The 65,312-nt window shown below is 44.4% G+C and overlaps 1 protein-coding gene across 1 annotated transcript; it reads left to right on the top strand.

Annotated features, from left to right (window-relative positions):
- Nucleotides 1–12,693: 12,693 nt before the first annotated feature.
- On the top strand, nt 12,694–37,100 carry SIAH2 (siah E3 ubiquitin protein ligase 2). The gene is made up of 2 exons (XM_040234853.1): nt 12,694–18,176; nt 35,517–37,100. Exons 1-2 carry the CDS (start codon nt 17,751–17,753, stop codon nt 36,072–36,074), a joined length of 984 nt encoding a protein of 327 aa, XP_040090787.1. The 5' UTR covers nt 12,694–17,750; the 3' UTR covers nt 36,075–37,100.
- Nucleotides 37,101–65,312: the final 28,212 nt, after the last annotated feature.

Raw genomic sequence — 65,312 nt, 5'->3', positions numbered from 1 at the left:
CCCTGGGATTTCTTTGGAAGGAATGATGCTAAAGCTGAAACTCCAGTACTTTGGCCACCTCATGTGAAGAGTTGACTCATTGGAAAAGACTCTGATGCTGGGAGGGATTGGGGGCAAGAGGAGAAGGGGACGACCAAGGATGAGATGGCTGGATGGCATCACGGACTCGATGAATGCGAGTCTGAGTGAACTCAGGGAGTTGGTGATGGACAGGGAGGCCTGGCGTGCTGTGATTCATGGGGTCACAAATAGTTGGACATGACTGAGCGACTGAACTGAACTGAACTGAAGCATTGAAAATGGATGCTTTTGAACTGTGGTGTTGGAGAAGACTTCCTTGGAGTGCAAGGAGATAAAACCAGTCAATCCTAAAGGAAATCAACCCTGAATATTCATTGGAAGGACTGATGCTGAAGCTGAAGCTCCAACGCTTTGGTCACCTGATGCAAATAGCCAACTCATTAGAAAACACCCTGATGCTGGGGAAGATTGGAAGCAGGAGAAGAAGGGAACAACAGAGGACGAGGTGGTTAGATGGCATCACCAATTCAATGGACATGAGTTTGAGCAAGCTCTGGGAGATGGTGAAGGACAGGGAAGCCTGGCATGCTGCAGTCCATGGGGTGTCAAAGAGTTGGACATGACTGAGCAATTGAACAACAACAACAAGTAGCTGCCTGCAGTTTTGTAAGTACTCTATTATTATTACTATTTCATTCAAATGTGACCCCACTAGCTATCGTCAAAATGAACTGACAACCTGAAATACAGTCAGATCATGGTGAGCAAAGAAGAGAAAACTGAATTTCCTCTGGGCAAACTACCTGTTTCTGCTCAGTCTTGAGAGTAGGCAGAATGATGGAGGGCATACTGAATGAAACCCAGAAGAAAAAAAAATCACACGCATAATTTTTTAAAGGATTTGTGTCTTAAAAGTTCTCACCACAAGAAAAAAATGCATAACTATGTGTGGTGATAGCTATTAAGTAGGGTTATTGTAGCAATCAATTCACAATACATATAAATACCAAATCATTGGGTTGTATGCCTGAAGCTATTGTAATACAATATTATATGTTAATTATATATTAACTTCAGAAAAAGGATTTGTGGGTAGAATTTAACCTATGAGCACTCAATTTATATCCATTGTTCTGAAAAACAAACATAAGTATCTCTTTTATTGTATTTGCATGCCTTGTCAAATACCTAGTCTCAGTCAACATTCAATAAGGTATCTTTATTAAACAGATAAAACACCATCATCTGCACTTTTGAGAAAAATAAGGCTGAGACATTTTGAATACCTACCCAATGTTACATAGCCAACAAGTGACTTGGCTGAACTTTGTTCCCAGGTGTGTATAAAGCCCTTGTTTTTTTCCAGGAAAAAACCATGGCTTAAATGTCCACATTGCACAGATGGATGTTTTGTTCAGCCTATGAAGCCTTAAAAAGGTTGAGTTCATTACCAACATTTAGCAGGAAAGAATTATTACATAAAAATCTGGATTTCCAGTTTTAGGGAAAGACAAAATAGTGTACCATCTGGCACCTCTGGACATGCTGGAACATCTAGCCACCTTGGATGTCCAGCTGCCACTGGGGCTGGTTGGTAGCCTTACCCCTTGGATGGGGCCAGGTCTGCCCCTTGTGTCCCACTGACTCTTATCAGCTGGCTTATCAGCTGACTCTTATCACTGACTTTACTCCTTAGCCCTTGTGGACACTGCAGCTTGTTCCATTCCCCTTCTATTCAACATGTGTTTTCATCCCAAACAAAGGGAAGTAGCTACATCCTCCCCTAGCACACCCAGGTAGGAAGTCTGGGAAGTGCTGTGAAGCACCCTCCGTTCAATGAAGTATAGCTAATTTGCTGTACTTGTGGGGTTTGCTGTAATTTGTGGGGTTCGCTGTAATTTGTGGGGTTCATTTGAATCACGTGCCTATGGCAATGTTTAGGATTTGAATGCTTTAATCAAGGTATATGAAATCAGTACACTCTTTCCTTTCTTACTGACCAGAAAGGAATGTACATCTTTGTTCAGACCTCAATCATATAAATAGCTATTTTACTTTGAGTGACACTGGAGAAGGGGCAGAGCTTAGCTGGTAGAACACAGGGCTTTTTTGAATTGAAGCTGGAACTGACATCTGCATGAGAACCTGTCAACTTCAAGCAAGCAAAACACTCTGCCTCAACACCAAACACAAATTCCAAAAACTACCAAAGTCACATTAAATGGTATCTAATGCCCCAAGTTTGAGTCTTAGAGTACCAAGAATCTTTCCGATCTACAAAGGTCAGTGGGCTTATCATAGGAAAAGAAAGAAAGGGAGAAAGAGAGAGACAGACAGAAAAATACACACATATGTGCATATATATACACACTGTCAAATGAAATAATTCACTAGAAACTGGTCTTGTCTTATTTTCCCCCAAAATCTTCCTTGACTAATCCAATTTCATCTTTATACCATCTCTTCTGAGCAGTTGTGTATTCAGTCTACATTACATTATTTTATACTTATTGAATTATTAGTTCTTGAAATTGAATTGTAGAATTAAAGTGCTGAAGAGAACTTAAAGGATCATTTAATTTAGGACTTTCATTTTATAGATGAAAATGAAACCCAACAAATTTAAAAGATTTGCTCAAGATCACAAAGATTGCTGACTAAGGGCACACTTGACCAAGTTCCATGACCCTTATACTCCAAGGTAAATTCATTTATTATGCACCCTTCCAAGCATGTTCTGAAAATGGCAGCCAGGTGATGTGTGTGGCCAGCTGATGATGTCTTTAATTTACCTTAAACACTTCAGCTCAGGCTGTGTCTGTTTGCTAGTCTCCATGTAACTCTTGGTCGCCCTAATCAAGAATTCATAGCTAGCATTTAATCAAAGTGCTATACACCAAAGAAGAATATCAGAAGGCTTCAGCTACCTTCAATCAACACCAGAGACTTTGTTAATTATAATAAATGTTATTAATAGGCTTTCATTGGTGAAATTAGTGACTTCTTAAGTAACACAATGGATACTATAAATGAACTGCTATTGGTAAAATTGGTGCTGTTCAACATAGAATGTTTTATAGACATGCCCCTTTTTCACAAGTAAGGTGAACCCTTCACCTTTGCCCATAAGGATTATGTCCAGACATAGAATCAGAAATGGTCCTATGTCCAGCCCTGATTTCAGAGAATTCTTTTGGACTGCTACCACTATAAGGTTAACTGGATCATGCCTCTAGCTTAGATGAAGACTTCATACAAGAAGGCTTCATACAAGCCTTCTCTTTTGTGGGTAGAGGCCCAAAAAAGAAGAGAACTGGGACTTCCTGAGATTACAGAACAGCTTATATAAACTGTTTTTTTATTTATGGATACATGTTTATTAAATAAATGTCATATGTGTACAGAATTTGGTTAAAAACTCACTTTGGTACACAGAAACCAACACAACATTGTAAAGCAAGTATCCTCCAACTAAAAAGACAAAGAAGACTCACTTTGAATATAAATGAATTATAGTGAGATTGTCAGAAATTATCCACTCTCACTGACCTCTAAGACTGTGGGCTACTGATTCCTTCCAAAAACAATCTAATAGTTGTGAATGACAATTAAGAGTTGAATTATATACTTGAAAAATGCCTATGTTGAAGTCCTAACCCTCAGTACCTCAGAATGTGACCAACTGGGAGACAGGAGCTTCATGAAGATAATCAAGTTAGAATGAGCTCTAATCCAGTGTGACTGGTATCCTTATAAAAAGGTGCAGTCTGGAGACAGATACATAGAAAGAACCCACATGTAATGAAGGCAAAGATCAGGGTAATGTATCTATAAACCCAGGAGCACAAAGATGGCCATCAAACCACCAGAAGCTAGGGGAGGGGCATGGAACAGATCTGTCTCATAGCCCTCAGAAGGAACCAGCCCTACCAATAACTTGATCTTGGACCTCTACCCTCCAGAACTGTAGGACAACTGTGAAACTGTTATTTAACTCACTGAGAATATAGTACTTTTTGACAGCAGCCCCAGAAAACTAACACAATGACCAGATAGGCTTAGGTCTACTTGTAAAAAGGTTTCAATAATGGGTTGGACTAAGTCTAGTTTCACAGTGGTTACCAATAGCTACTGTGTAATTCCCAGAACATCTAATTGCATTAAGTTGTTGTTCAGTTACTAACTCATGTCCATGTAATTCCCAAAACAAATAATTCCATTAAGTTGTACTCCTGCTTAAAAATTTACTGAACGACCTTAATTATGGAAAGATGAGGTTGACACTACCTAAACCCACTGTCAATGCTCTCTAACCAATGTCTACTAGGAATAACTTGCATTCAAACAAATCTACGTGAACTGGGAACTTCCAGATGTTCAAGCTGGTTTTAGAAATGGCAGAAGAAACAGATCAAATTGCCAACATCTGCTGGATCATCGAAAAAGCAAGAGAGTTCCAGAAAAACACCTATTTCTGCTTTATTGACTATTCCAAAGCATTTGACTGTGTGGATCACAATAAACCATGGAAAATTCTGAAAGAGATGGGAATACCAGACCACCTGACCTGCCTCTTGTGAAACTTGTATGCAGGTCAGGAAGCAACAGTTAGAAATGGACATGGAAAAACAGACTGGTTCCAGATAGGAAAAGGAGTCCGTCAAGGCTGTATATTGTCACCCTGCTTATTTAACTTCTATGCAGAGTACATCATGAGAAACGCTGGGCTGGAATCAAGATTGCCGGGAGAAATATCAATAGCCTCAGATATGCAGATGACACCACCCTTATGGCAGAAAGTGAAGAGGAGCTAAAAAGCCTCTTGATGAAAATGAAAGAGGACAGTGAAAAAGTTGGCTTAAAGCTCAACATTCAGAAAACGAAGATCATGGTATCTGGTCCCATCACTTCAGGGGAAATAGATGGGGAAACAGTGGAAACAGTGTCAGACTTTATTTTGGGGGGCTCCAAAATCACTGCAGATGGTGGTTGCAGCCATGAAATTAAAAGACACTTACTCCTTGGAAGGAAAGTTATGACCACCTAGACAGCATATTAAAAAGCGGAGACATTACTTTGCCGACAAAGGTCCATCTAGTCAAGGCTATGGTTTTTCCACTGGTCATGTATGGATGTGAGAGTTGGACTGTGAAGAAAGCTGAGCACTGAAGAATTGATGCTTTTGAACTGTGGTGTTGGAGAAGACTCTTGAGAGTCCCTTGGACTGCAAGGAGATCCAACCAGTCCATCCTAAAGGAGATCAGTTCTGGGTGTTCATTGGAAGGACTGATGCTGAAGCTGAAACTCCAGTACTTTGGCCACCTCTCACAAAGAGTTGACTCATTGGAAAAGGCCCTGATGCTGGGAGGGACTGGGGGCAGGAGGAGAAGGGGACGACAGAGGATGAGATGGCTGGATGACATCACCGACTCGATGGGCATGAGTTTGGGTGAACTCTGGGAGTTGGTGATGGACAGGAAGACCTGGTGTGCTGCAATTTATGGGGTTGCGAAGAGTCGGACACGACTGAGCAACTGAACTGAATTGAACTGAACTGAAACAAATCTGTGTTTATTGTCTCATTGTAACAAAGGAGAAGGCAGTGGCAACCCACTCCAGTATTCTTGCCTGGAAAATCCCATGGACGGAGGGGCCTGGTGGGCTGCAGTCCATGGGGTCGCGACTGAGCGTCTTCACTTTCACCTTTCACTTTCACGCATTGGAGAGGGAGATAGCAACCCACTCCAGTGTTCTTGCCTGGAGAATCCCAGGGACGGCGGAACCTGGCGGGCTGCTGTCTATGGGGTCGCACAGAGTCGGACACGACTGAAGCGACTTAGCAGCAGCAGCAGCAACAAAGGAGAATGCACATCAAAGGGAGCCATGGAGGTCTCAATAAAAGGGTGTCAGAAAGGACTGATAAGACTTGAACTTGGTAATAATTTGGGGGAGAGTTCAAGGAAAGGGGGCTTTGCTCTTAACTGGATACTGTCAGGACCAGAGTGATTCTATTATGGCTATTTTAATAATTCTCATCTAAAAGGCAGAAGGAACAAAGTAAAGCTAAAGCTATAACTGGTCAGGAAACAACAGCCATTCATATTAGCCCCTAGGGAAGGGAGTTTTGTGGTTTGGACAATGTTCTTCTCGTTATATATGCTCACACCTGACCATGGTGTCCTCTTATCTTTCTCTTGTTCCATTATATTCACAAAGTGATCCTGCATGATGTTTGCGTTCTGTGAAATTTTTGATGTTTAACAAAACACCAGAGTTTTAGCTGCGAGTGCTGGGCCCATCCCCATCAGGACCTGCTTCTCTCTTTCTCAGCACTGATCAATCTCAACATCATTAAAAAGTAGGACAGCTGGATAATATGTCTCCAGATGTGGTGCAAGAAGAAGTATACTGTGACTTCCCTGGTGGTCCAGTGGCTAAGACTCCATGCTCCCAATGCAGGGGGTCTGGGTTCCATCCCAGGTCAGGGAACTAGATCCCACACGCCGTAACTAAGAGTTCTCAAGCCACAACTAAAAAGATTCTGCACGCTACAACAAAGATTGAAGATCCCAAGTGCTTCAACTAAGATGCAGCATAACCAAATATATAAATATTAAAGAAGAAGGAGAGGAGGAAGAAGTATATACCACATTACCTCTGGAGTGCTCTTGTCAAAAAGAAAAAGCATATGAATCTAATTAAACCTCTAGACCAGCACTGCCCAATGGAAAGGAAATGTGATTTAAAATTTTCTAGTAGCTGCATTTTTAAAAAAACAACAATAAAGAGGTAAAATTAATTTTTAAGTGTATTTTATTTAGCTAATATACCCAAAATACATTAGGGCTTCCTGGTGGCTCAGATGGTAAAGAATCTGCCTGCAGTGAGGAGACCTGGGTTCAAATCCTGTGTCAGGAATTTCTGGAGAAAGGCATGGCAACCCACTCCAGTATTCTCGCCTGGAGAATCCCATGGACAGAGGAGACTGGCAGGCTACAGTCCAGGGGTCCCAGAGTTGGATGTGACTGAGCGAAATACTAACTTCACTCCAAAATATTTTCATTTTAGTATGTAATCAATATAAAAATATTAATAAATTATACTGCATTCTCTTTTTTCCATAGTAAGTCTTTGAAATCTGGTGTGTATTTTACACTTATAGCACATTACAATTCAGATTAACCATACTGAATATGCCCAACCACACATGACTAGTGGGCACCATATAGACAGGGTTGCTCTAGACCCAACACCCAATTTTGAGGATATATGAGAAACAGAACAACATCTCTCCCCATCAAATAATACAATTAACCTAAAATCTGTGAAATTCTACATGAAGGATTCAGTTTCTTCAGCAAATAAATTGTAAAGGAAAATAAAGGAGAGGAGAAATTTTTATAGATTAAAAGATTCCTAAGGGACATATTAGCTGCATAAATGCAATCTGTGGACTCTGTTTGAATTTTGATTTCAAAAATCAAACTGTAAAGATGTCTTTGTAGTCATTTGGGAAAACTGAATACCAGAGACTGTCTTTTGGATGATATTATTTTTAAAATTATTATTAACTTTGTTGGCTGTCCTTAATGTCTAATTCCTTGTCATTAATGGGATAAGTTTGAGCTTATTTAATTATGTTCAAAGCCTTCCAGTGAATGTTCCCACTTTACCCACCTAATCTCAGCCGTCACCACTGAAAACTAGATCCTCCCTAGGAGGAAGTCTTCGCTACCCTCACTCCTGTTAGGAATTCATGATCCTTCTACTCTTCTCATCTGAAATAACCATTCTCTCCAAAAGTCAAAGTCTTACACTTCCTTGAAGTCGACACTTCCTTCATAAACACCAATTTCTTTCCTCAAAATCAAATATTCACATGTGTTTGAAGTAACTCTAACTCACTCAACTCAGTTTCTTCAGCAGAGCTTAAGGGCCCCAAACTCCCCTTCTCAGAATTCTTTTTCCCGGACAAGGGTGGGCAACAAGTAGCCATGTTTGCATTGATCAAGGCAGCCAGCCTGGCCTTAGCAATTGGACAACAAACAGTCAGCTGCCCAAGGCTAAGCCAATCAGATCCTCTCCTGAGATCTGGGCTCAAAAGTAAGATCTAACAGTGACTCATCTTCCAGGGGACCATAAACTCCAACTGTGCAGGCTGACTACATTCGACCCCGTGCTCTGGGAAGCATTGAGAGCTAGTCTGCAGGCAGAGGAAGAAAAACAAATAGTCTAGGAGCAAGAATTGGAGAGCACAAGTTGCCTCTTCCCGGAGGCTTTTGCTTTTCTGATTCCAATGTCGAACCCTGCCAAGACTGCCTACCCTGTTTTCCATATGAGACCTCCTGGATTAGTCTAAGATAAGTTCCTTGCAATCAAAAGAGCCTAGGCAGACTTAACCCAAAACAGGGCACAGCCCAAGCACTTTTATATGTGGTGAATTCAATGCAAGGGAAACGATTTACATGTTATCACGTGGTATCCAGTCATTCATTTGCCAGGGTGATTTCTATTTGTGCTTCAGAGGTGGCAAAAGGGGTGCTGGAGGAGGGAGGCCAGTGATGGGGCAGCAGGAAGCAGAGTCCCTGATGACTTAAACAGGGATGGTGTGAAGGGCAGGTTATGGGGCGCTGAGGAGAGAAGTAGGCTGAACCGAGAGTGGGGGAAGTGAGGACAACACTTCGAGTCCCAGATAGGCAAACAGGAGCAATAATGCAGCTGGGCACCAAGTCCAGGGAAACAGAAGGGGAAGGACAGTACATGCGGAAAAGCCAGAACTGGGATCACAGATACATGCACAGGCTTTCTGCCATTTATGTAGCACAGACAGTTGGAAAAACCAAGTTTACAAATCACCTGCCTTCCATTATGGAATCAGATTCTCCCTTTTATTGCCATCTCTTTTCTCAGACTCAATGACAGCCTGCTATTAGATTTTTAATCTACAAAACTGATGTTGAAGGAGGGGAATGTATTGTTTGAGGCCTCAAGTTTATGTCAGTTCTGCTGGTTCTCAAGGATCCACATTCTGTGTTGGCCCTACATGCGTGCGGTTCTCTGGGAAACCTTAGATCAGGCCTAGGGAAGTGGGGAGAAGAGGGGAGCACGGGGGACCCTTTCCACTCTGCCTTTCTTCACTTCTCACTATGGACTAAGTGTTGTTTTACTCTTGAAGGGAGAGACCTAGGAATAAACAGTCCTGGGAGAGCTGCCTGGTATACAACTCTACCTTAACAGCTAGTTCAGACAGAAGAGGAGAGCAGGATCGGATTAGGGTGTATATAAAGGAGAGAGGACAGGACTCCCAGGGGAGGTAAAAGTTTTAAGAGTATCTGTTCCCTCTCTCTGGGCTGCATTCTTTACCCCCTTCTTTGCTTGTCACACTCTTACTTCAAGACCCCCCAAAATGACCATTTTTCTTATCATCCTCATATTTGTCCAGGAAGCATATTTCACCCTCCTCTCTTTTCTCAATCCCATTATGACATTTATCACACTGTACTAGAATTACCACAGAATTTCTGCTCTTAGCTGAGAAGCTAAGAGCACAGATACTGGAGTTAAAACCACCTGCAAGACCAACAAGGGGTTAACCTCCAAACTATACAAACAGCTCATGCAGCTCAATATCAACAAAACAAATAACCCAATCAAAAAGGAGGCGGATGATCTACACAGACATTTCTCTAAAGAAGACACACAGATGGTCAAGAGGCACAAGAAAAGATGCTCAGCATCACTAATTATTAGAGAAATGAAAATCGGAACTACAATGAGGTATCACATCACACTAGTTATAATGGCTGTCATCAAAAAGTCCACAAACAATAAATGCTGGAGAGGGTGTGGAGAAAAGAGAACCCTTCTACACAGTTAGCGGGAATATAAATCTCCACAGCCACTATGGAGAACACTATGGAGATTCCTTTAAAAACTAAAAATAGAGCTACCAAAAGATCCAGCAATCCCACTCCTGGCCATATTTCTGGAGAAAACCATAATTAGGATACATGTACCCCAGTTGTTCATTGCATCACTATTTATAATAGCCAGGACATGGAAGCCACCTAGATATCCATAAACAGAGGAATGGATAAAGAAGATGTGGTGTATATATATACACACACATACAATGGAACATTACTCAGTCATAAAAAATGAGATAATTCCATTTGCAGTGACACGGATTGACCTAGAGATTGTCATACTAAGTGAAGTCAGACATAGACAAATACCATATATCACTTATATGTGGAATCTAAAAAAAAATGAACAAATGAACCTATTTATATAAAACAGAAATTGAGTCACAGATGTAGAAAACAAACTGACTGTTACCAAGGGGGAAGGATGGGATGCGGGAAGGGATAAACTGGGATATTGGGATTGACATATACACACCACTATATATAAAATAAGCAACTAATAACCTATTGTATAGCACAAAGAACTCTATTCAATACTCTGTAATGACCTATATGGGAATAGAATCGAAAAACGAGTGGATATATGTGTACATATAACGGATTCACTTTGATGTACAGCAGAAACTAACAGCATTGTAAATCAATTATACTCCAATAAAAATAACTTAAAAATAATTATATTCTGAAAAAATAAAACTCAAAAAATGGTACACCGAAAAAAACAAAAAGAAAGTGAAAGTGAAGTCGCTCAGTCGTGTCCGACTCTTTGAGACCCCATGGACTGTAGCCTACAATGCTCCTCTGTCCATGGGATTTTCCAGGCAAGAGTACTGGAGTGGGGTGCCATTTCCTTCTCCCCCAAAAAACAAAACCACCTGCCAACTCCTAGTTCTGCCATGTACCAGCTTTATGACTAAGACACTGAAGATACTGAACCTCCAAGATCTTTTACTTTCTTCATTGATGAAATAGGATTGTGGTACATGCCTCATAGGGTTATCATGAGGGTTAAACATTCTGTCCTTAGACGGGTGTGGCATGTATAGTGGCATCATGTACTCAAGAATGAGCCATCACTAACATTATTCCCTCCTGAGCTACTAACTCCCCAAGAAGTCAAGCTTGGGTTTGATTTTACCCTTGGCATCCAAACATGACACTACTGACCAAAATAAATCTTTGCACCTGGTCAGCTGGCCAATGACCATGACTACTTGGCTCACAACTCCACCCTCACCTCTGTCACAGCACTTAATTTCTGCTGGTCCCAGGAAGCCTCCCTCTGAGCACCAGGCGGCCCCCCACCCCAGCCTGTCTATTTCCTTCTCCCCTAGGTCTCCAAGTTCTACACACACATGGCCTTTGTGTTACTCTTACTAGAATACCAATTTCAGCAAGACATCTCCCAGACCCGAAGCCCTGATCAAAGCTCCTGGTCCTTCCCATGGTGGTCTGGCAGTGCAGGGACCACCTTTTCTGGCTGGCTGACTGATCCTTTATGTATCACTTATTTTGGAACTAACCCTACAGCTAAATAAATTATGCACTAAAATAACCCTAGAAGGCAAAGACAACATTAAAAAAAAAATTACACTTGTAACACATGAATAAATCCTCATTGCAAAAAAAAGGAGGGGGAGGCAAGTGGAGGGAGAATAGAGAAAGATAAGAAAGACAAAAGAAAAAAGAAACTACAGAAATACAGAAAATACAAAGCAAAGCTCCCCCATACCCATACACACTCTTCCATCATGGTCATCAGTTCACCGTCTCCTTCCAGACTTTTCTATGCCCTTTTGTATACATAAAGTACTCTTGTTTTGCTTGGTTCCTTTTACATAAATGGGGTCATTTGGGAGTTTCTTGGTTGCAGTTTGCTTTTTTCACATAGAAATTTGTCTTAGAGATCTTTTCCAAATTTCAGAGATTCTATAGGATGGCTTTACATAGTTTGTTTTCCTGTTGATGGATATTGAAGTTGTTCCAAACTAAGTGCTGATTTCACTGCAGCACATCTTTGATCACATGTTAAAAACACAAATTTAAATCAAAATAAAAACATGAATTCTAGATATTATCTTTTAGTATTTCATTTAAAAAAATTTTACAGCTGTGTATAATAATACATATAATAATCATAAAAATCTTATTCCTAGGTTTGTTTCTATATATCTGAGTAGCATCACAGTACAGGCAATTTAAGAGAAACAAGGTAGAGATTCTATATGTTGCATTTCTTTTGACACACAAGCTTTTGGACCTTGGACAAGTGTATTAGTTATATACTGCTGCCGTATAATGAACTGCCCCAAACCTAGTGACTTAAAACTGGCATTGTTTTAAAACTGTCTCACAGTTTGCATGTATTAGCTCAGCTGGATCCTCTGGTTCAGGGTCTCACAAAGGCAATCAAATTGTCAGCCAGGCCTGGAATCTTTGCTGGCTGTTGGTCAGAGACAGCAGTTCCTAGTGGTATGAGGCTTTTCATAGTCATAGGGCTACTCATAACATGGCAGCTGGCTTCACACACATAGAGGGCTTGGAGGGAGGAAGACAGAGAGAGCAAAACAGAAGTTGCAGTCTTTTGTAACCTAATCTCAGAAGAGGCATTCTATCACTTTGGCCATATCTATTCATTTAAAGGCGCGAGGGGATAAATTAGGAGTTTGGGATTAACAGATATACACTACTATATATAAAACAGATAACCAACAAGGTCCTACTGTATAGCACAAGGAACTATATTCAATACCTTGTAATAATCTACAATGGAAAAGAATCTGAAAGGAATGTATCACTTTGCTGTACACCTGAAACTAACCCAACATTGGAAATCAACTATATGTCAATTAAAAATAAATAAATAAATAAGGTGAGTTAGCACATTTGGCTCTCGTGATTACACTGAGGGCATATACCAGGAAGAGGGATCACTGGAGCCATCTTAAAGGCTACTGCTGCTGCTGCTGCTAAGTCGCTTCAGTCGTGTCCGATTCTGTGCGACCCCATAGACGGCAGCCCACCAGGCTCCCCTGTCCCTGGGATTCTCCAGGCAAGAACACTGGAGTGGACTGCCATTTCCTTCTCCAATGCATGAAAGTGAAAAGTGAAAGTGAAGTCGCTCAGTCGTGTCCGACTAGTAGTGACCCCATGGACTGCAGCCTACCAGGCTCCTCAGTCCATGAGATTTTCTAGGCAAGAGTACTGGAGTGGCTTGTCATTGCCTTCTCCGTAAAGGCTACTAATGACAAGGAACTTGGTTTCTCTGTACTTTAGTTTTGTCGTCTGTAAACAGCTACCTTATAGGAGACGTTATGAGAATTAAGAGAATTAAAATACATCAAGTGCAGAGAATAGTACCTGGTACACAATGAACGCTAGAGAAATACAAACTAAGTATGGAAACAAAAAGTAATGCAAATGCATATACCTACTCCAAACAGTGCACAGTACCAAGTCTGGTGGTGGTTGTTTAGCCACTTCAGTTGTATCTGACTCTTTTGTGACCCTATGGACTGTAGCCCACCAGGCTCCTCTGTCCAAGGGATTTCCAGGCAAGAATACTGGAGTGGGTTGCCATTTCTTTCTCCAGGGGATCTTCCCATCCCAGGGATCAAACCTGCATCTCTTCTGTCTCTTACATTACCACTGCGCCACCAGGGAAGCCCAGGTCTGTGGCAGTTGTTCAAGAAATACTTGCCTTAAATGACCCCTAGTTACTCAAAAGAAGCTTGAGTACGTGGAAACTACCCCAGAAACAAAAGTACTTTCTAAAAGGTAAAAGTACCTACCATAATTACCAGGGTGAGGGGTCACACAGTCACCTCCAAATTTCCCACTAGCTCTCGTCTTATCAGAAGTTTCCACACAGCAAGCTCCAGTGCACTCCTGAGTCATCTCTATGCCTAAACAGAAAAGGCCGACCACACTTCGCTCTGCAAAGGCACACCATTGGCCTGACTGCAGAAGCTGCCTAATTAGCAAAACCACACAATTTGTAACTTACAGAAAGAAGAGTGAGAGCGTGTCTACTTCACTGGGGCCTTTCTCACCATGCTCAGCAGTTTAAGTGAGATTAGGGGTCACCTGTGAGCTTTTACAAATAAGACCCACCTTGATAAATATATAGGGAAAAAATATATAGGGATAAATATATAAGGAAAAAAATAGGGAAAGATGGGTTACTCGGTCTACCCCTAATCTGTAAAAGGTAATACAGAGGGGGAGGTGGGTTAAGGAGTGTGTCTTGCTTCACACATGTCCCTTTTGTGTAATCCAGGCCTCGGTGGGTGGGAGAAGTCAGCCAACCAGCAGATTTGGTAAATGGGTCAGGAATCAGGCGATAACAAAAGGCTGGACTCCCCACTGCCCTCGCCAGGCCACAAAGCCCCCAGCAACAGCAGCAACTCCCAAGGGCAAGTAAACACAGCTCCACTCAGCACACGTGGCCTCCTGAGAGGGCGCTCCAGCTCACAGCGCCCAGTGTGCAAAGGCCACCTCTATCTGATTCAAAAGCCCCAGGGAAGCAGGAAGAAGGAAGCAGGACCAGAAAGGCCAGCCTGGCAGCCTGGAGAGGGCACTGATGTAGGTTAGCCAGCAGGCCTGTCCACGCTCATCTACTCATGCTCAGCAACTGCCTCAGCAATTTTTTTAAATTACCCTGCTCAACTTATTCAGAAGCGTAATGATGTGAAGGAGAGAGGAGGCATCTGCCAGGGTTAAGTGTGGATAGGTTAGTTGTATGTTTGTTTGTTTTTTTTAAGAAAAATAAACCGGATCCTCTCTGCAGAAAATTGCTTTTCCCATCTGAAACCAAACTACTTTTAGAACAACCAGGGCCTAGCTGGCTGGAATACCGAAAATTCATATCAACGTGGCAAGGGTGAGGACCTCGCTTCTCTGATGAGAGCTAGTAAGACCTGAGAATGGGAGCCACCTGCACGGAGAGGTGGAGAGAGTGAAAGCACATGTAATAAATTCCATTTGCTTGGGTTTTAAATTAAAAGTGGAAAACATTCTATTTTCTCCAATAAATGTGAAACTGGGTGTGTTTTTTTTTCTATTGTCTCTATTGTGTTCTTTAGGCCATAAAAAGTTAAAAATGGAACCAACAATATGATTAAATTTTTCCTCTCATGACCAGCTAAGGAAAGAATTTAGGTGAATTGTACTCACAAAATTCAGCGCTCTATTAGAGGCTGTATAACTGTCTTCTGTGTTGAGTGTGCTAACTTTAACTCCTTAACCAGACTATAAGTACTTTTTGTGGTATAATTGAAAGGGATATAGATTAGTACTTAACAAGAAAGGCCCTACGACTTCCCTGGCAGTCCAGTGGTTAAGACTTCATCTTCACATCCAGGGGATATGGGTTCAATTCTTGGTAGAAGAGCTATAATCCCACATGCATCAACAAAACCAAAACACAAAACCGAAGCAACATTGTAACAAATTCAATAAAGACTTAAAAAACGGTCCAAGGTCAAAAAAACAAAAAGCTTAGGGAAGAAGGGACTCTGAAGCTTTCCCAACATGGTCAGCTATGTGATCTTGAGCAAATTAAGTCTTTCTGTGTCTCAGTGTCCTTGACTATAAAATGGAAATGATAACATTAGTATCCATCCTGTAGGATTATTGCAGAGGCCTGAGAACCATCCATTCCTGGCACATAGTGGACATTTAATAAACATCAGTTTGTTTTTTTTTTTTGTATTCCCAGAGTACTCTTCCAAAAACTCAGACTCAGCCACATTACTGTGCCTTTCAAAAACCTACAGAGGCTACCCCTTGTCACTGATGTAAAGGTCTTATCAGGCCAATTAAGGCTCCCATGTACCACCCCTAGGCCCCCAAGTCCCAATACCTTCTCTCAATGTGCTTTAGCTGCTGCTACACTATCTTTACCACCACCCCTCATACACTCACCTATTCATCTGAAACTCTCTTTCATGAGTGTTTGGCTATTAGCATATTGTTCCCTTACTATTAGTAAACTAGAACCACTGTCAGAGTCCAGCAGTGACTGCTGGTACATAATAAATACTCAGGAAACATTTACTTAAGATTGAACAACGTTATCTATTAATTTTTTTCAAGATTTAGATCAAATGCAACAAAATCCTTGCATGTGATCTTTCTATATACCGTGTATAAGAGTAAACTTTCTTCTGGCTTCTAACAGTCTATTTTTTGGACAAATTTTATTCACTGAGGACTCATTAATATTATTAAACATTCCCTAGTACTACTTTTTAAAAGTAACTGCTAAACGTTTAAGCAGCTATTATGATGGGCCAGGTTCTTGTCATAAAACAAACTCATTTAATCCTCACTATCCCACCCATAAGATAGGTACTGTTTTCATTCCACTTTCTCAAATGAGGAAACTGAGGCACAGAGAAATGAAGAACTTGTCCAAAGTCACACCGATGGTAAGCAGAGGCCCATTTTTCACCTAGTCTTTACCACTGCCTCTCCTACAAAGAATGACCTGCGTCCCAGCTACATAGCTCATTGCCTCAATTCCAGTGTCAGTGGGTCAAAGTTGCAGAAAAGCAATTCAACTCCGTACACGTTAACTTGTGGTTCTCACTCCAGGGCTTCGGCTGAGCATGTGGGGCCAGGGCCCACACCTTGCCATCAAAGTCTTGGACTTCCGCGGGATCTCAAAGATAAAGATGCGTTGTACTGGAGCATCATCCACTGTTTTCCCGGGGTTTCAGGACCCTAGCCACATTTCTGGCATTCTTAGATTCTGGCGATCTCGAACTCCTTTTAGTTAACTCTGTCGTGGACTCCCTCCCTGGCCCTCTAGCAAGTCAGAGGCGCTCAACTCAATTCAACGAAGGCTTTGGCAGGTCCAGTGGTAAAAGACTAGTATACCTCCTCTCCCCCTGGGAAGAGCAGGTCCAAAGAATGGTCCAAACATATCCTTAACATCCCAGCACTAGGTCCTGAGCCCGCTGCAGACCCATCCCGAGCCCCTTGCCCTGCTCCCGCCCAAAGCTCCGAGTCTAACAGCCGCCCTGACCGCGGTCACGCCTCCCCCGCGCGGTGCTGACTCAACCCTGGGAAGAGAAACCTCTCGGTTTTTTCCGACCTGTCCCTGGTCACCCGCGTCCCGCCCCGCCCCGCCCACCATCCAAGCCCCCGCCCCGCCTAAAGTTATCCTTCGGCTCTGAGCCCGCGGAACGCGTTGGCGTGACTCCCCGGGGTGTGGCCAAAGAACGCAGGCGACGCCTTGCCGAAGGGCGGACTCCTCCGCGGCCCGGAAAAGGAGACCCCGCGCAGCGGCAGCGGCGAGCCGGGCATGCTCACTGGCGCGGGCCGGGCCCGCAGCCCAGGCAGGAAGCGCCGGCGCTAGGCGGTCCCCAGCGCTGCCAGCTGGAGTCGGGCGGAGCCGGAGCTCCAACTCCGGGTGCTTCTGCCAGTCCCCGCGCGCCCGGGCGGCCGCACACGTGTCCAAGCGTCACGTCCGCGCGCGCCCCCGGGGCTTGCGTCAGCGGCCGCTCCGGTAGTTGGTGGGCCGGGGTTCTGCGCACCGCTCGGCTTCGGGGCCGCGACACCGCCGAGAGGAGGAGTTTAGGGACGCGGAGGGGTGTTCGGAGCGCCGGGGACCGCGGAGATCGTCAGCGCGGTCCAGCCCCCCGTCCTGCCCGGCGCCGATCGTCTCCGCGGCTCGGTCCCGGGCTGGGCGCGGTGGCGTTGCCCAGGAGCCCGCCGCCCGCGGGGCGCGCACCGCCTTGACCCCGGCGGCCCCGCGGCAGGCAGGCGCCCGCAGTTCCATGGTTGGTTCGGAGCGCAATGAGCCGCCCGTCCTCCACCGGCCCCAGCGCTAACAAACCCTGCAGCAAGCAGCCGCCGCCGCAGCCACAGCACGCTCCGTCCCCGGCTGCGCCCCCGGCCGCCGCCACCATCTCGGCTGCGGGCCCCGGCTCGTCCGCGGTGCCCGCCGCGGCGGCGGTGGTCTCGGGCCCCGGCGGCGGCGGCGGCGGCGGCGGGGCTGGCCCAGTGTCTCCGCAGCACCACGAGCTGACCTCGCTCTTCGAGTGCCCGGTGTGCTTTGACTATGTCCTGCCTCCCATCCTGCAGTGCCAGGCCGGGCACCTGGTGTGTAACCAATGCCGCCAGAAGTTGAGCTGCTGCCCGACGTGCCGGGGCGCCCTGACGCCCAGCATCAGGAACCTGGCTATGGAGAAGGTGGCCTCGGCAGTTCTGTTTCCCTGCAAGGTAAGCCCAGGTGCCAGCCACGCACCACCGCCCGGCGACCTCCTGGGACTCCTGTGTCCCCAGCCCATTCGCGGGCGCTAAGAGGCAGTGGGCTTCTCTCTTATTAACGGGGGGAAAAAAAAGTTTACACCGTGTTCGCCCTCCCCCATGCCACCTGTCCACTTTGGGAGCAGCTCTGGGCCGACTGCTGCCCGATCACTGACCCCAGCCTGATTGGCACGCGATCACGCCGTCCCCACCCGGAGCCTGCGTACTCTGCAGACGTGTACTCAGCCTGGGTATAGAGCAGGGCCGCCGAAAGAAAACTTGGACCCAGAAGCTGACTATCTGTGGGGGGCAGAGGGAGGGGGAAAGGAGCGAATTAAACGCACCCCTCGCCAGCGCTGGGCTTGGAAGGACTGGTCCTGGATTCCTCCTGCGCCCTGCGTCTGCCTTCTGCGCACCCCTGACACGTGGGAGCCCTCGGGAGTGTAGCTAAAAAAAAAAAAAGGGCGCCTACAGCCTGTTTTCCTCCAACAACAAGAAAACCTTGTAAGCCACGCCTTTCCCTCTCCTAGCCTTCCAAGGACTGAGGAGTTGTGTTATTTTACTAAGTGGGGTGAAAACAAGAGTTGATGGGGAATTTAACTGGAAGGGCACGCAGGAGCTGTTGTTACAGTTCTTTAAAGCCCACCACTTTATTTTTTGTTTAGTTAAAAAATTATCAGTGCTCTTGGCAAAAAAAAAAAAGGGCACATCACTGAGACAAGTGAAAGACCCAAACGTCTCCTTTCCCACCGATGTTAGGTTTAGTATGCATCTGCACGGGGTTTTTTCTAACCGTGTATAAATACACTCTCCGCAGCTGAATATAGAATGGTAGATGTTAATGTCAGGAAGGTTTATATATGCACACGTAAGTTTTTCTCCAAAAATGGCTTCTGCAGCTTGCTGACTTAAGTTCGTTTCATCACACATATCTTTATATTTCTGCAGCCTACGTCTATCTCATTGTATTTTAAATGGCTGCATAATTTTGCATTGTGTGGTCATACGGTAACATCAGTTTACATCTTTTGGGTAAAAATCTTCAGGAGCAGTTTCAGGAGCAGATAGAGACATATCTATCTATATTACCGCATTATAACCTAGAATTTTATCATACAGTTCATTTTTTAAACTTAGAAATAATGTCATTAATATTTTTGGAGTTTTTTTTCGTAAAGCGCCTCATGGGCCATTTAGGCTCTCTGGCATTGATTTCTCTTTGCTGCTGCTTACTTTTATAGGGCAAGGGCTTATTTTTAAATTAAAAATAATCCACCAGAGAACTGAAGCTTGGGACGAATGTCAGTAAAATGAGTGATTTAATTTGGTCTGTGTCCTGCCACAAATAGGGTTTAAAATAGCATATTCAAACAAGCGTTTGAACTTGTGTTTGAGCTATGGGTTTTCAGTCAACCTTAATAAATTATCATGCTTTGAACCACTCCTCATGCAGTGCTTACTAATGCACCCAGCCCAGTAGTAGTTTGTCATAAAATTTACACAAAACAGTTTCAAAATTTTCTTAGGGTCATGAACAGGGTGGCAGCCTAGTGATCAAGGGAAGATTTGGTGATTGGTGACATGAGTGGATATTTGAGGTCTGAGATATTTTGTGGAAGCTGAGTGAGTAGGTGGGGGATGCCCCACAGGGTTTCTGGGGAGCCATCTTCTCAGCCCTTCACTTTCCCCTAGGCCTTTAGTGGCTAACAGAAGAAATGATTTCAGATGAATAACATTTTACAAATGAGCATTTGATATCAGTCAGCTATCTCTATCTGCCTGACAATGCAGGAGATGTGGGTTCAATCCCTGGGTCGGGAATATCCCCTGGAGAAGGGAATGGCTACCCACTCCAGTATTCTTGCCTAGGGAAATCCCATGGACAGAGGAGCCTGGGCAGGCTACAGTCCATGGGGTCACAAGAGTCAGACACAGCTTAGCAACTGAACAAGCCATCCCTAATTTATTTTTTAAAGCAATATCATAAGAGCCTTATGTTGCTTGCTCCTTAGAGAATGGGGGCAGTTATACTATATGAAGTGTGAAGTTTCACTTTCAGAATCCAGAATTCTTGTTCCTACTGAAGTATATATTCTTTCCTAATGTGATATGTCTTGAAGAAGAGTTCTCTTGGGAATCAAGGGTATCCAGTGTTTCTGTTTATGTCACTGATTTTTAGAAAGGTCCCATTCTGTAGGACTGCAGCTGGATAAAGCCATTGCTTTGCAAGCTGAAATTAAACAAGGTCAACCATCCCCCTACAGATCAGGAACCCAGCTTAGAAAGTGACCTTGGGGTGAGGAGGTCACTTTTGTGTAAATACATACATGTGAGATTTATAAAGCTGGAATATGCATGCCTCAACTTTGATTGATCAGTAATCCAGGCTGTTGACAGGGGAGCTCAACCAGTTAGTCTGGATAAATCAAACTTGGATGGATACAGAGACCCAGCAAACAACTGAAATAATATTTGTTGGGAAGGCTGAAAGCAATAGGGAGTGGTGAGGCCTATGGCAAACTCCAACACAGTGGTCTGCTTAGCCAGCCCTATGCTTCACACTTGCTCCTGGAAGTCATAGGGACTGCCTGTCCCCACTGGCTCTGAGTCTCTCATGGGCTGGCTCATGGGAGAAAAACCGTGTTGGGTAAAATACCAGAGCCAGCTCTCAAGAGTTGTCTGGCGCTGCCATTGTTTGCCTGAGAGACTACCTCTGAGAGCCTGATATTTTCATCTGTAATGAGGGGATTGGACTGTTGAACTTCTAAGGACCTGTAGCTTCTGGAACTCCATTAAAAGAAGGGAGGCTCTATGGAATGCTTGGTGAGGCCCTCTGCATGCCAGCTCCTTTGTGTGGGTTATCTTTTATGAGTCTACCTTTCTTATTCTCAGGTGAGGAAACATGCACCTCTAGAGAGGTTAAGAGTTAAGGGACTTGAGATCACACGGTGGACCAGTCCATAAACCTTCATCCTGAAGGCACACATTCTTTGATTTGGAGTCTGAGGTGATATTCGGAGGCTCCAGATCACAACCTGAGGTTGACACCAGTAACAAAATCATCCGACTGGATGAGGTCACCAGAGGGACACATCCCAGTGAGACAACACAGCTGCTGACTATAAAGTTTGTTGGGAGGAATTTTGTAGGGCTTGGGGGGTGGGAAGATCAAGGGGTGAGGGGGAATAGCTTATACACCAATATTTGGGGGGATTTCAGTCCAGCTCTCAGAGAAGGCAGTGGCACCCCACTCCAGTACTCTTGCCTGGAAAACCCCATGGACAAAGGAACCTGGTGGGCTGCAATCCATGGGGCCACGAAGAGTCGGACACGACTGAGCGACTTCATTTTCACTTTTCACTTTCATGCATTGGAGAAGGAAATGGCAACCCACTCCAGTGTTCGTGCCTGGAGAATCCCAGGGATGGCGGAGCCTGGTGGGCTGCCGTCTATGGAGTCACACACAGTCGGAGACAACTGAAGCGACTTAGCAGCAGCAGCAATCCAGCTCTGAATTGCTCATGCTTCCATTGGCCCCAGAGTGGAAAGAAAGTGAAGTTGCTCAGTTGTGTCCAACTCTTTGCAGTCCCATGGACTCTAGGCCACCAGGCTCCTATGTCCATGGGATTCTCGAGGCAAGAATACTGGAGTAGGTTGCTGTTTCCTTCTCCAGGGGATCTTCCCAACCCAGGGATCAAACCTGGGTCTCTCACATTGCAGGCAGACGCTTTACCCTCTGAACCAGGGTATGAGTCACCAGAAAGGGAGGGGGTCACATAATTAAAGGCTAGAATCCTGCCAGCACCTGTGACAGAGGGCACCACATGCACTGTTGGCTCAGATCTCCTTTTAAAAAAGGATCTCTATCAGAGTATGGCTCTCTGCCACCTGGGGTATTTTTAGTCCATTCTATGACTTGTGCCATGCCTGAGAAGTTTTGACATCCTGTCCCCTTATCACAAACCCACCATCATCTCTGGAGAGTGTGGATGCCAGGGGAGAAGTGAAGGCTGACACATTGGGGCCCCCCACTCAACAGTGTATTTTAATATCAGCCCAACTATTTCTCTCCCAAACCATGAGAAATGCTAAAACACACTCCAGCCCTCTTTCACTATCAGACATTTTCTTTCCACTTTTTCTTTGGGGCTTCCCTGGTGGCTCAGACGGTAAAAGAATCTGTCTGAAATGCAGAAGACCCAGGTTCGATCCCTGGGTCAGAAAGATACCCTGGAGAAAGGAATGGCTCCCAGCTCCAGGATTCTTGCCTGGAGAATTCCCCTGGCAGCTACAATCCATGGGGTCGCAAAGAATTATTTCTCTCCAAAACCATAGGAAATGCTAACACACAGCCCAGCCCTCTTACACTATGAGACATTTTGTTACCACTTTTTCTTTGGTTTCTATAGAAGTTTCTAGCAGCATTATCTCCAAATACTGAACTAGAAAGCCTCGTCAGATACTCCTTCTCTGTAGTTGGATTGTGACAGTGTTGTTTGTATTCTTTAAAAAAAAACTGAGGGACTTCTGCGATGGTCCAGTGGTTTAGACTTTGTCCTCCAGTGTAGGGGGTGTGGGTTCAATCCCTGGTTGGGCAGCTAACATCCTACATGCCTCTGGGCCAAAAAACCAACCTTAAAAGAAAAGAAAAAACAATATTGTGACAAATTCAGTAAAGACTTTAAAATGGTCCACATTAAAAGAAAATCTTAAAGTCAGATCCGATAATCCAGTTGTAAGTTAAAATGTGTGGACTGATCTAGTCCAGTGGGGAGAAACCCTAAACACCAGCAGGGACAGGTAATGCAAGGGAGAGGGGTATTTGCCATGTGACCTTAGGGTTCAAGAGACGTCAGGGGCAGTGGAGGTGGTTGGGAGTTGGACCACAGCTTTTGCTCAACTCTGGCTGATTGGCCCGGATGGGGATGTGATTGCAGCCATGCCAGATCTTTGGATTTTTTTTTTTTCAAGAAAATTCAGAAATCTGCATTTTTTAATGTTGAATATCTCGATTAAAAAAAAAAAAAAAAAAACATTGTCCAAATTCAAATGTAAAGCTAGCACTTGCAGGCCAAACCAACCGTGTCTGTAGACCAAACTCCAGCTTCCAGGGTGTAACCTCTGACCTGGTTCTCTTTTAGAAAACATCCACTGAGCCTGGAAGTTCTCATTTGACTCTGAGAACATATGAACTCTGGAATTCTGATAGGTCCCGACTGTTACAGCTAACTGCCTTTTCGTCTTTGTTTCGCTGAGAGAAAATGCCAACATTCTGGCCTTTGGGAGACCTGAACTATTGTCCTATTGACTAGATGTTTGACACTTTGTACAAGTCAGTCTATTTCTTTGCACCTGAATGTCTTAAGAGCTGGACAAGATGACTATACCAAGGATCTTTTTCTGCCTAAAATTCTGGAATCTAGTGAGCTGTTCAAGAGAAAAGGCAATAGTCAGGAGACAGAACTGGGTTCTCATCCTGGCTTTCTGTGATCTCAGTCCTGTCACTAGCTCCTTAGATCTGTTTGTTCGTCAGTTAAAAAGAACAGAGATAACCTTGAGCTGGTGGGTGCTCTCAGGTCAGATTAGCAATGCTGGCGAGGACTTCTGTGTCACCAAAACAGATGGAAGGTGGGTGAGATCAGAGCAGTTGCCAGGTGATGGGTGATCAGTCACCTAACAGTCTGAGGGGATAAGCCAATTTGCCAGAACCATTTCAGGGATCTCTTACGAACCTCAGAAATTCCCCTAAGACAAAATCAGTTACTTTGGAAGTTATCCCTTCCGTCCTCATTCCTGGCTGAAGTTGACTGGGTTGGCTCATAGAAGCTTGAGCTGGCAAGCACTGGGGTCCACATGTGTTTCTGATGAGGCTCAAGATTTTCCAGAAGACAATGGACAGCTTTTGAGTGTAAAATCAAGAACAGAAGCACTAGAATGCGTGAAAAGAGTACTCGGAAGTTTAATGATGATTCTACACAGAGCTGGCCGAAGATTTTTCACAGGTCACCAAGTCCTGGAACTAGAGTAAATCATTGTTAGTTAAGATTGATCTTTGGTACAGCCAGAATGGACGAAAACCAAAAGGTACAGCAGGTCTGAGCTGTAGAGTCCCCAGCTTAGGATGGATTAGAATTGCCCTTTTTGTTTTTTTCTTGGAAGCCCTATATAAAATGCTGTATACATATGACCATAGGAAGACCTCAATGTAAAATATCTTTATTGTCCAACCTGTGCTTCTGACAAAATTTGTAAACAGTGGCGTTTCTCATCCACACCCATAAAGTCCTCACTCTTTGAAAAGGGCACACAGTAGGTATACATGTGCCAGAGTGAATGCCAGCATTCACCTGAGTATACTTTCTAAAGCTCATGAGAGATGCTGAAAATTCCCTAGCAGAATTTCATCAACTTTGCCCCACACATCCGTTCTCCATTTGTTTCTTAAAAACTGTGAAACTAACATTCTCATTGCCAGTTGGGTAAAAGTTTTATTGTAATCATTTTTATACTGTATAGTGTCCCTGAGATAAAAGATCACCCCATTCCTAGTTTTTAGCTGTCGAAATGAATGGAAGGTACACCTGTATTAAATGTGTGGGCCTGGGCCCTATTTCAAAACTTTGAATCAATAGAGATGGTGTCTTTAGGTCTTTCCTTCTCCCACTCCTCCCCTTCACCTCTTAACTCTGGTAGTTTTGAAGGCAGGCCCTACTCGAGCCTCCTGGTCCCAATCCTATCTGTCTTTACTGTACTGGTTGGTGACCTCTCCAAGCCTCAGTGGCTCGTTGCTAAAATGGGGTGATGATTGTGGTAGTCATTCATGCAAAGTGCCCAGCACAAAGTAAAAACTAAATAAATGTGCACAGTTAGAAACTAACAGAAAGCAAATGACTGGAGTCTGAAGTCAGGTCCAGTTGCTCAGTTGTGTCTGACTCTTTTTGACCCCACGGACTATACAGTCCATGGAATTCTCTAGGCCAGAGTACTGGAGTGGGTAGCCTTTCCCTTCTCCAGGGGATCTTCCCAACCCAGGAAGTGAACCAGGGTCTCCTGCATTGCAGGTGGATTCTTTACTAATTGAGCTATCAAGGAAGCCCTAAAAAGAACAAAAAGTAATCTTTTTTCCTCCCATCAGTTCTCCCATCGAGCTTCTCTTCCCTATTCCTAGTCTTATAGGGTTTCCATAGAACTAGGTAAGTTGGCTCTGGCATTGGTTTTTCAGTGATGAGAGTTTTTAAAAATTCCTTTAATGCTTTTAGAAGAGAAAACCTGCTTAGATTAGGGAACTTTTTTATGCATATATTTTGTTTTTAAAAGTTATGAGCTTTTTAAAATGTAGAACATACAGGAGATTTTAATTTGATACTATTTTCTATAATCCTGCCCACCTAGAATAACCACTACACCATTTTTGCACATGTCCTCGCAAACTTACCTCTACATCAAAACTTACAAACCAGCAACAACAAAAAACCGACAATGAAAAACAGGTAAAACAGGAAATTCACACACTATTTCATAACCTATTTTTTCACCTAATACATTGTGACTGCTTTTCCACAGATAAATATTCCTTAAGATCCTGTTTAATGACTGTATAGTATTACAATTCCATTAACTCTGGAATGTTATGGAACATGATGTTGGTTATGAATGTTTCAGAGTTATTTAATCAAGCCCCTGTTTGTGGTCATTTAAGTCACTGTTTTCTTTATTGTGCCTAAAAAAAAAAGTACTGCTATAACTGAATCCCTGTGCATAATAAAATGATTATTTCCTAATGATAAACTCCTACAAGTTGAATGGTAGGAACAAAGAGCATGTGCAGAAATCAGCTTTTGCTCATAAAGCCAAACTGCTTTTCCACATAGAATCAAATGGGCACCGAGTGCCCATTTCTCTCCAGCATCACCAGCAATGGGTGTTATCCTTTTGCTTTAATGCTAGTGCCTACTTTTTCTCCCTCATGTAACATCAGGCCAGAGTTGGCTCCTCCTGATTACCCATTAACTTTTCATCAGACCCACCCATGCCTTGGAATACCCTGCAGCCCCAAGCTCTCTCTTCCTACCAAAAATTTCCCTAGCCAACCACTGCCTCCCCTACCACCCCGTCCTTCTGAAATTGAGTCTAATTGTGGAGACAGATGTGCCAGCAGAGCCCTTCTGAGCAGTAGGAGCAGAGGCGTCTGGAGGCCTCCCTCAGTTGTGGTGTCAGAGCTGTGTTAAGGAGGATGAGCAGGGTGTCCGCAGGAAAGGAAGGGATGGGATATCCCGATGGGGCTCGTGGGAGGCCAGTGCTTGTATAAAACATTGTTTACCTGGTCCGATCTGGGCACATTATCTCGTGTTATCCTCCTAATTACTTTGTAAAGGAAACAGGACATGGTTAACATCCCCCCTAAGAAATCTGCTCAAAATTTGTAAGTTTGAGAACTTCCCTGGTGGTCCACTGGTTAAAACACTGAGCTTCCACTTCAGGGGATGTGGGTTTGATCCATGGTCTGGGAATTAAGATTCCCACATGCTGAGTAACACAGCACTGGGAGCAGAAACCCCAGAAGGTGCCTTGTAATTAAACACACAGTGTCTTTTCTGCTACCCCTCTGCCTGGTTGAGGTGATCTCCTTCCCATTCCAGGCTCACACAGTAGCTTCTGGAGGGATGACAGTGGTACCCCTGAAGCTGCTAGGTGTAATAAGGATGCCTAGTTAAATTTTAATAGATAAATAATTGCCTGGAACATTCTAGGCTGCTTGTATTTTTATTTGCTAAATCTGGCAGCCCTACCACTTAAGCTTTCTTGTGAATTCAGTTGTATCCTTTGAGAAATAAAGCATCCAGAGAGATGGAGCAGCGTTTGAAGGGTGGGCAGGGCAGTGAATGTGATCTCACAGATGGGAAGCTGGCAGGAAGAAGGGTGTTGAGAAAGGCTGGACAAGGTCCATAAAGCCTCTCACTCCAGCTCCTGCTTTTGTTTGCTTCAGCAGAGATTCTGAAGGGACCTCACGAAACTGGTTCTCCAAGTCCACGGGGAGTGTTGCCTGCTAGCTCAATCTACGGTCAGATGAGAGGTACACTTGGTCAAAAGTCAACTTTTGTTTAACACTTCCAAGATTAAAAAAAAAAACCCTGCCATCAAAAGGGGTCTTTGTACGCGCACACACATGCACACTTGCACACACACCCCTCCCCAAAAGCAGGATGTTCTCAGATGACTGCGATAATAAGAGGCCGGATTCTCCCACCAAGTCACCTTCAGTAAGAAAGCCCTGCCACATGGGGTTTGTTGACTTTTTCTTAGGCAAAAAGGAGAATTTTTAAGCCCAAGGTTTTCATTGGCATTGCCTTCTCCAGAAGAAAGTTTATGAAGTTCAGTGTCAGTGTTTGCTTAGCCTCACCACTGTTTGACAGTTCAGGGACTGAGTGACACTCTTCTCATACTAACATCTGTGAAACAAAGACTGCACTCTGATAATTCTGTCTTTGCACTACCTCATAGCAAAGGTGAGGAATGTACCATTTAAGTGAAAATCCGCTGAGGTTCTTAGAGAAAAGATGCTAGACAAACAGATGCAGGGTGAGTATTATAATGAAGTCACAAAAAGAGATGTCATTTCTCCTGCTGCTCAAGTCTGAACTTCTCCACTGGTAATAACAGTCAAGGGCTGATTATTTGGCAGGTAGTTTTATAGACCCACTCAGAGGTGACAGGGTAGGCAGGCTCAATCCAAGGTCACACAAGATACTGGTTACTTGAGTTCCAATCACAGCCATTCTACCCGTGGTTGCAAACACACTAAGCAAAAGTGACATACAGCCATCAGAATGACAACAGCATCCTGTTTCCCCATCTAGGTAAGGTTTCAGAAAAGCTAGAAACACCCCCATCGAAATAGTTTATGTAAATAAAGTATGTGAAATGCCTTGGTCAGAAATTACAGAAGTCATTCAACCCAGAATGAATGAAGTCTAAAATGTACGTGGTTTTCTTACATGGTCTCAAGATCTATGGAATTATTTTTTAATTCTAAGTTCCACAGTAAGACTTAATTAAAGTAAAAGTAACATGGTGGAGAGCAATCATCTTTTGCAGATAAACCTAATATTTATTCATCTACCAACAAATAGTGGGTGAACAGGAAGCAGGCAATAAATCAGTTAAGTCAGTAAGCAAAATTAACAGACCCATAAATTATTTGGAAAATAACGTGGGATCATTCAGTATTTTGGGGGGAAGATAAAAATATTTTAGTCACAAAAGAGCTAGCTTGGATTGCTAGAAGTCCTGTTAGAAGGTGGTAAAATTGGACTTCCCTGGGGGTCCAGTGGTTGAGAACACACCTGCCAACGCAGGGGACGCCGGCGGGTTCGATCCCTGGTCCGGGAAGATCCCACGTGCCACGGAACAACTAAACTCACGTACCTCGGCCCCTGAGCCCATGAGCCACAACTGCTGAACCCTGTGAGCCTGTGAGCCACAAGAAGAGGAGGCACCGCAGTGAGAAGCCTGTGAACCACAACAAAGAACAGCCCGCGCTCTCCACAGCAAGAGTAAGCTCACACGCAGCAACGAAGACCCAGCGCAGCCATAAATAAAAACTTAAGAATTTTAAAGAAAATAGTAACATTTAAGTGTAACTGCTGGTTAAGATACAAGTTTTACCACTATATGGGTCTAGACTAGGTTTAGCTGCAGCTCCCACTTGATCAAGTCTAAACGATGTTGAGAAACAGAGACTTCAACCAATAGCCTTTTATCATCTGCTGATCATACCTGTTATACTGTCAGGATCCATCCTTCCCACTGAACTAACTCTGATTCCCTTCATGGGGTCACCTCCCCAGTGATAAAAGGGGTTTACCTGTTTATGAAAGGGGTGCAGGTATGTTTCATACCTGGAGCTCCTCTTCCAGATGTGGTCTGGAAGTGAACAGGAGTTTCCCGTGGAGCACCAAGGGTGCTGGATCATGACCTGGAACCAGGGCCATAGATCTGTCCCCACAAACCTCTGGGAGGATCCGAGGAGCAACAGAAAAGGCTCTGTCTTCTTTGGGTGAGGAAGGGGGTCAAAAAATTGTTGGTAATTATAACAATCGATGTCTTCACTGCCACATTTTGTTGGGTCACTAAAATGAGTCCCAAGAGCTTCTAATAAAAGATAAACTATTAGTTTAGTTGCATTTACATGCAAGTATGTAGTTTAAAGTATATTTTCTTAAAAAAAAAAAAACTATCACAATAATCATTCAGATCTGCAAAAAGAATCTCTACCCCCAGAAGGATGAACGTGCTTAGTCTCTGGGTTTTTTTGTTAATATTTATTTTTATTTATTTGGCAGTGCCGGGTCTTAGTTGTGGCACATGGGATCTTAGTTCCCTGACCAGGGATCAAATCCAGGCCCCCTGCACTGGGAGGTGCAAAGTCTTAGCCACTGGACCACTAGGAAAGTCTCTCTGGGTGGTTGTATATGATTTCAGATTTACATGACACTTGCAATAATAGTACAAATTTCCATATGGCCTTTATCCCCATTCACCATTTACCTCCTTTTTGCCCCACTTGCTTTATTGTTTGTGCTCTCTCCATTCATATATATATATGTGTGTGTGTGTGTGTGTGTGTGTGTGTGTATATATATATATATATATAACATGGAAACTGCAGACACCCTGTCCTTTTATCCCTAAGTACTTCCCTGTGTTTCTCCTCTAAAATCAAGGACATTTTCTTATGTAATATGGTACAGTTATCAAAATCAAGAAATGTGATACAGCGTAGATATTCTTATCTAGTCCAGAGTCCATATTCAAATTTCAGTGGTTGCCCCAGTAATGCCCTTTGTAGCGGTTTTGGTTTCCCAGTCCAAGGTCAGACGTTTGGTCCTCCTTGTGCTTTCTGTGATGCTTACAGCATATTTAGATGGAAAGTGCAGTTTGCTCTTGTTTATCCCAAGACAAGGTCATTTCTTGGATCTAATTCAGAAGTTTATAAGCATCAACAACAAGCATCTATTATGTTTATTATGTTTTATTTTTCTTGAGATGTTCTCATTTGAGGTACTGGCAGATACTCTGCTAATACACTTCCCTGTTTCCTAGGAGGTAAGCAGGTGGAGGCAAGGCGGTGACCTCACAGTCCCCAGAGGGACCTGGTTGGTTCCCAGTGCCTCCAGTGTCACAGACTGTCGATTGTTGAGAGTTCAGCAAATCGTCCTTAAATTGCCTGGACTCAGATTTAATTAAATAGGTGAAAAAACTTGTTCTAAACCAGTCATGGAATCCATGACCTTCACTAGCACCCAGGCTAAGAATTCCATTTATATACTATTCTTTAAACAAATATAATATGCCTGTGTTTCTTGAATAAATACCAGGTGTCTAGTGTTTGACTATGTTTCTGACGTACCTTGTCACGTGTATTTGTGTGTCAAGGGGTCTCTGTGCCAAAAAGGAGAAGACCTTGCTAAATTCCAGCTTAAAGAAAACCACCTTCAAACCCCATGTCCAGGGAAAGAATTGGCACTATTTACTGCTCTCTGCAAAGACATCAGAATGAGGCACCAGGGTCCTCTGTCGCCTTTTTACAGCGGCAGAATGTGTTTGCACAAGACTTTTGAACCATCGCAACGTGAAAAATTTCTAAAGGAAAAGTCAGAAGTGTTATTTCAACATTGCTTTGCTGGGCCATCTCTCCCCCTGCCATGCATTCTTCTTTAGCTTTGGGCTTGTGTGTGTGGTCATGCCTCCCCTGGCCCCCAGCCTAAAGAGGGGTTTACTTAAAGCACATCCCACCTCGCCCCCCACCCCCCAGGGGAGATGAGCAGATATTTCCTGGGGGGAAATCTCATTTATAACCGCAGATGTGTCCCAGGCTGCAGGCAGCCCTCTGCAAAGCAGCCCAGGTGCTTTATCTCAGAGACAAGTGTGTGCCTTGAAGAACCGGTCCTCTCAAGAAAAACGGGCATCTTTTGAACCCTCCCACTGGGTGGGCAGGCCCTGGCCAGAGCGAGAGGAGGGAAACCTCAGAACTTTCTTGCCAGATGACAGAGAAGGCGGGGAGGGCCTGATTACTGGTTATTTGTTTGTGATGTGCTGCTGCCTCGTTTCTTAGGGATAGCCGCGTTTGGGGCTGTTTTTCTCCTTGCAAACCTGGAAGAAGTTATATTTGAACCAGTTTCCAGAAACAGCGTATCTGTGGACCCTTGGTTTTGTGTATGTTGGGTGGTAGGCTGGGAGGGCTTGGGTGGGGAGATCAAGGCCAGTTTCTTTTTCTGCAAAAGATTGGTTCTTTGACCCCTAAGCTGCTGTGTTCAGAGAAAGAGCCACAGAGGATCCAGAAACTCAAGGCTCTGACCCTGGTGTGGCCATGGATGACCACATGGCTGGGATGAGTCATTCTGTAAAACGGGTGGAACCAGTGCCCCAGCCTCCATCCATGCTGCTCAAGCCATCGAGGTCTAGCTGTGTGTTGCGGCTGGTTTATTTCCTGAAGTGCCCCAGGTGGCACCCACTGGGCAGGACAGTGACCAGCCGGACCAGCTTCCTGCTGTGGCCCCTCCTCGTGCCTGGGAGTGTGCCTGCCCAGCTGGCTGTGTCACTCACTGAAATCAGGGGCTCTCAGCTAGGGTGATTTTGCCACCCAGGAGACATGTGGCCATGCCTGGTGATATTTCTGGTGGTCATCACGTGGTCTGGGGGGACTCTCCTGGCATCTTCAAGGCCAGGGATGCCACTAAACGCCCTCCAGTACACAGCACAGCCCCCAAACCAAGATGCATTTGCTCTTTGTCAGTAGTGCTGCTGCAGAGAAACCCTGGAAATGAACTAAACTGTCAATAATGTCCTGGACGGAACCTGGACCCACCTGCTCATTATGTTTTGTCCCCAACACATGCTCCGCTCACCCCGCGCTAGAACCAGATGGAACTATTCCTTCCACAGTCTGCCTTCTCCCCCGTAAGGCTTCCTATACCCCCCTTCGTCAACCTGTCTCCACTTTGAAATCATCTGTTACCCCTGCCCCCCCTTCTTCCTTTGCATAGGTACCTGTATTTCTGATGTGTTCGAGCTGTTTATTGTTGCATGGTACAGCCCTTCTGACAGCAGACGCCACAGGGGCGGGATCTGCGCTACAGAGGGTGGCAGCCCTTAGAAGCCCTTGGCGCTTATCGAGAAGACACAAGCCCAGGGACCCGTGCAATTTGGGTTTGCTCCTCAGAGGCCCCTAAACCATTCTACAGGCTGCCTCAGATTTGTAGACCCCAAAGGTAGCCCTCTGATCCCTGTAGGAGCACTGATAATGCAATGACAAGAGCATCATTCCAGAACAATGGCGAGACTGTCACAAGTATCAGATGTGGCACAAGAGTGCATGTGTTTGTGTACGTGTGAGTGCACACATGTTTAAAGTCTAGATCTTTTCTTTTTAGAGACCATCATCTCTAATTCCGTCTTCCTAACAGTGGTGCCAGTGGTCATGAAGACACGCCCTCACCCGTGATGGAAAAGAGAAGGAATAGATTGGCATTAAAGTTCAGCTTGTTTAGAAAAAGCAGAATAAGCACGTAACACTTTAAAATTATATTTACTTAAGTTAATAGAGGCTGCAGTAAGATCTTTTCTCACAAGGTCACTGTCCACAGAGATGCTAAGTAATGCCTGGTCTATTTGTGTAATTTGGGGAGGTCCCCTACTGTCTATATTTGGGTGGAAGGAAAAGTATGTGACTTGTAAGGCAAACCAATAATTCAGAATATAAATATTCCTACCTGAGTTACACAAGAAAAAGTTCTCAAATGATTGCTTGGTGATAAATATTTGTTGTACGTTTGACTTGGTGAACCTGGAGTAGTTTGGGGCTTTGGGCTGGGGAAGGAGGCAGGTAGTACTTTTTCTGTACATTCTAAGCCAGACTTCATCTTGTTCCTGAGATTATTCCTGGGTAACTGTGGTAAACAGCACCTTCTGAAAGGTCTTCAGATCCAAATATTGAGGGTTTGTTTCAGCCAGGAAATCGGCCAGGTTCTGGGCTAAATTTTGCTATTTTTATTGTGTTGGATGTGTGTTTTTAAACAGTTGGCAGAAGTGTCTCACTCATCACTCACAGAAGAGTTTCAGAAGGCTCTGTATTCTGAGCCTCACCCTGGATTTAAAACACAGTGAATAGAGATTTGTGTTTTTTTAGGGCCTTACACTGCTAGGAACACAAACTATAAATATATCTGGATAAGTAAATTTGTTCCTTCTTCTTGATTAAGTTTTATACCCATGCTTTTAAAATTAGTCCATGGTTTTCAAAGATGAATAAGCAGTTCCTACAGGCAAAGTATTAATAAATAACAGTGAACTATTTCTGCCAATTTCTACTGAAGACCATTATAATTCACTTTAGGTACGGAGGAGGAAGAGCTGCATGTCTCTCTCTAAGCCACCTTCTTCTTCCTTATTAGGGGAGACTCATCTCCCTAAGGGTGGTGGCGGCCTTCTCTCCTCCATATCTACTTCTCAGTGACTGCAGCTTAGGGTCTTGTAAGGAGAAGACGTTCAGGGCCTGCTTACTGCTAGTGATTTAATTCAGCTGCAAAGATCAGAATTTGACCTATTTTTAAAATTCATAAGGGTTTATTCCTTAAGGACGGGTAGGGAGAAGCATAAACAGCTGTAGGGTTCGGTTTTATGTTTTCAGCCTTGGACACGGCATCTTAGAAAAATGAAGCAGAGGAAGTCCCTGGTGGTCCAGTGGCTAGGACTCAGGGTTTTCACCGCTGTGGCCCTGGGTTCAATCCTGGGTAAGGGGATGAAGATCCTGCAAGTCACCCAGTGGGACCAAAAAGAAAATTGATGTGGCCCTGCCATCATTTGACGTCTTCATGTCTCAACAGGGGGTGAGGGAATCCAAGTGCAGGAACCCAAATGGCAAAGCTGCCACTCTGGGCTTGAGGGGGAAGAAGCTGACTTCTGGTTTCACCTAAAGAGGTCATTCAGGTTTCCTTATTCTTGACAAAAATACAGCATAGTCCTCTGAGCAAGTGTCTATTGGTAGATTCATTCTCTATCTGGTGTCTGGGAATTAGCAGGGTCATTTTCATGAAGTTTGGGTACAGAAGTCTTAATTCCTGTGGTGTGCTCTTTTCTCGTGATAGATGTGATTATCCATCAGGAATGTGCAGGGAGAAAAAGGCTTTGTTCCCTCCCTATTAAGGCAGCGTTTGAAGGACAGACTGACTGTGTCAGGAAACCCACCTAGGACAAGCGCCCACTCTAGTTCCCCTTCCTCCCGGGCCTGTCAGGAGGACCTGACCACCCGGTCACAAAGAGGTGAGCACAGGCCTAGGAAGGGGCCTGAGGCAAGTCCAGCGGACTCAGAGGAGAGTGAGGCCCTTCTCACTCCAAGCTCCACTGGCTGGAACCAAACTGAAAAGTTCTTGAATGTGATTTCTTTTCCTAAAAAATGTATGTCCAAAGCCCACCCTTGGGGCAGGGGGTAAAAGGTGAAGGTGAGGTCACGGTTCTAGCCATGTGAGGGGTCTCCAGCCCTCTTCTGCACTGGGCTGGTCACTCCGCCAGCAAGAGCAGGGGGCCACAGGGCAGCTTTCCCACAGCCCACCTGCTGGTCACAGCTGGAGCCAGGAAGCAGTGGACGGGGCCAACAGGGGGGAATTACACCATCTGCAAAACTGTCGGTGAAAACTAGTCCAAAGATGACATTCATCCTTGTCCTACCCCTAAGCAATTCTATGGTGCTAGTGGTAAAGAACCCACCTGTCAATGCAGGAGATGCGGGTTCCATCCCTGGGTTGGGAAGATCCCCTGAAGGCGGGCATGGCAACCCACTCCAGTATTGCCTGGAAAATCCCATGGACAGGAGCCTGGAGGGCTACAGTCCATAAGGTCACAAAGAGTCGAGCACGACTCAAGTGACTTAGCACTCAATGCACACAAGCAATTCTAAATTCTTTTTAAAAATTCTTTAAATACCTGGAAAATAAGAGGAAAGCCAGGTTTTCTAGGGCTGGCTCCACAATTTTGTTTGAAACATTTGTAAGAGTACTTGAGTTCTCACGTTTTCAACAGTGTTGGAACAGGGGCAGGAATGCAGCTCATTCCTGGCCGGGATGGGCCCCTGATGTTATGCAGGGCAGTGCGGAGGATGAATAGGCACTAAGACGTTTCAGTCTGCAATATTTAACTCACCTGGAACGAAAGTAGTTGAAACAAAAATGCAGTTTGAGTCTGGAAAACCTGAGGTTTGCAGCCTCAGAGGTGGAAGAAGCCCCCAGTGTCTCACTGTGCTGCTTTCTGTCCCTGCAGTATGCGACCACGGGCTGTTCCCTGACCCTGCACCACACGGAGAAGCCGGAGCATGAAGACATCTGTGAATACCGTCCCTACTCTTGCCCTTGTCCCGGTGCTTCCTGCAAGTGGCAGGGGTCCCTGGAAGCCGTGATGTCCCATCTCATGCACGCCCACAAGAGCATCACCACCCTTCAGGGAGAAGACATCGTCTTTCTGGCCACAGACATTAACCTGCCAGGAGCTGTGGACTGGGTGATGATGCAGTCGTGTTTCGGCCATCACTTCATGCTGGTGCTGGAGAAGCAAGAGAAGTATGAGGGCCACCAGCAGTTCTTCGCCATCGTCCTGCTCATCGGCACTCGCAAGCAGGCGGAGAACTTCGCCTACAGACTGGAACTGAATGGGAACCGGAGGAGACTGACCTGGGAGGCCACGCCCCGGTCCATCCACGATGGCGTGTCCGCAGCCATCATGAACAGCGACTGCCTGGTGTTCGACACAGCCATAGCGCATCTTTTTGCAGATAACGGGAACCTTGGCATCAATGTGACTATTTCTACGTGTTGTCCGTGACGCACCAACATGATTTGGGCGTGGCGCTCTCTGGTTAATAAAGGTTTTTATAGGTGTTTTATTCACAGTGTCTTCACAAGTCAGGACCCACAGTTTCCCCGTGTCCTGTCTGAACGGCAGCTTCCCATCTGGCACTGGCCCAACGAAGTTCATTAAACCGGGACAGAGGAGGTTGGCCGGTTAGTCGTTTGGAGGCTACCCTATGATCGGAAATCAACTTGATTATTAAATTTTACTTCCTTCCTGAACAGCACCTGACAGGTTTCTCAGGCTCCTCTAAGACCAGGATGTTTGTTAGGAACTGGAGGCTCCTTCCTGCCTCCCTGTATTGGTCCCTCCAAGTTGACGAAAGCACAGTGACTGTCAGCAGAGTCTTTAACTTTGCTCTTACCTTGTGTTTAAGGACGTAGGAATTGTTTTACTACATTTTAAACAGTGTTTCTCAAACCGGATGGCTAACCAGTGTGTACAGAATCAATGGAGTGCTTATCTGAAACATGCAATTTGGGGAGCCTGCGAATTTAACAGTCTCATCAGGGGATGCTTTCCAACAGTAAAGTTTGAGAATTACTGGGTTAAATTGTGGGCAAGGGTCCAGACTTTAAAGGTGCTTTCCGATTACCCTCTACTGATTTGTCTATCTTTCTCCTGTTTCATCCACACACACTCCCACTCCCAGATTAAAACAGGAACCACAGATCCTCACAAACACAGTCCTGAGATCTAGTCACTCTCTTGTGTTTGGGAGGGACTGCCTAGGAAAGCAAAAAGGGTAGCCGTTGATAGCTCTCACGTAGTTAGGTTTTGCTCATCACTAGTACAGATGACCTGTTTACACCCGGCTTCCCTCAGAGGCCCTCCTTAACTTAGATGGTGGGAAAGACTAGATCAGTAGAGTTGGAAAAGCTTTATAACCAGTGTCAAATGCTTGCTATTTAAAGGTATGTGTTGGGTGTGGTTTGTTGGGTGGTTTTTTTTTTTTCCACATTCACTTTAGTTTTTTAATAAATATTTTTCAAAAATGAATATTCTGCTTCATCTTGAGTGGAATGATGCATACTTACTGGGTATCTACTGTGCAGGGGCCATGAAGCTTCACCCCTGGCACCCCTTGGAGCTCTCACTGTTTCTCTGTGGAGAAACAGGCATTTGTCCAAGACCACAGCACAGATTGCTGGCACCACTGGGGTCTGAACTCACTTCTCTCAACCACAAAGTGACATGGGTGTGGCAGGTCTCCTCCTTTGAGTGGTTCTTTCTGCCTGACAGTGCCAGGGCTTGTGGAGAGAGAATACTTTTCCTGGTTTACAGAATCAGAAGGAAGAGGTTTGGCTGTGATGTCCGGAGCACTAGGTTTGAGCCAAGGTGACCCACTCCCTTGATCCCAACCCTGAACTCTCAAAGGAATTCACAGTTTTAGCCCCAAATGCCCGACAAGGATGGACTGCTTCCCTTAGTGGCCCGACGGCATCAGAGAAGTGCCAGGTGGGAGTGATGGCTTTAGACTTACTTCATATTTCAGGTGAGTTGCAGGGCTGAGTTTTTAGCCAGGGAATAGTTTAGCAGTTAAGAAATTTGCTAAAGTAACTTACCTTCAAGACTGTTCTTCACATAAAGGTGAAAAGTAGTATGTGTACACGTGTGCGTGCTGTCAGTTCGGTAGCATTTGACTGTGGGACGCTCTGAACTGTAGCCCGCCAAGCTCCTCTGTCCATGGGATTCTCCAGGCAAGAATATTGGAGTGGGTTGCCATCCCCCTCCTCCAAGGGATCTTCATGACCCAGGGATCAAACTCGCAGCTCTAATTTCTCTTGCATTGGTAGGCAGGCTCTTTAGCACCCACGTGGGAAGCCCCCTCCAACCAAAAAAAAAAAAAAAAAAAAAGCAGTACCACGAATCAAAGGACAGGCTTATAACAGGTCGAGTAAAGAATGAAAGCCACAGTTCTCGTCATGGAAAAAGTCATATTTCAAGCCGGTACACAGGGCTGCCTGGAGGTGAGACTAAGATCCAGGAGCAGGCAGACTTTGACCCTCAGGGTGGAGCTGGTCCAGGAATGGCTGCCTGGTGCAAACGTGACACCCAGGCAATGTGTTTTGTACAGAAACTAGCCAAGCTCACCAGCATCCTGTGGTGCCCATAGCTCACCCTTCTTGTTATATGTGATGGGGGAAATCAGGACCAACTGGTCAAGGAAGTACCAGAGGGTAAAACTATAAACAAAAGACAGTAAGGGAGCAGACAGTGGAATCAAGTCGCCGCAAAAGCATAAAATGTTAGATGATCAGCATCAAAAGGTCAAGGGATGGGCCAGCAGTCATACAGTGCACTAGCGGGAGCACAGAATTCAGGCTTCCTGACTCCCCATTCAGACACTGTCTAGAATGAAAATGAAAATAAAGTCGTAGGCAACAAAACTGAGCTTTTATTTTCCGTAGTTTTCTAACTCTCCTTAGTCTCTGTCACTGGATATCTGTGAACTTAACTTTTATTCTCCAACTTTTTTTTAAACTTAACCATTTTCTGCCAGAAAACAAACGAAAATCCCCAGGTTGTTCCCTGTTTTAAGAGGAAGTGAAAAATAGTGAAACATGATGTAAATTAAAATCTTTCCTTTTAGTTCCAGTTGTAAAATGCAATTTAAAGTATGTGATAGGATTTCCCTGGTGGCACAGCTCCCCGGTCTGGGAAGATCCCACATGCTGCGGAGCAGCTAAGCCCATGTGCCAGGACTACTGAGTCCTCGTGACACAACTACTAAAGTCTACAGGCTCTAAGGACCTCGAGCCACAACTAATAAGCCCACGTGATACAACTACTGAAGCCCCTGCCTCTGCTCTGCAGCAAGAGAAGCCACCGCAACGAGAAGCCCGAGCACACAGCTAGAGAGTAGCCCCTGCTCGCCACAGCTAGAGAAAGCCTGAACACAGCAAGACAGACCCGGCACAGCCAAAAGTTAGTTAATTAATTTTTTAAAAAAACACAGTGACAAGCATTTGTCAAGACTCATCTCATGATCCACCTATGTACCATATTAAAAAAAAAACAAACTTTCTCTTCCCCAGGCTAGTTCTGTATTCTAATTTGAAAGAAATCTGGCTAATCGAGCAAGATGGTAGATTCAGCCTATATCTTACAGTGCCTGAGCCATTCTAAAGAAAAAAAAAAAGATTCTAATATACCTTGAAGAAAATGTTAATACTCATTAATTCTGGGATACAGGGACCTGGTATGTGTTATATTAGTGTTAACATTATTCTCTGTTTTTTTAAAAAATTGTTTTTAAACTAACCAATTGAGATCACAGGTTCCTAACTTTTCCGAGAGGAGGAACTAGCCTTGGTTTCCCTGGATTCTTAAGATTTAAAGGATTGAGAAGATGGTGTCCTCACAGCAAACCGTCCAGTGCAAATCATGGGAATATTGAGAAGAGGCCATGGAACACACCTAAGTAGAAGCTGAAACTCCACCTTCAAACAGCGGGGTTTCCCACGTGGCACTGGTGGTAAAGAACCTGCCTTCCAATGTAGGAGACATATAAACGCAGGTTCGATCCCTGGGTCGGGAAGAGGGCACCACAACCCACTCCAGTATTCTTGCCTGGAGAATCTCATGTAGCCTGGTAGGCTACAGTCCATGGGGTCACAGAGAGTCGGACACGACTGAGTGACTTAGCACACAGGCATTTGTCTTAGTGTGCACTTTGTCTCATCCCAAACAAGGGCAATGCCAAAGAATGTTCAAACTACCACACAATTGCACTCATCTCACACACTAGTAAAGTAATGCCCCAAATTCTCCAAGCCTGGCTTCGACAGTTTGTCAACCATGAACTTTCAGATATTCAAGCTGGATTTAGCAAAGGCAGAGGAACCAGAGATTAAATGGCCAATATTTGCTGGATCATAGAAAAAGCAAGAGAATTCCAGAAAAACATCTGCTTTATTGATTCTGCCAAAGCCTTTGACTGTGTGGATAACAACAAACTGTGGAAAATTCTGAAACAGATAGGAATACCAGACCACCTTATCCGCCTCCTGAGAAATCTGTATGCAGGTCAGGAAGCAACAGTTTTAACACGGAACAACAGACTGGTTCCAAATTGGGAAAGCAATACATCAAGGCTGTATATTATCACCCTGCTTATTTCTATGCAGAATACATCAAGTGAAATGCCAGGCTGGATGAAGCACAAGCTGGAATCAAGATTGCCGGGAGAAATATCAATAACCACAGATATGCAGATGATACCACCCTTATGGCAGAAAGAGAAGAGGAAGTATAGAGCCTCTTAATGAAAGTGAAAGAGGAGAGTGAAAAAGCTGGTTTAAAACTCAGCATTTGAAAAACAAAAATCATGGCGTCGAGTCCCATCACTTCATGGGAAATAGATGGGGAAACAATGGAAACAGTACCAGCCTTTATTTCCTTGGGCTCCAAAATCACTGCAGATGGTGATTGCAGCCATGAAATTAAAAGATGCTTGCTCCCTGGAAGAAAAGCTATGACCAACCTAGAGAGCTTATTAAAAAGCAGAGACATTACTTTGCTGACAAAGGTCTGTCTAGTCAACGCTATGGTTTTTCCAGTAGTCATATATGAATGTGAGAGTTGGACTATAAAGAAAACTGAGCACTGAAGAATTGATGCTTTTGAACTGTGGTGTTGGAGAAGACTCTTGAGAGTCCCTCGGACTGCAAGGAGATCCAACCAGTCCATCCTAAAGGAAATCAGTCCTGAATATTCACTGAAGGACTGATGCTGAAGCTGAAACTCCAATACTTTGGCCACCTGATGGGAAGAGCTGACTCACTGGAAAAGACCCAGTGCTATGAAAGATTGAAGGCAGAAGGAAAAGGGGACTAGAGAGGATGAGATGGTTGGATGGTATCACCGACTCAATGGACATGAGTCTGGGCAAGCTCCAGGTGCTGGACAGGGAATACTGGAGTGCTGCGGTCCATGGGGTCGCAGAGTCAGACATGACTGAGCAACTGAACTGAACTTGTCTCAGCAGCAGAGTCCTGCACTTCCTGTAAAATACCATTCCAAGGAAATTCTCCTTGTCCCTGACTTTAGGCTCCCAGGGCTTGCCAAGTAGCTGGCAGTGTGACCTTAGGTCCACGAGGTGACCTCTCTGCAACACGTGAAGTTTCATTTTCTAAATGTTTTTGCTCTAGTACTAATTTCCTGAGACAGCTGAGCTACTTAAAATTAAAGTTGAGGTGTGTAGGTCATTCCAGCAGGGCTCTGGATGCCATGGTTCAGGGATAATTGATCCAGCGTGCGTCATTCAGAGTTAGCAGGTGAGTCATGCTCTAGCTGCTTCTCGGTTCCCACGGTTTAGAGCCAGGCATGGGACTTGGGTGTTGAAATCAGCTTTGCTTTTTAGTTCTGGCTTGAGGGGCCTGTGGCCTTGACTTTTCCTGACTCATGCATTCTCTGTTTGAAGTATGATTATAATTTCACTGACCTGTGCTGACCCCGAAGAAAGGGAGCCAGGAGTTCTTCAAGAATAGGAAATCTAACTGCCCTCAGTATTAAACTTTCTGCTTCTGCTCCTCATTTGAAGCTTATAATTTGTGAGGACTTTTCTGGTGGTCCAGTGGTCAAGAACCTGCCTTCTGATGCAGGGGACAAGGGTTCCATCCCTGGTCAAGGAACTAATACCACATGCTGAGGGGCAACTACTGAGTCCTTTAGCTGCAACTAGAGAGCCTGTGTGCTCTTGAGCCCTGCTCTGCAACAAGAGAAGCCCTCAGGTCGCAAGGAAGATACAGCACAGCCAAAATAAAACCTTTTAAAAAATTCTTATTTGTGAATACATTTGTCTTGGAGTCTCCAAAAGACAGGGCAAGAAAGAATGTCAGACCCTGCTGATACCAACACCTGCTACCACTACCACTATTTTACAGAATGAATAGATGAATAGAGACATACAGAAGGGAAGTCACTGACCTAAAAAAAAAAAAAACGAGTGAGAATTTTCCATGGTGATAACATGGTGTCTTCTGTATTGAATGTGAAAGTCACACAGTCGTGTCCAACTCTTCGTGACCCCCTGGACTATACAGCCCATGGAATTCTCCAGGCCAGAATACTGGAGTGGGGAGCCTTTCCCTTCAGGAGATCTTCCCAACTCAGGGATTAAACCCAGGTCTCCTGCATTGCAGGCAGATTCTTTACCAGCTGAGCCCCAATCTGTATTGAACAAACGGGAAAAAACTATAAAACTATTCAATCTACAAACTGACATTTTATGATACTCAAGACAAATGAAAGAAATTTGCCCCTAGTTGTGATTCCACCACCGGAATCACGGTGGTGATTTATTTTTATTTTGGCTGTGCTGTATCTTCCTTGCGACCTGAGGGCTTCTCTTGTTGCAGAGCAGGGCTCAAGAGCACACAGGCTCTCTAGTTGTGGCTAAGGGACTCAGTAGTTGCCCCTCGGCATGTGGTATTAGTTCCTCGACCAGGGATGGAACCCTTGTCCCCTGCATCAGAAGGCAGGTTCTTGAATTTGCCCCTAGTTGTGATTCCATTCTTCCGGCTCCACTGCCACCACCTGGGCCCGGACCACTGTCAGACTCCTAACAGCTTGGCCTGCCTCCCTCCTGTCCTGCTCTAGCCTAGTCTACACACAGGCAATCACAAGGCTTTTAAGTCAAAATTGATGGTGCTACAAACTTGGCAGTATTTTCTCTCCAGGAAGCCTTGTTCTTTCCCTTCACCCCACTTTCCACAGTGGCAAATGGATATTGTATTTGTTCAACATCTGCCCCCACCCTCTTGACAAATTCTAAGGTGAAAGAGACTGTGAAGGGTTTGTTTGTCCCTGGTATCCCCGGCACCTGGGCATGTATAATACTGACTGAATAAATTACTCCTAACGATTAGTCTCAGAGCAGCACTTAAGAACCCATACCTTAAGAGCTAACCTTCTCTGTTTTTAATAACAAAAACCCCCAGGGAATTTCCACAGGTAGGTAGGGAACAGAGATGGGGAGATAATCAAACAGTCCTGAGAAGGGAGGAAGCCCGTCATTCTCTAGGCAAGGACACTGGTCCAAAAGTCCTGCGCCTTGAGATGGCTTACGTCACCAGGTCCCCTGACACTGAGATCAAAGGCGAACTCTGCTTTGTGCAGAGGACAGAGATCAGGGTTCCCCTGACTCACAGGGAGCTCTATCAGATTAGGTCAGCCTGGAAAGTCCACCAAGGCAACAGCAGTTGCCATTTGTTGCGCACCTGTTGGTACAAAGTGCTTGGTCTATATTAACCCATTTAATCCTCCCCATGTCCCAATGCAATAAAGGTTTACTATCCTCAATTTGGAGTTGAGGAAATTAGGACGCAGAGAGATTAAGTAACTTGCCTGAACTCACCATGGCCCACGGTCCATCATGTTGGCATTTAGCCTTGACATATTTTGACCATCAACAGAAATACAGATGGCGATGACAAGATATAGAGATGCAGGAAGCTTGGTGGAAACAGAACAGAACGCCTGTGCTTTAGAACTTCTTTCTCTACAGTCACAACACGTTAGAAGGGGACAGAGACCTAGAGATGGTTCAGACGCTGACTATTCAAAGTGTGGTCCATGGACCCACAGCATCAGCACCACCCGGGAGCTTGTTAGAAGTATAGCATCTCAGGCACACGCAGACCTGGTGGATCAGAATTTGCATTTTAACACAGACCCAAGTGGACTGAATGCAGTTCCAATTTGCAAAGCATTGGTGTAGACTAGGGGTTCTCAACCCACTTGCCCTTTAGAATCACTGGGGAGTGTTAACATGTTAGGACCTGAACTGGAATCCCTGGCAGTAGTCGGGCTGTGCTTCCATGTTCTTTCTCAGTCTTCCCAGCAGAGTCCAACATGCAGCCAGAGCTGAGAACTACCAATCCAGCCCAACTGCATGGCCTTCTTTTCTTTTCCCCTTGTTTTTTATACTACAGTTAAAACAAGTGGAGTGACCTACCAAGCATGATGAAAAGTGTTGGGACTTGAGAGATTAAACAGGTCAAGATTTGGATCCTTGATTCTGTCACTTATTAGCAGTGATGCTTTAGGCAAAACACTAGTCTGCTTGGATCTTAGTTTCCACATTTATAAAATGGAGGTAATAAAGCCTACCTTAGGGGGTCACTGTGAGAAATACCAGCAAAGTATGGAGAATGAAATGTTTGCACTTGGGTGTAGTAGGGCCCTAATAACTGGCAGCTACCCTGACTGCCCAAGTCAGAGCATCCGAGGGCAGCAGCAGATGGCTGTCCCAGGAGTAAAAAGCTGGCACATTGCAATTCTTCCCCAGCATATTCTCCAAGTATGGAGCCAATGTATTGAAAGAACATTCATTAAGACTAAGATGAAAAAAGGCTGAGCACCAAAGAATCAATGCTTTTGAACAGTGATGCTGGAGAAGACTCTTGAGAGTCCCTTGGACAGCAAGATCAAACCAGTCAATTCTAAAGGAAATCAATTGACCCTGAATATTCATTGGAAAGACTGATGCTGAAGCTAAAGCTTCAATACTTTGCCCACCTGATATGAAGAGCAGACTCACTGGAGAAGACCCTGATGCTGGGAAAGACTGAAGGCAGAAGAAGAAGAGGGTGACGAGGATGAGATGGTTGGATGGCATCATCGACTCAATGGGCATGAATCTGAGCAAACTCCAGGAGACAGTGAAGGATAGGGAAGCCTGGCATGCTGCAGTCCATGGGGTCACAGAATCAGACACAACTTAGTGACTGAACAACAACAATGAAAAGATGCAAAAGAAGAGGCTGGAAGTGAGACCCAAGGGGAAAAGAGCAAAGGCAGTCTCCTTTGCCACATGTTCCAGCCACTTGGCCCCCTGCACCAGCTCATACCTCCAGTCCCACTCCGTTCCCTTCCCCCTCCATTCCAGATGGCTACCCTGATTGGAGAAGCAGCTTGTGCCAGTGGTCAAAGACCTATAATCACTGAGTTGTGTTCGTGTGTTGTTTGCTGTGTGTGATTTTGAAACTTACCAAAAAAACACTTTCCAAACTGCATGTTTATCTGTATTTACTAGAACAGTAGAATTAACACAGGTAAAAAGAGCTCCTTTGACTGAAACTCTATAAGAAAACCCAAAACATGGCTTTGCAGCTTTACCTGAGAAAGTCTGGGGCTCAAAGGGTGTAAGAAAGAAAGATGTTCTCACTCTTCTTCTAGCAGTTTTTTTAAAAAACATGTTTTTCTGTGGTAAAATTAGTTAACATCAAAGTACCATTCCAACCATTTCTAAGTGCCCAATTCAGTGCCATTTTTAAGTGCCCAATTCAGTGGTATTAAGTACACTCCCATAGTCTGCATCGTTTTAAGAGTTTTATTCTTATATTTCCTTTTCTTCCCACACACACCTACATGTGTGCACACACAGTATCTTCACAACTTTTCAGCTCTGGAAGCTTTCACGTGTAAAATTAGAAATGACCTGTCAAGGTGTCCCAGGGCAACGCGCCTTTTCTTTTCCTTGGGAGGAAGCTGATGTAGTGAGTGACGACCACGTGTCAGGTGCTTTCAGGTACTTTATTCCTAACAACCTCGTAAGTGGGGGAAGGGGGTGTTATATCCATTTTTTACAGATGAGGAAACTGAGGTTCAAGGAGGAAAAGTAGTGTGTACACATGGGGGCGGGGGGCGAGGGAGGGTACAGCTGGCATTCAGATCCATGTCTGTGGGATTCCAGAGGCTATGCTCGTTTCCACTTTTTCTTAGGAAAACATTTTTTTTCTTCTTATAAGAAGTAATGAGTTATTATTTTAAGAAAACAGTAAAATGTAAAGATAAATATAAATCACTAACAAACTCCTCTCTCAGAAACAGTCACTTATACATATTGAGGTCTTCCTGTCTGATTGTTTCCATATTCCAGGTCCATGGTGTCCCACTGAAAGTGGGACAGGAGAGGGATATGACAGAGAGGTTTCATGTGCTTTGTCTCTAGAGATGTATGTGTTGCTTGGATCTTTTACATCAAAATGTATTTATGTATTAGTTACGTAGTAAAAGAACAGAAAAACAAATGGAAGTGAAACCCAAAGAAAGAAAAAAAAATATGTTGATCAAAAAGGGAGAATTGTCAACCCTAGAAATATTAAAAAGGAGAATCCGAGACAACAATTGGCTCATAATAAGAACTCTTCAAGGTAACGATAAGGATCGTTAGCAGGAATGTTTCTTTTTTTTTTAATGTTTTTTAATTAATTATTTTTTGGTCTCAAGGCATGTGGGATCTTAGTTCTCCGACCAAAGGTTGAATCCATACTCTCAACAGTGAAAGCACAGAGTCCTAACCACTGGACCACCAAGAAATTCCTAGGACTGTCTCTAACATGAAGACAGATACATTAGGCTTCCGAAGCAGGATGCCATTAACCACCCCCTAGCCAGCTCCTCCTAGTGTGGTGTCTAATTCTGTGCCTGCCAGACCACTTTTGAATAGAATTTAACTTCCCATGGAGTTTACATACAGTGTAAGAATGTTCGGGTATACTACTGTTAATGTTCCAACTATCTGACAGGACTTTCTGCTAATTAAATTAATTGCTTTTCAAATATTTCTTCACTCTCTTAGAGCTCTCTAACTGGTCAGTCAACATCACTAAATTATGTCAACCCTGGACACTGCCTGGATTCAAGTTCAAAAATTTAGAAATCTGAACTTTCTAAATCTGTAAGTCTAGACTGGATTACGGGAGAGGACAATGTAATGCCATTTCACAGAGTACTTTCTAGGATGAGAAGCATGAGCAGCCACACCTTACACATGCCTAGCCACACCTCTTACACACCCAGTATGTAACAGAAAGTGCCATCAGAGCACCATCGTTAACACGCCTCATGTCATGTGGACAGGGCCAATGTTGGGCCACTGAACAGCAGCGCGATGTGGGGGTGGGGCAGGGCAGATTCTGGGGCGACTGCCAGCCACAGACACTGGGGGGAATCCCCATCCAGCAAGCAGAAAAAGATAGTATCTGACTCAGGTGGTAACAGAAGATGCCACCAGTCCCAGCAAGCATTCAGCCTCAGTGAATGCAGGCGGGAGTGAGGCGTGGTGAGGGCTGAGAACAGCGGTAGAAGGAAAGCCCAGAGTAAGTGAGGGGTGGGGATCCAGGCAGGAACTGCCGCCAGGTGAGTCCATCTGCAGGCATCAACACTGGTACCTGGTCACTAGACTAGGTTTCTTTCATTCATTCATTCAACAAATAGTTACCACATTCCTCCATGTGACTCACGCACCTACACACCTAGCTGGGTGTGCCAGGCATACAAGGCCTGACTGCTCTTTACTCATTTCTCAGGGTTGTGTCATCAGCAAGAAACCTTGAGGGATGAGGTAATGTCTCCCTTCGGATGAAGGACAGGCTTGCACACTGCTGACTGTCAGAGTCATGAACTCCCCCAAGCTCTGTGTCCTTCGCCCAGAGCACAAGCTCCTTGTGCATGCTCTCACCATCTGGCCCAGGTCCTGTCTCCCTCGTGAGAACTAGGAGCAAGGGCAACCTGGCGCACACACGCTGCTTGCTGTCTTGGGAGGAATAAGGTCCTTAATTTCCAACCTCCGAGTTTCATGTCTCCTGCCAGCACCCATGCAAGAGCCAAAGGCTAACTCATTAGCCTGTAAGTGGGGCAGAATCAAATTCCAGACCGGACAGCACTTCGGGTGTGGTGGGCCCTGTGCGGGCCCTTGAGGTCATAGCCATGCACAAAACCAGCCTGGCGACTGTTCTCATGGAGTGTACATGCAACCGGGGGAGACAAACAGATGAGAAACCAAACAAGAAAATATCAGAAGCATGCTACAGAGAACAGGAATTGAGTAAGATGCTAAAATGGACCAGATGGCTACCTTAGATGGAGTGGCCAAGGGATGCAAATACATGCGAAGTCACCTGGAGGGAAGCATCTTAACAAGAAGAGAATGGCAGGTGCAAAAGGCCCGAGGCTGGGTCAGCCAGCAAGGCCGGAGGCCAGTGGATGCAGGGAAGTTGTCTGAGGAGGAGGTCCATGGGAAGCTAGATTCTTGCCCTCAGAGGCCAAAGCTAGGGGACTGGATTTCTTTCCAGCAAAAGGAAGCCACTGAAGAATTTTGAGAAGGAGCGTAAATGGCATGATTTAGATTTTTAAAACCAGCTCGAGCTGCTTTGTGAAGAAACATGAGTATAGTGGATGCATTCAGGAAGGAATGAAGCATTCAGGAAGCTACTGCATTAGTTCAGGGGCAACATGATTTTGGCCTGGACAAGAATGGGAGAGCTAAGGAGAAGGGGGTACCTGGGGGCTGTGTTTTAAAGGGAGAGTCAACAGGCATTACTAAAGGATTGGATGGGGAGATAGGGTGGAGAAGTGGTTATAGGAATAAGAAAAAGGAAAGAGCCAAAGGTGGCCACTCTTAGGTGTTTATTCCTGAGTAACTAAGTTCCATTTACTGAGATGAAAGAGACAGGAAAGGGTTCATTCAGGGGAGAAAGCCAGAGAGAGACTCGTGGTTGAAGGCAGCAAGCAGACAGATGTTTATCTGAGTCTGGAGTTGTGAAGGAGGCCAGGCTGGAGGGGGCACTTGGGGCCATCAGCATCTGTAGAGTTTCTGAGCTGTGGGGTGGGGGGAGAAGACCTGGGGAGCAATATGTATGGAAATGAGGGAGTGACTCAGTACTGTGTCCCCAAACTGCCAACCTTGTGGAGGTGACATGAGGAACCAGAGACAGGAAAGGAGATTTTCAGGAGCGGCTGTCAAAGTTGGGGGAAATCCTGAGACTTCCCTGGTGGTCCAGTGGCTAAAACTCCACGCTCCTAATGCAGGGGGCCCGGGTTCGATCCCTGGTCAGGGAACTAGATCCCATATGCCGCAACTAAAGATCCTGAGTGCTGCAATGAAGATTGAAGATCCTGGGTGCTGCAACTAAGACCCAGCACAGCCAAATAAATAAAAATGTGTTTTTTTAAAGTGGGGGGAAATCCCAGAGAATATGGTGTCACAACGCCCACCTCCAGGAGAATATTGGACTCAGGTAGAACAGAGGGGTTGGTTGTGGAATGCTACTGAGGAGAAATGTCAAACTGTACTTCCCTGAGAGCCAAGAGCCATGTCCTGCTCAAGTTACCAGTGGCTGGGGCAATGATATCGAGTAAGAGGCACAGTGCAGCCCAGAGGGCAGAGTTTCCATTACACCAGACAAGCACACAGGGCTACCCAAGTCCTAGAATTACAGCGGCTCCTGCAACAACCGGAAAAGACGTCCCATCCAGAGTGACGTGAGTGCTGACCCTCTGCCTAGCCAACCCATCCTCTCACCTGTTTCCGGAGGGAGGCATACCGCTGGGGAGGCACTTCGTTTTTCCTGACCTTTCCTATCTTTCCAGCTATGCTAATGCCTCTCACCCTTCAAGGCCTAACATTTCTGCTCATTTAGGGCACATCAGTCAATTGATCTGTGCCCAGTCCCATGCTTTTACATCCCTAATAGAATTTAATCCTCACAAAACACTTTGAGGTGAGCAGTATCATTCCCATTAACAAAGAAAGAAGCAGCTCAGGGAGGCTAAGGGATTTGGCTCAAAGTCACACAGTTTGCAAGTGGTGAAAATGGGATTCAAACCCAGGATTCTACCCTTCCAACAGCCCAGCCAGCCTACAGATGTGGCTGAGATATGGACTCTGCAGCCCAGCAGTAGTCTGAAAGCAAAAGATGAAGAGGTATATTCAGTTCAGTTGTTCAGTCATGTCCGACTCTTTGCGACCCCATGAACTGCAGCACACCAGGACTCCCTGTCCATCACCAACTGCCAGAGTCTACTCAAACTCATGTCCATTGAGTCAGTAATGCCATCCAACCATCTTATCCTCTGTTGTCCCCTTTTCCTCCTGTCCTCAATCTTTCCCAGCATCAGAGTCTTTTCCAATGAGTTAGCTCTTCATATCAGGTGGCCAAAGTATTGAAGTTTCAGCTTCAATATCAGTTCTTCCAATGAACACCCAGGACTGATCTGCTTTAGGATGGACTGGTTGGATCTCCTTGCTGACCAAGGGACTCTCAAGAGTCTTCTCCAACAACACAGTTCAAAAGCATCAATTCTTCAGTGCCAGGCTTTCTTTATAGTCCAACTCTCACATCCATACATGGCTACTGGAAAAACAATAGCCTTGACTAGACGGACCTTTGTAGGCAAATTAATGTCTCTGCTTTTTAATATGCTGTCTAGGTTGGTCATAACTTTCCTTCTAAGGAGTAAGTGTCTTTTAATTTAATGGCTGCAGTCACCATCTGCAGTGATTTTAGAGCCCCAAAATAAAGTTAGCTACTATTTCCACTGTTTCCCCATCTATTTGTCATGAAGTGATGGGACCGGATGCCATGATCTTAGTTTTCTGAATGTTGAGCTTTAAACCAACTTTTTCATTCCCCTCTTTCACTTTCATCAAGAGGCTTTTTAGTTCCTCTTCACTTTCTGCCATAAGAGTGGTGTCATCTGCACATCTGATGTTCTTGATATTTCTTCCGGCAATCTTGATTCCAGCTTGTGCTTCCTCCAGTCCAGCGTTTCTCATGATGTACTCTGCATAGAAGTTAAATAAGCAGGGTAACAATATACAGCCTTGACGTACTCCTTTTCCTATTTGGAACCAGTCTGTGTTCCATGTCCAGTTCTAACTGTTGCTTCCTGACCTGCATACGGATTTCTCAAGAGGCAGGTCAGGAGGTCCAGTATTCCCATCTCTTTCAGAATTTTCCACAGTTTATTGTGATCCACACAGTCAAAGGTTTTGGCATAGTCAATAAAGCAGAAATAGATGTTTTTCTGAAATTCTCTTGCTTTTTCGATGGTCCAGCGGATGTTGGCAATTTGATCTCTGGTTCCTCTGCCTTTGCTAAAACCAGCTTGAACATCTGAAAGTTCACAGTTCATGTATTGCTGAAGCCTGACTTGGAGAATTTTGAGCATGACTTTACTAGCATGTGAGATGAGTGCAATTGTGTGGTAGTTTGAGCACTCTTTGGCATTGCCTTTCTTTGGAATTGGAATGAAAACTGACCTTTTCCAGTCCTGTGGCCACTGCTGAGTTTTCCAAATTTGCTGGCATATTGAGCGCAGCAGTTTCACAGCATCATCTTTCAGGATTTGAAATAGTTCAACTGGAATGCCATCACCTCCACTAGCTTTGTTCGTAGTGATGCTTTCTAAGGCCCACTTGACTTCACATTCCAGGATGTCTGGCTCTAGGTGAGTGTGAGTGATCACACCATCGTGATTATCTGGGTCAAGATCTTTTTTGTACAGTTCTTCTGTGTATTCTTGCCACCTCTTCTTAATATCTTCTGATTCTGTTAGGTCCCTATCATTTCTGTCCTTTATTGAGCCCATCTTTGCATGAAATGGTCCCTTGGTATCTCTAATTTTCTTGAAGAGATCTCTAGTCTTTCCCATTCTATTGTTTTCCTCTATTTCTTTGCACTGATCGCTGAGGAAGGCTTTCTTATCTCTCCTTGCTATTCTTTGGAACTCTGCATTCAGATGCTTACATCTTTCCTTTTCTCCTTTGCTTTTCACTTCTCTTCTTTTCACCTCTATTTGTAAGGCCTCCTCAGACAGCCATTATCCTTTTTTGCATTTCTTTTTCTTGGGGATGGTCTTGATTCCTATATCCTGTACAATGTCACAAACGTCTGTCCATAGTTCATCAGGCACTCTATCTATCAGATCTAGTCCCTTGAATCTATTTTTCACTTCCACTGTATAATCATAAGAGATTTGATTTAGGTCCTACCTGAATGGTCTAGCGGTTTTCCTTACTTTTTTCAATTTAAGTGTGAATTTGGCAATAAGGAATTCATGATCTGAGCCCCAGTCAGCAGCCGGTCTTGTTTTTGCTGACTGTATAGAGCTTCTCCATCTTTAGCTGCAAAGAATATAATCAATCTGATTTCATTGTTGACCATTTGGTGATGTCAATGTGTAGAGTCTTCTCTTGTGTTGTTGGGAAAGGGTGTTTGCTATGACCAGTGCGTTCTCCTAGCAAAACTCTATACCCTTACCTATATCCACAGGTGGATTTCTCCAATCAAATCCCAGGCATTGTATCATTTCATCTCTCTTTATATATATATATATATATATATATATATATATATGTATGTATGTATGTATGTGTGTGGGTATATATGTATATATTTAAGTGTAGAAAAACTAGGACTTTAAAGTAGATGACAATGGCTTCAGAGTATATAACAATACTTCAGAGTATATAACAATACTGCTATCACACATATAAAAATTAGTGATAAGTCCTTAGTATAATCAAATATCCAATCAACATACATGTTTCTCTGGTCCATGTATACTCCAAATTGGGATCCTTTACTTGAACTGGGATCCATGTTAGAGTTTTACACTGAACTGATGAAATGGTTACATCTCTTAATCTATAGAATCTATAGATTCTGCTTCCATCTCTTTTCTTTCCATGAAATTATTTATTCAGAAACCCAGGCTTCCTACAACAGAGTTTCCTATAGTTTCATTATATCCCCAGAATATCATTTAACATATTCTTCTGCTTCCTGTATTTTCTTTCAGTGAGTAGTTAGGACAAGAGGCTTGATTAGATTCCTATTTAATTTATGTATGTATGTATGTATTTTTGACTGTGCTGGGTCTTCGTTGCTGCTCAGACTGTTTATATGGTTGCAGTGGGTGGGGGCTGCTCTTCACTGCAGCCCATGGGTTTCTCACTGTGGTGGCTTCTCTCGTTGTGGGGCACAGGCTTTAGGGTGCAGGGGTTTTGGTAGTTGTGCCACATGGGCTCAGTGGTTGTGAGTCACAAACTGTGGAGCAGAGGTTCAGCAGTTGTGGCACACAGGCTTAGCAGCTCTTCAGCATGTGGGATCTTTCTGGATCAGAGATTGAACCCACGTCTTCTGCATTGGCAGGTGGACTCTTTACCACCAGGGAAGCTAGCTGGCTTCCTTTCTTTCTTTCATTATGGCTACGCTGGGTTTTGTTGCTGCACTCGGCTTTCTCTTGCTGAGGTCAGTGGGGGCTGCTCTCTGTTGCAGTGCACAGGCTTCTCACTGCAGTGGCTTCCCCTGTTGCAGAGCACAGGCTCTAGGTGCATGGGCTTTGGTAGTTGCAGCACTCAGGGGCAGTAGTTGTGGCACACGGGCTCAGTTGCCCCATGGCATGTGGAATCTTCCTGGACCAGGAACTGAACCAGTGTCCCCTGCATTGGCAGGCGGACTCCTATCCCCTGTATCACCAGGGAAGTTCTGTTTTATTTTTTAACCTGTTTCATAGGTGTGGGGTTACTGTGTACTGCCATAGTAGGAAGAACAAAATAATCTTTTCCTTCTCTCCTTCTCCTTTTCCTTTCTCCCCCACCTTTCTCTCTCTCTTTTTCTCTCCCTCTTTCTCTATTTAGATGATGTTATCAGTCACTGATGGCCCATATTCACTTATTAGGGATTACAGAATGACATTCCAAACCTATCATTCCTTTAATAGCTGGAAAATTTTTACAGAAACCTCTTCTTTTTAACTATTTGGTTACCATACGGTACACTTTAGAGGGGCAAGGTAAGATAAATACTTATTTTCCTCCATCAATTTACAAAATAATGAGGTGATTTCTTGGCATCCTCCAAAAGTAACCAGTGAAGAAATATTTTTAAAACATCACTATGAATCATGGATTTAAACATTTTTAATGCATTTCAGTCCACTGTAGTTATTATTCTTGTTAATAATCACCATTCCATCTTGGCCTAGTGAATGCTTATATAGCTTGGTTTCTGAGTCTTTTTGACATGACCATAGATAGCAGTCTTTGTTGTTCCAAGCTTTTCCTGCCCTAGAATTAACCTAGAATTAATTATGTCTCCAAGGGACCTTGGTTTCTTTTAGTAGAAAATAATAATTCAAGATCACTGTCTAATGCTTACTGCAGTATTGTTACACTAGCCAAGACATGGAAATGACCTAAATGTCCATTGATCGATGAATGGATGAAAAAGAAGTGGTACATATACACAATTGAATAGTATTCAGCCATGATAAAGGGTGAAAATTTGAGATTTGTGACAACATGGACAGATCCGGAGGGTATTATACAAAATGAAATAAGTCAGACAGAGAAAGCCAAGTGCATGATCTCACTTATAATGTGGAATCTAAAAATGAAAACAAAAATTTAGAAAGCTCATAGGTTCAGAGAACAGATCTGTAGTTGCCAGAGAAAGGAGTTGAGGGTGAGCAAAATGGGTGAAGGGGGTCAAAAGTTACAGCGTAGATAAGTCATGGGAAAGCAATCTATAGCATAGTGACAATAGTTACTAATAATAATTACAATTGTTGTTGTTGTTTACTAGCTAAGTAGTGTCTGACTCTTTGTGACCCCATGGACTGTAGCCCAGGCTCCTGTGTCCATGGGATCTTCCAGGCAAGAATACTAGAGTTGGTTGCCATTTCTTTTTCCAAGGGATCTTCCTGACCCAGGGGTCAAATTCAAGTCTCCTGGTTGGCGGGCAGATTCTTTACCACTGAGCCACTCGGGAAGCACATAGTTAATAATACTGTATTACATATAAAGTTACTAAAAGAGTAAATCTTAAAAGTTCTCGCTACAAGAAAAAAAGTTTTATAACCATGTATGGTGACAAATGTTAAACAGAGCTATTTCAGTGGTCATTTTGCAATATTGAAACATTCCTTTGTATACCTAAAACTAATAAAATATTATATGTAACTATACCTCAATTTCAGAAAAAAAGGTAAAACATTTTGAAAAAATCACAGTCTAGGCATTAAGAGCACTCCCTTTATTCTTAAAATAGTTTGAAAGCATTTCCTGCCTTCTACATAAATAGACTTTAACTAGACTTCTCAATGCTTCCAGGAAAATAAATCACAAATAAATAAACCTAATCATAAAAATCTGATTTAAAATCTCCCCTTGTTTTAGACAACAATGCCAAGACAATTCAATGGGTGAAAATAGCTTTTTCAACAAATTGGACTGGGACCATTGGATATGTACATGCAAAAGAATTAAGCTGGATCCCTACCTCACACCATGCATTAAAGTTAACTCAAGATGAATCAAAGACCTAAATGTAAGAGCAAAAATTATAAAACTCTTAGAAGAAAACCTAAGGTGTAAATCGTTATAATCTTGGGTTAAGTTTTTGGATGTGACAGCAAAAGCACGAGACACAAAAGCAAACTGAGGTAAATAAGGCACCATTAAAATTAAAACATCTGTGCTTAGAACACCCATCAAGAAGAGAGTGAAAAACAGTGCACAAAAATTTTTGTAAATGATATATCTAATAAGTCTAGTATGCAAAATATATAAAGAATTCTTACAGCTCAACAAAAAGGCAACCCAAATTTAAAAACTGGCAAAGTCATGACTCCAAAGAAGACATGCAATAGCCAATAAGCACATGAAAAGATGCTCAGCATCGTCAGTCACCAAAGAAATGTAAACCAGCGCTATTTACAATAGCCAAGACACTGTGTTGTACATCTATCTGAAACTAACACAATATTGTAAATCAAGTATACTTCATTTAGAAAAAAGAACTGCAAACCAAATTAACAAATGACTTCTTACCTCCTACTATGAAAAGACCCTGATGCTGGGGAAGATTGAGGGCAGGAGGAGAAGTGGACAACGGAGGATAAGATGGTTGGATGGCATCACGGACTCAATGGACATGGGTTTGGGTGGACTCCAGGAGTTGGTGATGGACAGGGAGGCCTGGTGTGCTGCAGTTCATGGGGTCTCAAAGAGTCAGACACAACTGAGGGACTGAACTGAACTGAATATGGCTATAATAGAATCAACAGATACTAACAAGAATTGCTAAGGATGTGAAGAAATTGGAAATCTACTAGATGATGGGTAGTTCTCTAAAATATTAACTTAGAGTGTCATATGACCCAACAATTCTATTTCTAGGTATATATCTAACAGAAATGAAAACATATACCCACACAAAAACTTGTATATGAATGTTCATAGTAGCATTTTCTATTATAGCCCCCAAAATGGAACAAATCTGAACATACATCAACTGACAAATGAATAAATAAAACTTGATCTATCCATATAGTGGAATATTATTCACCAATATAAAGCAGTATTAATATATGCCATAACATAGATGAACCTCAAAAAGACTATGTTAAGTGAAAGAAGCCAGATATGAAAGGTCACACGTCGTACAAGTCCATATGTATGAACTGTACAGAATAGTCAAGTCTATCAAGACAGGAGGTAAATTAATGGTTGCTTAGGGCTGGGAGGATTTGGAGGCAATGGAGAGTGACTGCTAATGGGCATGAGGCTCTTTTTGGAGTGATAAAAATGTTCTAAAATTGGTATCATTGATGCTCACATAACTCTGAAAACATTTAAAAAACCACTGAATTGTCTGGACTTCCCTGGTGGTCCAGTAGTTAGGAGTCTGCCTGCCAGAGCAGGGGACATGGATTTGACCCCTGATCCAAAACGATCTCATGTGCTGTGGGGCAACCAAGCCCATGTGCCACAACTACTGAAACCCACGTACCCTAGAACCTGTGCTCCGCAACAAGAGAAGCCACCACAATGAAAAGCCTTTGCACTGCAATGAAGAGTAACACCTCCTTGATGCAACTAAAGAAAGCCCACATGCAGCAACAAAGATCCAGCACAGCCAAAAACTGAATCCATATAGTGGAAGGAATCAATTTGTTGTTGTTGTTCAGTTGCTCAATAAACAAATAATTAATAAACAAAGCATCAATAAATAGTAATAAATCAATAATTTTTAAAAGCCATTAAATTGTAAGCATCAAGTGGGTGAACACTATATCTCAATAAAACTCTCACATATATACATAAACACACGCATATATATATATACACACACATACAAACATACAGTTTTTAAATCCCCCCTTGGTAATCTGATGCCTCCAGACCTTGAGGCAACATTCATCTGTTTATTCAATACATATTTACTGGGCATCTACTGTTCAATCATTTATTTACACAACAATATATATTGACCACCTATCCTGTGCTAGGCACTGTTCTATACACATAGGATCCAGCAAAACGTGCAAAAAATATCTAGCCTTTGAACTACTTACATCCTCATGGATGAAAACAGGCAATAAAGAAAATGAATAAATAGGAGGATTTGTACAGTGTGATACATTAAAAGTAATTGACACTAGGGAGAAACATAAAGCAAGGAAGAGAGATGGTCAGCAGGCGAATACAAAGGAGGGGCTGCAGTTGTAAGCAAGGTGGGCAGGGAAAACCTCACTGAGAAGGTGACATCTGAACAAAGATCTGAAGGAGGAAGGGGAATGAACCATGCAGACTGCTGGAGGAAGAACATTCTAGGCCAGGAAAATAGCAAGTGCTAAAGTCCTGAGGTGGACAAGCCCAGTGTGTTCAAGGAATATCTCGGCAGCAGAGTCAGTGAGAAGGAAAGTACAGGACACGAAGTTAGAGAAGACAGACGAGGGACAAACTCTGCTATTCCACTGAGGTGGGGCATAGTGGTGTGTGTACATCTGAAAATAGCAGAAATGATTCAGGATCTTGGCTCCACACGGTGCGTGTACGACTTGCCAAGTTTTAAGATAAGGCTACAATCTGATGTACTGGAGCTGACACACACCAGTGGTGAGAGGATGTCTGCAGAACCTGGAGACCCAGGTGATAAACCCAGCTCTTATTAAAAACTAAGTTACAGCAATTTGTAATTTAATAAATTATATGAAACACCAAAGTATTAAATACTCACACATTCCCAATTATTTTGCTACGTCTAACTACTACCTGGGCTATTCTGGTTATTTACATCTACTGTATCTGTATGGTGAAAATACTATAAAAGGCGTGCCCTGCCTTTCTATTCCCAGATCTGCATCACTCTCAGCAGTGTCGTGAGGGTAATTTGAAATGTGCCATAGTAGGAATATTTATACCACAGAAATTGGCAAATGCTACAGACTGGGGTTTTATTTCTTGTCATCTAGATCTAAGAAAGTGAAGGAGAAAGTGTTAATAGCGCAGCATTCACTTAAAAGTGTACCACATTTGGGATCCATTACATTGCAAATAGAACAAAAAAGTGAGGAAATATTTCCCCAGGATTCTAAAACTCTTACACAGTTTGGCAAAAAAGTCACTCGTATCCTTGACGAGGTGGATGAACTAGTGAAATCCTGACAAACGTGTTTGTTGCTTCACTTTAACCCTGACAACATCAACCAACATCCCTATCTTAGGGCTTCCCCTGTGGCTCAGATGGTTAAGAATCTGCCTGCGATGCAGGAGACCCAGGTTTAATCCCTGCGTCAGGAAGATCGCCTGGAGAAGGGAATGGCAACCCACTCCAGTATTCTTGCCTGGAGAATTCCATGGACAGAGAAGCCTGGGGGGCTACAGTCCACAGGATCACAAAGACTTGGACACGACTGAGTGACTGTCACTTCCACAGCTTAACATACTCGTTTGCTGGCTTTGGGAACTTGGAGCCCCAGGGTCCTGAACCGGACAGCAGGGGTGACAGCACAGGGATGTTACAACAGTGAGCTCGGGGAAGCCTGGGGTCTGGCACAACTGGCTGAGTAAACAAGGGCCCCAGCGAGGAGTCTGGTCTGGGCCCGGCCTCCTCCCTGATCCAAGCTGGGCACCGCCTTCCAGTCCACACCTCCTCCTCGTAAATATTCTCTCTCTCCCCCTCTCACACACACAGCAATCTTCTTCCCTAATCGCCTCCCACAGCAGCCAGCACATGCTCGATATGACTCAGCATTCTGAACCTAAAGTTGCTTTTCTGCTCTTGTCCCCTGGAGTTTCAGCTGGTTCCTGAAGGAGGCCAGCTGCCCTGAGAGAGCTGGTGTATTTTTTTTTTTTTAATCTCTTTTTTTAAACTTCTGGCGGTGGTGGGGGGGGGGGAGGGAACTCAGAGTGTTCTTTTTGATTTGACAGAATAAACTTCGGTAGATAAATACAGGGAAAGAGTCCTTGTGAGAGTCTTCATTCCTAAGTATAGCTACATGGTAAATAAACAGCTCACAGTGTAACTAAGAAGGCCTGATGTGTCTCTGGGGTTCCTTCAGCCATGGCCCAACAGAGGCCTTGCTGACAAGTACTGGCCCTCTGTGGGCACGTAGGAGGACATTCTGGGAACCAGGAGACCAAGTGGCCCTCCCCACTGTGCTGTGTCGGGCTGCTCTGCTTGCAAGGAATGGAGACCTGCCGAGTCTTTAAGTGACAGGCATTTACTGTCACAACAGTCACAGCCACCTCAGCTGGCACGGGTGCTAGACAGGCTCCAAGGGCTGTACCTCTGCTCCTACCCTCACCACCTGCCCTGGGCCCTGGTAGGCTGACCTCTGGGTTTTGTATCCTCATAACTGCCTTGTCCTTTGACCTCCAGTTGAACTGGCCTTGGCGGGGGCAGGAGATCAGAGTGGGGGTGAGGGTTGGGGTTTAGTTCAGAAACAAAAAGACCCTCCAGGGCTCTCTGGGGATCATTCACTGTCTCACAGGTCCTGGTACGGCCACATCATTGGGACTCAACCACCACCTCCCTGCCCGTCCTGCCGTCAACCACGCTGCTTCCCTCTGCTCGCCTTGTCTCGTCCTCGCTGCTTCTCTCTGCTGCCATCTCTGTGCGTCTTTTAATTTCAAGTCCCCAGGATGGGGTCCGCTTGATGGGGCAGCTACCAGTCACCCTGGCTCACTGTAAAGTCACTGGCCTGTCCCCGAGCCAGGAGCAGCACGGTGACCACAGCGGGATGGGCTCAGCATAAAGACCCCCCAGAGCAGGACTGCTTCAGAGCAAAGAAAACAGAAACACACATAAGCAGATTGCACAGTGTGATCTGGGGCGTTCAGGAAGGGTGAAGGACATACCCTCCTGGGCCTGCCAGCTGTTCCAGAGACTGGCTGTGGGGCAGGGTGGAATGGGGGAGGCGAGACTCAGCTGCCCAGAGCCCCTGTACTGAGAGACTCAGACTGAGGCCTGTGCCAAGGCCATGCCTGCCAGCACCCACACCTGGTCAGCAGCCACAGCCCAGCAAGGGCCACCTAGAACAGAAGCCCGGACCAGGAAAGCAACATGTAAGGAGCCACTCAGGGCCCTCCCTGACCCTGTGGACATGTGCACATTCCAGGCCCTCCACTCCAGTCTCCCTCAACTTTCCACTCCCCAAACGCACCATGTTCACCACCCTACTTCTCTGCCTGCACCACTCCCTCGGCCATCTTGTATACAAAAACAAAACAGAACGTCTTCCACCACTGTCTCCCAGCAAATTCCTTCCTTGAAAAGACATTCTGGAGAAAACCTCAGATGCCCCAAACCAGACCAGTTATTCTGTCACCTCAGGAGCAAGCCTGGGCCTGATTCCTTTTTGTACTGGGGGCCCTTCTCTCGACAAGGAACATGCTAGATGTTCCCTGTGAATATTAAAGAAATGATGAGACAAGAGCAAGGAACGTGATCAGAAAATAGAACGGGACTGTCATTCCTGCCAACCAGTGAAGCATTAGAAGAGGCTTCGTTGCCATATATTTGGGGAAAGGATCCCAGGGAATGAGGGTAAGGGACGGGGGGAGGGGAATAACGAGGAGGGAAGACCAGCCCGAGGATGGAGGTGGGCTATCAGCCAGGCACTGCTGTGGACATGTGAGGCACAGTCCTGTGGGGACTTCTGAGGAGTCGTGTGGAAGGGCCTGAGAATCACCCAGCTGACAGACAGGAAGGGGGCTCTTCACCCTCCAGTTCCCACCCCCACTTATCAGAGGCTGCCCCACTGATGGTCAGTCCCTTGCATGCCCAGAAGGCAACCAGGAGACCAATGTGTCCACACTGCAGAGTCAGGGACATGTGAACAATTCTCCGTGCAGCTAAGTGAGAATTTCCGGGTCACATGTGTACAAAGCTGGCTACCATGGCAGCGGCTGGAAAAGGAGACCGGCCAAAAGATGAAGAGCATCCACACAGGGCTGCACAAGGAGTAGGAGATGTTAAACTGGAGAAACAGGGTGGAAGTTACATTGCAGAGGACCCTGAACATCAGCCCAAGCATCACAGCTTTACTTGGCAGGCTGCCAAGAGCCACTGAGGAGTTCTATGCAATACAGTAATATACATGGCAGCAACAATGGTTGGCCTGAGTTAATTTCAGCCTGTTCCCTCCATAAAATAATAGCTCTTCACCAAGACTTCACCAACTAAGCATATAATCACAGTAAAAATCAGTGCATCAATCAAGAGCCACGTCTAAACCCCTCCATCAGTTCGGTTCAATTCAGTCACTCAGTCGTGTCTGACTCTTTGCAACCCCATGGACAGCAGCACGCCAGGCTTCCCTGTCCATCACCAACTCCTGGAGCTTGCTCAAACTCATTGCATCGAGTTGGTGATGCCATCCACCCATCTCACCCTCTGTCATCCCCTTCTCCTCCTGCCCTCAATCTTTCCCAGCACCAGGGTCTTTTCCAATGAGTCAGCTTTTCGCATCAGGTGGCCAAAGTATCAGAGTTTCAGCTTCAGCATCAGTCCTTCCAATGAATATTCAGGACTGATTTCCTTTAGGATGGACTGGTTGGATCTCCTTGCAATCCAAGGGACTCTCAAGAGTCTTCTCCAACACCACAGTTCCAAAGCATCAGTTCTTTGGGGCTCAGCCTTCTTTATGGTCCAACTCTCACATCCCTACATGACTACTGGAAAAGCCATAGCTTTGACTAGATGGACTTTTGTTAGCAAAGTAATGTCTCTGCTTTTTAATATGCTGTCTAGGTTGGTCATAGCTTTTCTTCTAAGGAACAAGCAAAAAACCCCTCCATATAGAAACACTAAGTCCCAGAGACTTCCCTGGTGGCCTAGTGGTTGAGACTCGGCATTGCCATTGCAGGGGGCACATATTTGATCCCTGGTCAGGGTACTAAGATCCCACATGCCGCACAGCGCAGCCAAAAAGATAAATCAAAAAGGAAAGAAAGAAAGACTAAGCCCCAGTTGGGTGCTACTGTGTCTCTTTACCTTCCATGAAGAAACCCTATAAAAACATTTTGAAATGATTAGTTCTTTATTTATGTATATCCCTGGTGGCTCAGACAGTAAAGTGTCCACCTACAATGCGGGAGATCATGTTCAATCCCTGGGTTGGAAAGATTCCCTGGAGAAGGAAATGGCAACCCACTCCAGTACTCTTGCCTGGAAAATCCCATGGACAGAGAATCCTGTTAGGCTACAGTCCGTGGGGTCACAAAGAGTCGGACACGACTGAGCAACTTCACTTTCACTTTAAGACCTAAAGAAAGAGAAGCTTGGGAACCTTTGAGGAAAAAAACGGTTAAGAGGAGAGCCTTCTTTGTTGTAACCCATAAGGGGTCTTCAGATGATTTCACTCAAAAAAAAAAAATTATAAAAATAATAGGTGAAAAAAACCTTCAAATTGGAAAAGCATCAAGAGAGAGGCACATGGAGAGTACATGAGGGGCAATGACATGAGTTTTGAATAATTCTATCAGGACACATACAATGAAAGCTGGCCTGAGGGGCCCCTAACACTAATGCTCTGATGTGCCCCCTACTCCACCATAGCAAGTGTTTCTGTTCTTACCTCTTGACTCTGGTGGCACATGTACACGAGTATCCTCCAGGGTTACTTTCTTTGTTTTTTTGTAATGAATTAGATTTTCCTGAGTAGTCCAAGATCAAAGGCAAGATGAGAGATTAAGATTTATTTTCTTGTGTGAGTCATAGCCTGGATCACCAAACACAGGGTTCACTAAATGTTTTGAGTGGTGATGACACTACTGAGACAAGATTATAGAATTCTGTGTGATGTTTAATTAAAACTTTTCACCTGATCAAGGGCACTGTCACTGTGGGTGACAATGTAAATTACCCATCACCCAGCAATTCTGCTTCTGGGAATTTATCCTAAAGAACTAATAAAAAATGTGGGGTGAGCTTTTGCTACAAGGTTATTCACCAGGCCGCTCTTTAAAAGAGCAAAATTTAGAAATAGCCTGAGTTCCCAAAGTGGGGGTATCAGTTAAATAAAGATAATACCATCATGTAGTGGAATACCATGTTCTATGCCATAAATGTAAACACTATATATCTATATATGTATACACACACACATATTTATATTTCATGCTTTGACACAAGGTAAAAGGAATTTGTGGTATCCCCAGGTTTGGGTGGATGAGATGATGAGCAATTTAAGTGTTCTTTTTGCTGCTTTTTCCTTAGAAGCATGAACTGCTTTTTCTTTTTGGCCACACAGCGCTGTATGTGGGATCTTAGATCCCCACCCAGGAATTGAAACTGCACCCCCTGCATTGGAAGCACAAAATCTTAATCACTGGACCACCAGGGAAGTCTGAAACCAAACTCTTTTTTTTTTCTTCCCTTAGGAAAAATAATTAAAGAAACTTCACTGGGGTTGTCTTACTGCTCACACTCAAGGTGGTCCTAATTTCCCTCTTTTTCCAGCTTCAGCTCACAGAGCAGTCTGGTCCAGTAGACACTTATCCAGCTTCACTGGGACATGTCGAGTATTGCAAACTTCTGGGGACACAAAGATGAAGAGGGGCTATAGTCCCTGCCCTTGGGGGACTAATTTCAAGTGGGGGCACATATACCTCAACAGAAACTCATCAGCAATTTCAGGGAAACCTAGGATTTGAAGGACATCTAGGTCTCCCAGAGATGAGATATTATGTTAAAATGCTTTGAAAGGCAGCTCAAACACTTCCCATCCATGGGACCACCTAACAGGAAAAGCTATGAATTGCAGCACGCCAGGCCTCCCTGTCCATCACCAACTCCCGGACTCAGAGAGTAAAGAATCTGCCTGCAATGCAGAAGACCTGGATTCGATTCCTTGGTTGGGAAGATCCCCTGGAGAAGGAAATGGCAACCCACTCCAGTATTCTTGCCTGGAAAATCCCATGGATAGAGAAGCCTAGCAGGCTACAGTCCGTGGGGTCGCAAAGAGTCAGACACGACTAAGCGACACACACACACACACACACACACGTAGAATCTGACTAATGCAGAAGCCATCCTTCTGGAAGCAACACCCCTCTGATACAGTAACAATTTTTCCCTCCTACAGAATAATACCATAAAGCATTATATTAAAGGAAGACATTTCCCTTTCCTTTGACTCTTAAGGTCCGAATTTCAAGTGTGATTTTTAACTGCAATTGCATGTTGCCCCCTAGTGTTCATCTACATTATTGCACGCTGTTGTAATAGGGTGGGGATGGAGTAGAGAGGTAGGTCTGTGCCCTTCAACTTCTCAGAGGGAAAAATAAGTGTATCAGACATGTGACAGAACTGTCAAAAGTACTCAAATAACTGCCACTTAAATTTCAAAACAAAAGCCATAGTTCTTCATTTTCTTTAACCACATAAAATTTGCTAATTTTTGGTTGGGATAATAATAAAAAATATTTATTGTATACTTTCCATGTGCTGGGCACAATATTAAGTGCATTGTATATATTAGTCCATTTAATCCTTACAATGATCCTAAGAGGGGAGAACTATAAGCTGCTCTGAGCTCGTGAACTGCCATGAATGGAAGGGAGGGGCAGACATAAAATGTCCCATCAAAACTGAGAACTTCCAAATGTACTGAGATGTACTGAGAACATCAGTTTGTACATCAGAACATGTACAAACATGGTATGCAGAGCAAGGACCCTGGAATAAATATGTAGACAGCAGAGTCAGGGCTTCACGCTGTTGTTAGATTGTTAATAACATCTGGTGGTGTGCTTTTGGTTTACCCTTAAAAGTAAACCATCTTTTTCTTTTTAGCAGCTTTACAGAGATAACTCACATTCCATATAATTCACCCCCTTAAAAGGCACAATTCAACTGGTTTTTATAAACATGTTCACAGAGATGTGCAATACCACAATTAATTTTAGATCATTTTCATCATTCCTCAAAGAAACAATATGCCACGAGGAGTCACTCCCCATTTCCCCAAATCCTACTGAATCTGCTATCGATCTCTACAGGTCTGCCTGTGTAGCTTATTCTCCATTTCATAAAAAATGGAATCACAGGGTCCTTTGCAACTGATTTCTTTCACTGGACATAGTGTTTTCAAAGTTCATCCACACTATCACATGTATAAATGCTG

This window comes from Oryx dammah, unplaced genomic scaffold (genome assembly GCF_014754425.2).
Source record: "Oryx dammah isolate SB20612 unplaced genomic scaffold, SCBI_Odam_1.1 HiC_scaffold_2, whole genome shotgun sequence".
NCBI lineage: Eukaryota > Metazoa > Chordata > Mammalia > Artiodactyla > Bovidae > Oryx > Oryx dammah.
The sequence above is the reverse complement of the archived record's forward strand: the minus strand, read 5'-3'. Positions and strand labels throughout refer to the sequence as shown.

Coding starts and splice junctions, on each gene's coding strand:
- SIAH2 (XM_040234853.1), top strand. CDS start 17,751: ATGAGCCGCCCGTCCTCCACCGGCCCCAGCGCTAACAAACCCTGCAGC. Junction 18,177..35,516: donor CAGTTCTGTTTCCCTGCAAG/GTAAGCCCAGGT, acceptor CTGTCCCTGCAG/TATGCGACCACGGGCTGTTC.